Below are 72,089 nucleotides of genomic sequence, written 5' to 3' on the forward strand. Positions count from 1 at the left end.
TTAATTAAAAACATTTACACCATTAAATTACACATGGTAATGTTATCAATAGTTGTCAGATAATAGCTATTGAAAGCTGTAAACCCATTGGCTGTTAAACTCTTTTTTTTTCTTATAATAAATTGACATGTTGATAACACATTCAGTTTATGTGTTTATGAGTACACTTTCAGAATGCTCTGTTACATGAAGATCCATACTGTATGCATCTGTGAGTGTGAGTGGTGCGTTGCGCTGGGACGAGTGTCATAAGGGTGAGAGGGAAAAATCACAGTATACTCACTACAAAAATCTAGACTACACCTCTGACCTTACTTAATGTGCAACTTTGTTTTTTTTATAAATGTTTATAATTTCTTTTTGTTATTAGAGTTTTATTTGTTACAACGAGACTTGAGACTTGACTTGGACTCGAGCCCATAGACTTCAGACTTGACTTGGACTCAAGCTCAAAGACTTCAGACTTGACTTGGACTCGAGGTCAAAGACTTCAGACTTGACTCGGACTCGAGCTCAGAGACTTGTGAACATCTCTGATTAAAACTAAGGAATACGTTGGTTTATTTTCATCTTACAAATCTGTTGCTAACAGTAATATAGAAACGTGGTTGCAACAAGAGTTTGTGCTCATCATATGGCCTTTTAAAACAAAAAACTAACAGGTTATAACGGCTGTGCCCGAAAGCTAAAAAATGCTGCCTTCTGAGGCGGCATTCCAAGGCAAGAAGGCATCAAGGCATGTCCGAATCCATGGCTGTCCGAATGTATTTCTCTGAGCTGCCTTCAGGCCTCCAAAGTCATTGCCTCATGAGGCAACGAGCCAACAAGTCAGCTGCTTTCAGACGCAGCCATTAGCTATGACTAGCACCCTTGCTAACGGAAGAACGACCAAAACACTTACCTTTATTATTAGACAGATCCTGCTCAATGACGATTTTTTTGTCTTTAAATGTCAAGTTTCGATCGCCTCGTAAGCGAAAACACGGTGTACATCATCTAGCTGTTTTTGTGACAGTGTGTAGAAGACAACATTACAAGCATGCTCTGACACTAGTGTTCGACTGCTGGTGGCGATGTAGCGTCTTGTTTGACAGAGGTTGCCAATCAGCAGTAACCATTCCAGTCGCGCAATGTACCTACCTTTTCCGGTTTGAAAGATTTGTTTTTGTGTTTTGTGAATTGCCGTTGTGCTTTCTGAGTTGCCGTTGTGTTTTCTGAATTGTTAATTTGTCACTGGATTTGTTATTGTGTTTTTTTGACATGGCATTTTGATTTTAATTTGTCGTTTTGTTTTGCATTCCTCTGCCACGGTAGGATCCTCATCTTTTATCATAACTTTTCTCCAGGTCTCCCCAACAACAGGATGGCAACATTTCAGATGGCACCTGAGCTGGGCAGATATTCTCACTTCACTCACACAATACCAAAAGTGTCCCAGGAACTGTGCTTGTAGTATTACTGCAGGATTGTCAAACCTTAATATCCATCAGAGTGTATTCAACTCACTAAAGTTAACCACATAGGCATAAACCCTTCAAGTTTCTGTTTAACGTGATAATGATCACTGTGCCGTACATGGCACACCCCCTCCCTTGCACATGAGGCTGCATAAACATCATTTTAACTTTGAAGCATTAAAACTTTAAAATATATGGTCATGCGGCACATCGTTTCAAAGCTTAGACCGGTGGGATTCCATTAAGCGCACACATAAAGCATAATATGATTTATAGCAGTCATAAAACTGTAATCTAGTTGTTAGTTACCTGAACCGTGCGGCGCCGATTTAGGATATTTACTTACCTTCAAAATCTTCCCTATATCCGCTTTGGTGAAATTGTCCAAAACATATTGTTCATAAATCCCCAAAAGTCCAAGGAAATGGAATATCCAACCCTTTTAATCCAAAACGATTTGTTCGCCTCACAATCTTGATGTTTCTGACCGAATTACGATATACAATGCTCAACAATATTTTCATCCCGTAAAACAAAAGTCTGCGTAATTCTCTTGAAAATTCATTCGGTTTAAGCAGATGACAACAACAGTTTCAGTCTAGAAAGTAAATTATGCTGACATGCACAGCGTTCAACTCTGGCCGAGCCAAACATGCAGAGATCGCAAACTAACATGAAACAGTCCGAAGTATTAACAAGCTACCTCTCCTCTTAAAAATATAAGCAGTACTTCTAATTGCAGGCAAGACAGTTGTCATAAACATGCATAAATGCATTCATTCATGTTTTTGATACATGTCATGTCATGATAATGAAGGTCTTATGTCTTTTAAACACACCTTCAAGTAAAGTGTTAACGAAAACCGTTTAACTCTTTGGCTAATTATCTGAAATCTTATTTTATTATAGGATACTACATGGCTTCCAGGAGTGATTGGACTAAGTGCACACATTTAGAATATTGAATTCATTTGATTTATCATCTTCAGTTCAAGAGATTAATTGATGTGAAATTTTGGGAGAAGTTAAACCTGAATTCAATCTGGCCTTGAATTTCAATGATGAGGAAGATTATGTTTTTTATGGATTGCCTAAATTCATTTGATGACTGTGACAACAGAAATGATGAGACTTATACTGTGGAAGATTGTGAAAGTAAAGTAGTGATGAGGGTGAAGATGAATGTGAAAAACTTTCAAAGGTGCTGTGTGAGTTGGCTCTGAGGAATGATGTGCCACAAGCACCCTCTCAGATCTTCTTTATGCACTACAGGAGTTCCATTCAAATTTACCAATGTAAGCTTTCACCCTGCTACAAACAGCAAAAACAGCAGCCAGGAAGACATCAAAGGAGGTGAATATACATTTTGGCATTCTGACTTATCTGCAGACAATTTCAAACTCTCATCAACAATGTTAGCAACACTATTGACCTCCAAATTAATGTTGATGGTTTGTCCTTGTGCAAGAGCTCTATTTTGCAGTTAAGTCAAATTTTTAGAAAAGTGCATTTAAAAAAAATGTATAGCAAGCCTCTGGATTTGGGACAGTATTTCTCTTAGGTAGATGGCCTTGAGCAAGGCTTTGAGGTGGCAGAAAAGATCTTTAAAGGGCACACATTTTATTGCTAAAAACACAATACAATGTGTTTATGTGGTTTATGGTTTAAAAAACACACTATTTTCCACATACTGTACATTTTTGTAGCTCCAGATTTTACTCTCTGCCTGAAAAGCACAGATTTCGTACAAAACTAATTGATTTGGAAAGCCCTGGCCAGCAAATCTGTACGTTGTGATTGGCCTAAAAACCTTTGACGAAAATGTGACGCTCCTTACCATGTTTGAAAGATTCGCTCACAATGCAATGCTGACAGGAGTTAACTTACAGGCTGTGAGTCCGAAGCGGTATGAATAATGATAATGTCTGTCTTGTCTACATCACCAATCCCAGGTAGTAAACTGTTGCCTACAATATGTGTGTTTGTTGTAATTCAAGAAAAGAAATTTACATTGGTATGTTTTTTTTTTGCATATCGTTAACATGTTCTAATACACACTTACACACCGAAGGAAATGTAACATTGTAAATCGGACCATAGGTGCTCTTTAAAGATTGACTGCTTCACCTGTGATGGTCCTGCAAGATCATTTATTAAAAACATTAAGGGACACAGTGGGTACTTTGTGAGCGCTACACTCAAGAAGGAGTCTGTGTTTAGAATCACATGACATCAACACTCCACACAGATGATCAGTTCTCTAGACAGGAGAATGAGGATCACCACAGGGGCAACTCTCCCCTTGCATGGATTGAGGCATGGTTACAATGTTCATTCTGGACTACATGCATCTTGTTTGCCTCGAAAATGTATATATTTTTGGATGAAAGAGGATTTTTCTTGTAGGTTGGGCTCTCAGCTAAGGCAGCATATACCAATCGAGTTTCAGGCAAAGCCTAGAACATTAGCAGACATTGACAGGTGGAAAGCCACTGAGTTCCCCCAGTTCTTACCTTATTTGGGCCTAATTGTTTTACAAGACATTCTTTCCTCTTCCCACTACATAATTTTCATGAATCTCTCCATTGCCATGTACTTAATGCTATGTCCTACCTTGTGTAATTATTACTGTGACTACACCGATGCCCTCATGAAACATTTTTTAATTTAAATTTGAGCAGTTGTATGATGCTGAAGAATTGGTGTATAAGGTGCACAGTTTGGCTAATGATGTTAGGAGGTATGGAGCTTTAGATGGAGTGTCAGCTTTTCCTTTCGAAAACCATATGAGGAAATTCAAAAAAGCTTGTCAAAAACCACAATTTGTTCTTAAACAAATATTTAATCAAATTACACTTATAAGGACCTTTATTATGTAAAAAAAAAAAATAAGGCAGATACACAGCAAGACACCTTTGCTAAAAATTGAACACTCATGTGGTCCATCAATACCTAAACTCAACTGCCTCACTGCACCCATTAGAAAAAATCAATCTTTTAACAATTCTGCATTGCTACAACTGCGTGATGGTTGAGGGGAATTTGGGACCGGTACAGAACATACTATTTTATGAAAAGTTTGATACAAAGTGCATTAAGGTTTTCAAAACTAGATTCCCTTTACTCCATCCCTCTAGTTTCAAAAGACATTGGTGTTTATAAAGTAAGTCATCTAGAAAGTACTATACAGCCGAAAAAAAAACTACTTGTCAGATATAAGAAGAAAATGTGTTTTGATCCACACAGACGCAGAATGTTTTGTCTGAAACCATTTTTTTACCAAATGCAAATCACTTTGTAATTTTTTTTAAATGTTCCTTCATGTTAGACTGCCTATCTCAAACCATTGGTGGGTGTTGTGTCCAAGCTGCAATAAGAACATTAACAACATTGATTAGCTATTCTCTAGCCACTTAATTGAACTGGAATGGCTCAAATAAAAAAATACCTTTTCAGAACTCGAGGCTAAGGAGGGTTGTAACATGTAAGCTGCTAGTATGCGGTATTAGAAATGGCATTTATAAATTACTTTCCACAAATAGTGGTGTTTCGTATAGACCTATTTGCCTTTCAGAGGCTGTTGCGGAATAAAAGAGACAGAGCAAGTGGACGAAAGGAGTGCTACCACCATCAGCTGAGTTGAGACCTTGGGAGAAGAGTGACCTCTGCTGAAACTATGTTTTAGAGTAATATTTTCTGTTATTTTTAAATGTATAGATAATTTGGAGTCTCTTTCAGAATGTTAAAATGGAATTATATAATAAGTTATTTTGTTTTGTATTTAATAAATCCATTGGTTTGAATCCATTTTAATACTGTAAATTTTTCACAATACAAACATTAGTTGTGTGGTGACCAAATCCATTTCAAATGTATAATACATTTTTCTCTAAAACTAAAGTAGTATTAGCCAAAAAATATTTAGAGTGAAAAATATTAATTGTTATAGAATAATGTCTGAGCTTCCTGGGGCTAAGCGAGGGCTGCCCATGCAGAGCTTGTGTGGGCCTGGTGAGGGCTTCCTGTGGGCCAATTGAGGGGTGTCCGTGCAGACTTCCTGGCGGCTAAGTGAGGGCTGTCCCTACAGGGACAGCACAAAAGCCCACGTTATAGTTGTGTGTAAGGTTTATGCTGTAGTTTTGTCATAGGTTATCCATAGCCAGTGTGTAGCTCTGCATAGCCTGGCACGCACCTTGCCAAAATTTTAACAGCAGACATTGTGATTGGTTAACTTGAACCTCTCCAGCCAAGTAAAAAAAACTGTGTTTCCGTTTGCGATGGTCAGAACAAGGATGGGCCAAGTTGAGGAGTGATTTAATTCAAATTGAATTCAACAAAAAGTTGCTGGCTATTTACTTACATCACTGCTGGTCTTCTCAAAACACACACAAGCTGTTGCTTCTTCTTCATTTTCTGACCAAGCTGCTTTTTCTTTGGCAGTTGACCTGCTTTTGTGGTTACACGCCTGCGTACCAGTGGTAAATGCGGATGACGACGCAGAAGTATATATGAAAATCGATGAGTAGCCTCCACTGTCGTGGCTATGCCCTTGAACGTACGCACAACTATTATGAGCCCTTAAGACGCCAATATTTTGCCAATGAGCTAAATCTTACAGGCCCTGCGTTGGCAGCCAGCTGGGGGCCCCAAGGCTAGCCCTATGGGCCCGTAAAGGGCCATCACAGGCTTGTTTGCAGTGGCACCTCAGAGCCTTATAAAATCTTTGTATCCTGAACTCCCTGTATTCCCTGTCCCAGCTAAGATGGCCACTCCTAAACTCCCTGTCCTTAGCCTGACTACGTCAGACTTTGTACTTCCGCTAAATTTCATTACGCTTCTGTACTCAGTCTGAGATACCTCCCATTCAAACCGTTTTCCTCAGGTTTCAAAACAACCGGCGAATCAATGAACAGAGGGCGGGCTGAGAGCCGTGACGTAGACGCTAAGCGCCGAATGTACGGTTGTAGTTTGTAGTGGACATGGAGGCACAGAAAGCTATTTGCTCTGTTGTGGAGAACCGGCACTTGCCAACTTAATCCCGAACAAGAAAAGTGTTTATTAAACATTTTGAATGGAGATTATGTTGTTGCCCTACTCCCGACAGGTTTTGGGAAAAGTTTAATTTATCAACTATTATCGATCGTCAGCGAGAAACTGTGTGCAGCACAGCTTGACGTGCACAACAATCGATATCATGGAAGGAAATTTCATTGTTCACAGTTAATGGTGGAGGACGCGTGGGCAAACATTCTTTGGTGACGTTCCTGATTAACCAGAAAAAAAGGTAGGAAGATTTAATTTACATATGGTTATGGCTGTCTGGTGGAAGAGTTTGAGAGGAGAGAGGGGCGTTCCTCCACTTAGACGTGAGTGGAAAGACACCGTAAGGATAGTGTTCAACTAGCTCTGGCCCGATTTACTTTACATAATCTGCGTTCATAGCCATGTTAACTTCGGTATTTCGCTCGATGGGTTTGTTTTCACATCATGCGTGTGTTTTACAGCAGAAATTTGATGCGGCTGAGCTGGCGCATAACGCACATCATATCCAAACGTTATGTGATTGGCTTACGTTTAGACCAATGATTTTAAACTTCAGACAAGCCCCTCCCATGAGAAGGAAAACGATTGTCAATTATGCCCAGCCAGACTCTGTCTATGAAGCGAAGCAAAATAGCAGAGGATGGTTCTACCAGGCTACCCTGTCCTAGCTAAGATGGCCACTTTCTGGTCTCCGGCTCCACCCTGTTTCCCGTCGCCACTGGAACACACCATGGTGCCAGCGCCGCAGAAGACTCTGATTCATCCATTTTTGGTGTGACCAAGAAGTCAGGGTGCTGGGGCCAGCAGGCACCAGTGCGGCAGGGATGGTGGTGAACAGGGCTGAAAACATGAGGACGCCACAACCCATGCAAAGGTTGAGATCTATAAAAACTTGACTGGAGAATGTGCACACCTTATTATTAATTCTGATATGTTTTCCTAGGACACAATTATGTCTGTTTGCAGTACATCAGCTCTTATTTTGCCTGTTATTTATTCCTTTTTAAAACAGCTGTTAAGCTCATTTAATGTGTCAAGTTGTTAAACAGTACAGTGTTTAAAAAATTAAACCAGGCTACAATGTATTTTTAGAAAATGTAAAGGAGAATTATCAGAATTAAAAAAGTAAAAATGCAAAAAACAAACACAAGGCAAAGTAAGGGTTGATCAGCAAAGAAATGACAGGCAGAAGGCAGACATGAGGGTGAAAATGTAGACAAACACCATATGGACAGACAAATATTTAGGCAGCTAAAGCCTTGTTTTTCTACACTTTTCCAGCTTTATGTTTATATAACAATAAAAATAATAATAATAAAAAATATTTGCTCATGTTCTCAGGGGGCTAAGCCCTCATCCCATCTGACCCTAGCAATGCCCCTGCGGTGAAGAACAGATTAATTATTGATACAAAGGGGAAATCATTCAGTCTTGGAAAGGAATTTACTGCTTTTTGGAACTCTCATAATTACAACCCCAAAACAGAAAAAGTTGGGACACTGTGGAAATTGTGAATAAAAAAGTAATGGAATAATTTACAAATCTCATAAACTTATATTTTATTCACAGTAGAATATAGATAACATATCAAATGTTGAAAGTGAGATATTTTGAAATGTCATGCCAAATATTGGCTCATTTTGGATTTCATGAGAGCTACACATTCCAAAAAAAGGTTGGGACAGGTAGCAATAAGAGGCCAGAAAATTAAATGTACATATAAGGAACAGTTGAAAGACCAATTTGCAACTTATTAGGTCAATTGGCAACATGATTGGGTATAAAAAAGCCTCTCAGAGTGGCAGTGTCTCTCAGTGGTCAAGATGGGCAAAGAATCACCAATTCTCCCAATGCTGCGGTGAAAAATAGTTTTCTGAGCTTCTCAGAGAAAAATTGCAATGAGATTGAAGTTATCATCATCTACAGTGCATAATATAATGCAAAGATTCAGAGAATCTGGAACAATCTCTGTGCATAAGGGTAAAGACCGGAAAACCATACCGGATGCCCGTGATCTTCGGGCCCTAAGACAGCACTGCATCACATACAGGAATGCTACTGTAATGGAAATCACAACATGGGCTCTGGAATACTTCCAGAACACATTGTCAGTGAACACAATCCACCGTGTCATTCGCTGTTGCCAGCTAAAACTCTGTAGGTCAAAAAAGAAGCCATATCTAAACATGATCCAGAAGCACAGGCGTTTTCCCTGGGCGAGGCTCATTTAAAATGGACTTTGGCAAAGTGGAAAACTGTTCTGTGGTCCAACGAATCAAAATTTGAAGTTCGTTTTGAAAAACTGGGATGCCATTTCATCCGGACTAAAGAGGACAATGACAACCCAAGTTGTTATTAGCGCTCAGTTCAGAAGCCTGCATCTCTGATGGTTTGGGGTTGCATGACTGCGTGTGGCATGGGCAGCTTACACATCTGGAAAGGCACCATCAATGCCGAAAGGTTTATCCAAGTTCTAGATACATATGATCCCATTCAGACGTCGTCTCTTTCAGGGAAGACCTTGCATTTTCCAACATGACAATGCCAGACCACATAGTGCATCAATTACAACATCAAGACTGCATAGAAGAAGGATCTGAGTACTGAAATGGCCAGCCTGCAGTCCAGATCTTTCACCCATAGAAAAGATTTGGTGCATAATAAAGAGAATGATCCCACAAAGAAGACCTAAGACAGTTGAGCAACTAGAAGCCTGTTTTAGACAAGAATGGGACAACATTCCTATTCCTAAACATTGGTCCTCCTCCAGCTGTTCCTTATATGTACATTTAACTTTTCTGGCCTCTTATTGCTACCTGTCCCAACTTTTTTTGGAATGTGTAGCTCTCATGAAATCCAAAATGAGCCAATATTTGGCATGACATTTCAAAATATCTTACTTTCAACATTTGATATGTTATCTATATTCTATTGTGAATAAAATATAAGTTTATGAGATTTGTAAATTATTCCATTCCTTTTTTATTCACAATTTATACTATGTCCCAACTTTTTCTGTTTTGGGGTTGTACATCTGGGGATCAAATGTGGTTGGTCTGAGGCTTGACCCGGAGCTTTACTTACTGCAAAAACTGTCAGATAATTACTGTCAACCTCTTGACATTCAACCAAACTGTTTGAATGTTTACTGGTGATATGGGATATTTTACATAGCATGCATTACGGAGAGTAAATTATCTCATCATGTTTGCTAAAGAATCTTATGTGCCTTTCTAAATAACATATTCAGCTTTAGGCACATCCCTAGTAATAACATTATGAAACTATGCATTTATTTATTATTTTTGGGTGAACTATTCCTTTTAAAGCAATCTCTTGATCCAAAAGCTTTAGTACATCTATGTTTATGTTTTTTGCGTGTCTCACTGACAGCTTTTGCTTATAATCTAAGTAATTTAAAATTCAGCCGGTCTTTGTCTGTTCATTAATAGGCATAACATGTGTCCATATAAACCCCAACTATTCTGTGAATGGACTTTAATTGGAAGTTGGGCACATTCAACAGTGCCATTCTAACACTGTAACAGTTGGTGTGGCTGTCATAGCACTCTTTTTTTAGTATGTAAAGATCATAGTTCTTTCTGCGTGGTTCTTTATGAGTAGCTTTTACTGCAAAGTGCCTGAGTGCTGATGGAGGCTGAGAATAGCTTTCTTCCGGCTTTCTGAGCAGTTGGGTGATGAAGTATTTCAGGGTAAAAGAGGAGGTTGTTTGACTTTCATCTCTACTTTATTTTTCTTAATTGCTTTTTATTTTAGTAGTGATTTTATTTAACTTAACAGGTTTTTTTGTATATGCAAAATGTATGGAAGCCGAGCGTTTATAGTCATTGTTATATTTTTTGTTTCATGTTATGACTATTGTGCCTGTTTTTGGATTACCATTTTGTTTTGTTTTTTTGCATGGTTGTTTTTAATAAACATCTGCACTTGGATTTTACCCAAATTATCACATGGTGTTTGACATGAAAATGATAACTGCACTGGGCTAAAACTAGCAAAAAACACTTGTGTCTTGTTTCTGTGCTGATTACTTCGAGGGGGTGGTTTATGGGCAAGTCAGTAAAACATGAGTGGGAGAAATAAAAAGCTTTAAGATTAACACCTTTAATTGATCAGATTAAGGAGAATGGGATGCAAAATTTGATTGAATTAAAAGGGGTGGTGTGGTCCGATCTGCGATCCAATCATCAGGACAAAAGTACACATGTAAACGTGTAAATTGTAGTATTTTATCAATCGGATGCAAAAATACCCGGTGCACATTCACGGAAGACTTGTGCTTAACACTTTCCACGCCATTGACGAGTAATCTCGTCAATTAGGAGAAAATATTTGCATACAAAAACGTGTTCCTCATGAGTTTTTATGTTAATCTGTAATACTGTGATTATCCAGTAGATGACGTGCTTACCCAATTTATAAAAAAAATGTTTACTAATTTTACACTCTGTGCATGTTTTGATAATCATTTTGAATCTGATCTCTAACAAAATTCCTTCAAAAAAATCTATTATTTGAGCTTTTTGCTTAAAAAAATTTATTTTGTAAGAAAAATACCCACATTTAAGAGTTTCCAAACAGAAAAAAATATAGATAGGATGAAATGTTTTGTTCCCATTTTGTTTGTTTGTCTGTTTATTGTTTGTTTGACAGCAGAGGGTCTGTTCTTTCATTTGATATATTTGTATGTTTATATATTTTTAGAAGAAAATTTTCTTGGAAGGATTTTTTTAAACTTGTGAAAAACACAAAAAATGCTGGTGGTCAATTTTTCAAATAAAAAGGGTGGCGGCAATGAGTTAAGTTCACGTTTTATATTTACCTCTTATTTGCCTATTGATTCTCATCATAGAAACATGCAATAGCAAGGCAATGGCAACAAAAATTATTAAGGTAACGGGGTCACGCACTGCACATTCTGCAAGGTTCATGTGTACTTTCATAAAAATACATAAAGCAATAAAATAGCCTTTTTGAAATTGTTCGTTTGTCTGGCGCTGGACTGTGTTGTTTTTAAAATATTTTTTTTTTAGTTTTTTTTTTCTGTTGTTGGTGGTGAAAGTCATCAGTTTTCTCTTGTGACTGTTCGAGCATTTTATTACTGTGGGGCTAGTAGAGGTCTACAAAGGTCAAAAATTCCTACTCGAACCCGAAGAGACCCGTAAATGTGCTACACTGAACCAATCCGGACCCGTCTGTTATTTTGAAAGCTAGACCCGGAACCGACCCGGACCCATCTATTAGGGCCGATTCACACCACCTGCGTGGCATGTCTGTTGCATGTCTTTCGCATATTCCTAGCATGCACGCGTTTTTGCAGGTGGTGTGCACAGTCAAACCTGCTAACATGGGAGCCTGAATAAGTCCCGCCTTCTAAATAAAAGAGCCAATTGTCAAAGGTAAAGTCATTGCATCTCACTGCAGAAGATCCTGACTGGTAGCCAGAGAAACATCACAAGATCACATGCGCGTTAGCTGCCTGGTTGGAGCAACCAATTATAAACTTTTTAACGCAATTTGAGTGTCATAGAAAAATGTATGTTATTTAAATATGAGTGTGTGTGTTCTCCGAGTCCGATCGACTCAGGGATTACCCTCAATGTAGAACAGACCCGGGACCCAAAGTAATAGATTGAGACCCGGACCTAGCTGATCATTTAAAATATAGACCCCAACCCGTACGGGTCCCGAGTCTTCTGTGTAGACCTCTAGGGGGTAGTTCTAGCTTAGTGGTTAGAGAGTGGTTACGAATGACTACGTTAGGTGAAAATAATTAACATTTAATAAATATAATAATCAAATTTGCACTAAGTGTAAGTACTAATTAGATGCTATCTATATTGGCAGATGGTTGCACCTTAGTATTTTTGTAGATTAACAGGATCCAATTATTATCATAGAGTGCAAATGATTATGGGGCGGTTTACCGGACAGGGATTAGACTAGTCCTAGACTAAAACAAATGTAAGAGCTGTCCAAACTCAAAACAACTTGCACTGACATATCTTAAAACTCATCAGTTCCCTTTGTTTTGCCTCAAAATGCACATAAGTAATGTTTTAGTAAAGTATGTTTGTTAAAACTGGTTATATTTCCCAATAAAACTCAGGTCTAGTCCTGGCTTAAGCTAATCCCTGTCCAGGAAACCGCCCCTATATCTATTAAAATTGTTAAATGGACGCTACATTGTGTGAGAATAAAAGCCTTTCTACACAGACCCCTAAGCCTACCCAATAAATACTTATTTTTAATAAACACTCTTCTCTTAATAAAGCACTTTATTTTCACTTTTCAAAAATTTTCTAAATTTTCATTGCAAATAAATGGCTTTTTGATATGACGTGATAGAAAAAGAAGAGAGAGGTCAGCAAAAGGCTGATTTGAACAGCAAAAGCCAAATCTATAAGCCAGTGGTTCTCAAACTTCCTCGGCGTGCACCTCTCCCTCCCCCCATACATTGCATCCCTACACGGCCTCACAAAGAACTCCCACAATGTAGTGCTGCTTTTTTTAAAGATTTAATTACAAAGATAAATTATTTATTTTATAAAATGTCATAAAACTGGGGCCATCCTGGCACCATCTCAGGGCTGCCCAGGAAGCCACGGCTATAAGCCATATCTCTACTGCACTATTGGATATACTGCTGTCTGTGATTTTGAGAACCGGGGGACTGCAGCATACACAAAGTTTATAAAGGTGTTACCTAAATGTGTTATATAAATAAATGGTGCACATAAATGGCTGATTAAAAATCTATCCTCTATTTATTTCTTTAAACAAAATGTGCAGAGACATCTTTGCATACTGTGTGATAGAAGTAATGCTAAAAAACAAAATGAACATTTTTGTAAAATGTTATGCAATAAATTATGGTAGCCAGTATTGCTGTAAACAGCTTAAGGTTTTTATTATAAAGCAAACTTTCAAGATCAAACAATAGAAAAACACTTCCGAGCAAAAGTCATGTTTTACAACACAAATGTGTTCAATTAAAAAAAGAAGTTAACCTGGATTATCCTGAACCATGTCACATGGGGAAAATGGATAACGCATGTTTCAGAACACAAATTTGTTTAATTTAAAAGAAACAAAAACACTGGGCCTGGATTCTGATAGTCCTAATCACATCACAAAAGTAATAAAAATGATTTAAGGGACAAAGCGCTGCATTGAAGTACAAAAAGTGAAATGTCAATCTTCTAAAAGACCACATTTGTGTGGACAGAAACAGTTATAATTAAAACCAAACCAAAAGAAGAGCAGAAACAGGAACACGCCTTAACCAAATACTCTCAGTTCTGGCCACAGACAATTACATCACATTTATTGGAGTTAATTATAAAAATGATTGTCCTTTGGTGCACTTCTTCCATCGATGAATGATAAACAAAGAAGATAAAGTCTACTATTACTATTCAAGACAACAGAGCTTTTATACATGAATATCAGCTGACGTCACTCACTTGTCTTCTGCCATTTTGAGTACCTGAAGTGGTTGCAAAAGAACCAGAAGCTATGCCTTCAATATGTTGCGAGCATCAATATTTTTACAACACTAAGAAGGCTCGACACAACATGAAACTTTGCTCGAAGTATCACCTGTTTCTCTACACGTGATCTCGAGCATTTAGAACATTGTTTGTGTACACAGAGTTGACTAAAAAGCAGGTTTTAAACAACTGACTTTGGTTGGTTTGGCATCCGCTCGCCCGCCATCTTCCCAGTCAAGATGTATCGATCTCCGAATGCGACATAAGAAGGGAGGAGAGTAAAGATGGATAGCTCCTAAAGCATAGTTCCACATAAATGCACGGATAATTCGTTGTTTTGTCCCAAGTGAAAAACAATATTGACCTTCTAGTTCAAAAAGGAGCCTCATATGAGATACATTCATTCGCATTCGGAAATCAATTATTTACGTCTGGCAGAGATAACGAGCAGACACCATAACAGCCAAAATCAGTTGTACAAAACCTTTCTTTTTAGTAAACTCTGTGTACACAAACAATGTTCTCAATGCTCGCGTTAATGTGCAGAGATCCAGGTGATACTTCCAGCAAAGTTTCATGTTGTGTCGCGCCTTCTTATGTTGTAAAACAGTGGTTGTTCGGTAGCAGCGGACAGCGGCTGGAAGAACGCATCAGGGATCGAGTAGGCATCACACCCTAACCAAGATATTTTTTAAAGTAGCGTTTCTTTTCATGACAGTCGAGGTGCGACATGTTGTCTTTCGTAGCCATTTACTGTATCCGTAAGAATCATAGACAGTAAAAGATAAGACATCCGTAAATCGTAGCAAGCTAGCAGACATCCCAACCTGCAAAAAGTCATTTCAGGGAGGTATCCCGAAGCCCCCTACCCCCCCCCCCCTAAAAAAAAAAATAAGAGGACAAGGATATGACATTTCAAGATATAAAAGCATAATATTAATTTCTAGAGGCCTATGCAATTATTGGTAACACTTTACTAGGTCTCATTTGTTAACATTAGTTAATGTATTAACTAACATGAACAAACCATGAGCAGTACATTTGTTACTGTATTTGCTAATCTTTGTTAACATTAGTTAATAAAAAAATACAGCGGTTCATGGTTTGTTCGTGTTAGTTCACAGTGCATTAACTAATGTTAAAATTAACATTAACAAAGATAAAAAATGCTTTATAAATGCAGTTCATTATTATATGTTAACTAATGTAGTAAACTAATGTTAGCTAATGAACCTTATTTTAAAGTGTTACCCAATTATTTGTTAATTATTTTACAAAATGTAGATTACTTTTACTATGTATATAAGCTGCTTATAATATTTATATAAACTGTTTTATTTATATATTGCAACTTTAAACAGGTCTAAGGAGTTTGTTGTTTTCATGTAGCCTTGGCAACTAGTAGCCAGCCTGAAATATATGCATATGATATTAAACTTGTTGAACTCACCTCAATGTCAGTTCGGGAGAAGAGATAAAAGCCCGCCCACACTGACAATTGATTGGTTGATTTACCGGAGCAGGCCAATCAGGATGCTCTCTGTCTTACATGCGCTTAATGAGGCACACTAGCACACACACGCAAGGTCTCCCCCTCCCTCTCTGCCGTGCGCGTGCTACTCTTTCTTGCTCGCTCTAGATTCCGGGAGATTTTAACTCATTTGCGGGCATCAGGGAGCCGCAATCAAAATGCGGGAGACTCCCGGAACTTCCGGGAGACTTGGGATGTCTGAGCTAGCCAATGCTTGTCAGTAGCCTTACTGGTACTCGATAGGTCCTCAAGATGGCGGCATGACGTAAAAGGTCACATGACTGAATTCCATCTATACCTGTTACTCTCCCCCGTCAAATGCAGCAATTTTTGACTTCAAACTCAATAATCTTGGGTTGACAGAATACGCCGTTTTCTCTCTCTTTCCCACCTTGGTACCTTTATGAGGATTTATCCTAAAGATGCACATTTAAAACACAACACAAACAATAACCTTAAATAATTGTATACTTCTTAACCAAAGTAATGCAGTCTATGAATTATATTTGCAAGAATTTTAGTGTGGCTCCCAGTTCTACAGGGTAACTGATGTTCAATATATAGTAAATAGAGAACATAAGGTACAGGACTTCTGTAAAACTCAAGAGATGGTTATTTATAATAATCTGGTCTACTGGTACCATGTACACACTGGCTGTCAGTGGGTCCCTATGAACAAATACAAAAATCAGTAAGACATAATATTTAAAAAATGTGAGTTCTGGTGACACGAACCCAGGAATTGTTGTGGTGCAAGATCATAGTAAATAATACCCACCACACACTACTATACATGGTGTTTGCTGGAAGCTGTTCTGAGCATATATCACTTGAAGTGGTCTTGGTCATTTTTGAAATGGGTTAGCACAACATCACTGCTCCACAAACATGATCCCCTCCAGCTCTACATTTTGTGAGGATTCTACCTGCTCTGCTTGCTCTTTATATGCACTGAAATTGAAAGTACTCCAATATTCTTCTGAACTTGCTGTAATCAGATTCTTCAAAGCTGTTGTTTATGTCAATACCAGCGAGCTATTTTAACAAAAATCGCTGCAAAATACGCATTCCAACAGGTTTTATCGTAGTTTTTGCCAACTCCATTGACTAGTATAGACCAATTTCGTGTTTGCAAACAGAGATGACGTTTTTTGTGGGCGGAGCCAAACTGGTTGCAGAAAGTGACTGCTCCGCAGTAGGCTTGTGAAGTGTTTTAGCATTAAAACGTGATTTTTATGGATCCGGTGTTCTGTCGAAGTCTGATTCCTATATGTTTCCCTTTAATGCAATATTTCTTATAGCGTTTTAATCACGTTACGTTTATTTTTTTAGATAGATAAAAAGTTTAAATGGCTTGGCTGCTGATATGCATGTATGTAATGTATATGTATTGTTCTTTTTTGCTAAATCAAATATTTTTACAGTCTGAATCGCTAAAGTACATGTAAAAGCAATACTATCATGTATTATATATAATAGCGTTTATTAAATATTTCATAATTTTCCTGTTTTCTATTATTTCTTCCTTAATAAATTATAAATGTAACGTGATAAAAACGCTATAAGAAACACATGGAGGGAACAGACTTCGACAGAACACCGGACATCTTCTCTACTTATTTTCTATTCTAATTATTAAAAGATTTCCAGATGATTTCCTTGCTCCATTCTGTCCGTTTAAGGGCTTATTGTAATCATAAACACCTACGTTTATCTTCAAATGATGTCTTCGACGATGGTATTCTATAAAAATGAAAGCCATCTTTTTTGGCATTCTTATTCTGACACTTAACAGCACAACCGGACATTTTCCAATGAGTTATCTTGCTCTTTTCACTCGTGTCTAATTCATTTCCACTGTTTTTCTGCAACCGCATTGCGCGCGCAGCTTGCAGTGACGTAACTGTGACGTCTACTCTAAATTGGTCTATTAGATGTCCTGTGAGGTACGGTATTACTCCGCGCCGGGAACTTTGTTTCTATTCTTGCAATTGGCAAAGGCAGATTAGCGCCACCACCTGGGCTGGAGTGTCTATTATTCAAGATCTAAGCGGAAGAATATACGGGTGTGAGTCGTTTGGAAAAATAGGTCCACAAGTTAACAACGAATGCTAAAACAGCTGTTGGAAAGCATCTTGTTACGATCTTTACTGAGTCACAACAAAATAAGGGAGTCACCACACACCACTTCCAATTAATGGGAGAATTTTATTAGTAGAATATAACATGTAGGACATAACATTGGGAATTAGTATAAATGACAAACAGTGTGTCAGTAATTGTGTGCAAATGTATATCACTTATGACAGTCAACAATCCAACCATCCCATAGAAGATGGATCAAAAGGTGGCGGTGATCTCACATATCTCATGAGTTCTCCAAGCCAACAGGACTCCAATGTAGGCTACAGCACAAACGAAACCAGCCCAAGATCTGCACAAACTCAGCCCGCCGTCCTCTCATCTCTGTCTCAGTCTTTTATAAGGCCACATGATTACATTCAGGTGTACAACCACTCACTTCAGCCACACCCCTGCAACTCAGAGATAACGAGTTAATCACTGAAGTCGTCACACACCACCCTTTAAAAAAAGATCTGATACAAATCGGATCAAAAAACAAAACACCACAAACTTAGAAATCATAATTCAACACTCATTGTTATACCACCTCTGATCACAAAACTCATCACAGAGTACGAGTATAATCCAGATGATGTAATAAAAGAGGTTACTTCTCTAGCTCTAGGAGTCAACGGCACTTGCCAGTAACCCTTAAGAAGATCTAACTTGCTTACAAAATTAGCTGTACCAACCTGATCTACACAATCTTCCATTCGTGGAAGCGGAAAAACATCAGGCTTTGTGATGGCATTTAGCTTGCGATAGTCAGTGCAAAATCTATAAGTTGAATCTGCTTTCCTCACCAACAAGCAAGGTGAAGCCCAACTTGAGCACGACGGAACAGCTATTCCGTTCTCAAGCATATATTGAACTTCAGATTCCAATGCTTCTCTCTTACTCACTGGAACCCTATAAAAACGTTGATGAATAGGTTGCGCATCTCCCACATCAACATCATGCTGTATCAGATGAGTTCGAGTGGGTATATCTGAAAACAAGCCAGAAAACTCCAATAACATCTGGGTTAGGTCTTTGTTTTGACCCTCTGTCAAATGTGAAAACACCAAATCTAAATTCTGAAGAGTCTCTGAATTTTTTAATCGAGGTAGCAACACACAATCTTCAGGAACAACTGTATCTTCCTTAACCATATCTTCTCTCTCAACAAAAGGTTGATAAGACTCAAAAGAAGCAGTGACAACAGGAGCAACTGATTTAGTTGGCTGAACCTCAGAATTTCGAAAACGATAAGCCTTAAGCAAATTTACATGGAAACACTTTTTTGTGCAGCGATTTTTGTGTGAGCATATCAGTGAACACCCCTGACCACTTGGTGAGTTTCACGTCTTTGTAAACGAAAGTTTAATGCATTTTAGGAAGGATTGTTCCAGTGCACCATTAAACCCATTGTTGAGGTGTGAGGCGAAACACAAAACCCCGAAAACACTCAGGGCAGCCGCATATGTCGACATTTCAGTCAAAACCGTTCTATTTCACCATAAACAATCTGAAAACAGGGCTTTAAGTGTAAAATACCGAACTTGTCCTTTAAATATACTTGAAATACAATAAAGTATATTTATTTTTCACCAGGGCTAATCAAATAGCTTTCTTGATGTAGCTTTCGTTGTTGCATTTTTACTTTATACTTTTCAGTATATGTCAGTAAACAAGTATAGGCCTTTAGTACAATTTAAGTATATTTCTGAGAAGTACCTAAAGTACATTTTAGAGAAGTACATAAAAAGTAAACTGAAAGTATACTTTCTTATTTTAAGTTTAAAAGAAGTATACTTATAGCACACTTGAATAAACTTATTTTTCATAAGGGGTGTATAGCTTTTGCTCTTTTAAAATTGTCAATTCTACACACCAGTTGTTTTTAGGAGAGAATCATTTCCACTTCCTACAACCTGGGAATTAATCTCTCTGAAAGACTTTGGGTATGTAATCACCATTTGTCAAGCTATTTCTAATACATATTTTTTGCTGAAAATTTTTTGACTTCCAGGAACTCAGAAGCAACAATGCGGACCAACTGTCTTCTCTTGGTCTTTCGCTATTTTGCAACTTTTCTATAAAACTAGCTGGCATTTTTTGCCATGGAACATCAAAACTATAATGCCAGTCATGGTCATAAAACGATGTTTCACAGCTACTATCACCTAGAAGATAAACCAATGTCCACAGGTTACAAGATAAACAATTTTTCATGCAACTATTTTTGCAAAATTGCCTATTCCCAAGCTGCAGATTTATTGAAGTTTAATATTCATGTACCACTATAAAGGGCTCTATCTTACACCCGGCGCAATGCAGCGCAATGCGCGACGCAAGTGTCTTTTGCTAGTTTTCAACCCTGCGCAATTATCATTTTCACGTTTAGCGCCACATTGTTTAAATAGCAAATGCATTTGCGCCCATGGGCGTTCTGGTGTGAAAACGAGGTGTGTTTAGGCGCATTGTTGGCACGTTGCTATTTTGAGGCAACTAAAAAAGACTATGCCATTGACCAACAAAAACCTGCTCTAAAGTCAATGGCGCGATATGTTTTTTGTTATTCAAAGAGCGCGTTAGTAATATCCGCCTATAAACGGGACAACAACGCAGGTTTGCTTATCACACATGAATGCGCAGCAGCACAAAAATGCTTTTAAATGTGAAAGATTAAAGGATTGAATGTTAAATATTATTATTGAGTCTCTTGGACATAAATGAAGAGCGATTATGAGACGTTAGGAGGCGCAGCTGCTTCACCTGTAGCCTGGAAGTAAATAAATGCTTTGTTTTAAACAATCTGCATCTGTTTTTAAATGCTATCTTACGGATTAATTGTACATGATGACACTGTACCTGTGGATATGGTAAGATGAGAAACATTTTAAGTAATGCTTTGTAAAAAATCCCAAATCCTGTTCTAGTGCTGAAACGCTTCTGCAGGGTTTTAAATTATTTATCTTTTGTTTGTATTTTTAGAGTACAAACCTTTTCTTGTATATTTGCAAATTATTTTATGAGATTACAATGATTATGTAGGATATCAATACATTTACAGCAATACAAAGCCAGTTCAACTGGCTTTTAAAGGGGATGAGAGATAAGACTTTCATTGGTTTATTGGACGTTACGCCCAAAACACACCCATTTCTCATTAGGAAAATATGTACAACCCTTTTCGACCGAGCGCACAAACCATTTTTACCGTCGTTAAATTAGCAAAAGTGGCATCGGACACGCCCATTTAGACTGTGCACCGTGCGCTTTAGACAATGCGCTTAGATCGTTAAAATAGGGCCCATAGAGTATGCATTTAAAGTGGTGCACAGACTTGTTTTATGTCCGCAGTGCATTATTGTCAGAGGGGAAGACTGTTTTGCATTGTTCACAGGGATCGCAGGACCACAGTGCAACATATCACTAGCATGAAATGGGCACATTTAACGTGTTGCTGGTGATTTGATGCACTGTGGCCCTGTATTTGCTCTGAACAATGCACAACAGTCTTCACTTTCTGCTGGCATAAGCTTTGGACTCAACTGGAGATGTTCTGGCCCTTCATGCACCACGTAATCACCACAGTGGCACATGTACGAATCACACTGTATGCAATTTCCAAAATCAATGTTTTGAGGCCCCGTACCATCATAGCTTGATTTGTGCCACCAAACTACACTAGTCAAGGGGATCAAAACCTTTCATAAAAGTTGTCTTTAAAAACAATACCCAAAACTCTTCAAATGTTGACAATGTTCAATAAATCTGCAGATTTGTATACATATACACATATCGCTCTGTGAACTGCACGTGTGGCACAATTTGTTTGCCAGGCATGCTAAAAGGCTGGGCATGCTCACTTTGCAAATTCTCTGTATATTAATTACAAGAATTGACAAATTACATGTTTTGCTTTCAAAATGTTTGTGGATTGTTTAATGTTGTTTCAGCGTTTTACTCATGTCTTCCACTTGAAGAGCTGGATGGTGAAATTGAGCATTCAGGAACAGGTGAACCTGATGCATCAGAAGTGTATTCAGCAGACGAATCATTGGCAGTGTTTTGCAGAGTGGAAGCAATATCTGCATAACATAAACAAAAAACTGCATAAAAAACATATTGCAGAAACAAGAAACACATTGGGCCCTATTTTAACGATCTAAGCGCATTGTCTAAAGCGCACAGCGCAACGTGTAAATGGGCGTGTCCGAATCCACTTTTGCTAATTTAACGACGGGAAAAATGGTTTGTGCGCCGAGCGCATGGTCGAAAAGGGTTGGTCCTATTGTAATGGGAGTATTTTGGGCGTAACGTGCAGTAAACCAATGAGAGTCTCAGCTCTCATCCCCTTTAAAAGCAAGTTGCGCTGGCGCTATGTCTAATCCCTATTTAGATGACGGACTTTGTAAACTGAAAAACTAAGCGGAGGAAGAAGATCCCCAGTTTAAGATTAATGTTAAATAATTGTGTTGTTTTTCACTTTTTTGAAATTGTTATTTTTTTATTAAAACCTTTAAAACCCGTTTTCTTTTAGTCATGGAAGTAAAAAAGCAGGCTTGTAATTGCTTTAAATGTATGGCTATCCAATATCATCAAAAAATAATTTACAAGCATGTAAGGTTTGTACTCTAAAAATACTTTATTTGTAACAAACAGGAGATAAAGAATTTACAAACGGCTCTATGCGCGTTTCAGCACTTTGGACAGCGTTTTTTTTAGCAAAGAGGTTTTTTTTAAGCATGACTTAAAAATGTTTCTCATCTCACCATATCCGCAGGTACAGAGTCATCATATACAATAAATCCATGAGGTAGCATTTAAAAAAACATTTAAAAACAGATGCATTTGTTTAAAGCAAAGCATTTTTTTACTTACCAGGCTGCAAGTGAAGCAGCTCTTTGCGCCTTCTAACGTCTCATAATCTGTCCTCGTTTATGTCCAAGAGACTCAATAATAATCTTTTACATTCAATCCTTTAATCTTTCATATTTAAAAGCATTTTTGTGCTGCTGCGCATTCATGTACTTTGTGATAAGCAAACCCGCGTTGTCCTCCCGTTTATAGGCTCATATTACTAATGCGCTCTTTAAATAACATAAAACACATTGCGCCATTGACTTTAGACCAGGTTTTTGTTGGTCAATGGCGTAGTCTATTTTAGTTGCCTCAAAATAGCAACGCGCCAACAATGCGCCTGAACACACCTCATTTTCAGACCAGAACGCCCATGGGCGCAAAAGGGTGCGCAAATGCATTTGCTATTTAAACAACGCGGCGCTAAACGTGAAAATTAGGGTGGAAACTAGCGAAAGACACTTGCATCGCGCATTGCGCTGCATTGTGCCGGGTGTAAGATAGAGCCCATTGACATACTGTTATACATGTAAGAGGACAGCTAACAAAGTACAGAATGAAAGAGACTGGGGTGTTGTTTTTCCAGTCCATCTAATTGTATGCATGTACGCAAGTCAACATTTAAAGCGGATCAAACCTTTCATAATAGTTGTCTTAAAACCAATACCTGTTCTTGTGAACTTTTTATTAACTTTTTGATCCGCTTAAAATGTTGATTAGTGTATATGTAAAAACAACCATTGATTTGAAAACTTACTTGGGATTTGGACTATTAGTTTTCTTAGAAAGCCACCTAGATCATCTTTCAAAAACTGTAGGTCATCAATGGCAGTGGTTCTCAAACTTTTTTCGGCGTGCGGCCCCCCTTGTATACAGTGCATACCAACGTGGCCCTTCAAAGAAAATGTATGACATAAAACATTTCAAAACTTAATATTTGAATGTAATGAAGCATATTACATTTTACAGTGTAGTGCTGTTGGTTAGTAACCTTATTTTTTTGATTTAATTACACAATTCTTAATAAAATGTAACAATGTGTCCATTTCTGTTGGGAGAAATGTCCTTTTTACAGATGAACAACGTTGTTGTTCAGAGTAATGACCTTCAGTCCCATAAAACTGTACTCATTTAAGGGATAATAATCCAGACATTCCTCAGCATTTACACAAATTAATTCCTTTGTCACAGACAAAATCTCAAAGTCCATAATCATGCAAATACTCCGAGTGGGCGGGCAGTCACAAGAAAAGTCACCTCATTATCTTTCACGAAAATCAGCTCAATCTGTCCAAACTGTAAAATAGAATATTCCTCTTCACATTTAAAGCAAATTAAGTTTTCTTTCAAGTACAGGGTACCCTTGTATTATATCCGTGTTCAAACAAAGTCTGGTTAATTAAGCAAGCTTGTCTCAAAAGCTTTGCACATGGCATCACTGCACAAATGAGAGTATGTGGCCAAGTCAAACTTTTAAGCTTATGCTTACAGAAGTTTATGGTTGTGTGACAAAGTCTTGCATACATTTTTGAAGTTCTGTGTTCTTCTCACACTTCTTTTGAAGTAGGACTGTTTGCTTTTAAATCTCAATGACCATAAACAAATTAAATGTCCAATACTTAAAATGAGTGACATATAGTAAGCATGTAATGATGTTGTGGTTTCAAATTTTCACCAGGAAACCGCTCCTTTCTTGTTTCCAGATATTCTTGTATTAAGACATTGAGATATGCAATCTGTGCAGTTGTAATCTTGGGGGCACACACTAGCTCAACCACTTCTTTCAACTTAACAGTCAGTTGCCATCCAGCAGGGGTGCCCAACCCTGTTCCTGGAGGGCTACCGTCCTGCAGATTTTAGCTACAACCCCAATCAAGCACAGCTGAAGCAGCTAATCAAGGTGTTCAGGGTTGCTTCAAAATTACATCCAGGTGTGTTGGAGCTGGGTTGGAACTGAAGTCTGCAGGACGGTAGCCCTCCAGGAGCAGGGTTGGGCACCCCTGCAATACAGGGTCTTGTGACTCTACTCTGTCTCCAATTATGACAGGAAGAAATCTGAGAAAACACCAGTTCTCAGCTGCTTGGCCACCTGACTTTCTGCCTTTTTTACATATCTGGTAGGGGGCAGAACCAGCATCAGAATTCAGATATGTGAATTGTTGAATTGTGAAGTCTCCTGTTCAGCTGTGTATATGAAAACCACTTCCTTTTTACAAAGTATTCCAAGAAAATGGCAAGATTAATAGCTACAATGCCTTCAAACAAGTCATCACCAAGGCATGGGGGAAGGCAACATGAAAAAAATTAAGAGTTGAAAATTTCAACCCATTTACAACATTTTCTTTGGACGTTCTTAGAGTTTTCACTGTCGCCTTATAGGACTCAATGGTGTGATTGGGAAAGTCTACACACACATTCTGAAGTTCATTGCGAGATACCAAGCAATACCTACAGCAATGCTTGGCAGTACTGAAGTTCTGTGAGTAACCACCGATGCAGTCGGACCCAAAATTATCACCGATAATAGCCACTTTTGTTGCACGTACTGTAATATGTCACCTGAAGATCCATGCTCTTCAAGTTCTTTGACATCTGCCAACAACTTAGCAAAAATCTTGGTTTGGCCAAAATAGTTAAAGTCTCTCTCATAACACAAAAGTGATAACTGAATGTTTTCAATGCATGATCTGTAAAATCCCTCAAAGTTGACAAGTGTAAAATAAACTCCAATCATTTTGTGTCTTTTTTAGCTGACCCAATGGGATTCACAATCTCAAAGGCATCCTGGTACGAGATAATTTGGATTGTAATCTCAGGCTGCTTAAACAAGTCCTTGGATTTGAATACAGAGCCATCACAGATGTCAGAGAACACAGAAGAGTGTACATGCTGATGTTTGGCACACTGCTGTCACACCACTGGGTCCTTTAACGTGTTTTTTAAAGTGTTCTTCAATAGAATATTCTGTGCATAACATTGTTTTCGAGTTCTCATCACGACCAAGACACATACTTTGTGGATGCACGTACGAAAACTTTTTCTGATAATACTGTCTCTTTGGTATTCTGTGGAAAGTAATGAATTACAAGCTGAATATAAATCTTAGCCTTGCAAAGTCTGCACCACAGATTCAATAGCACATTGTGAGAGGGCCATTTTTAACTTTGAATATTTCCCTGAACATCTTCTGTGTGTAAAGATATTAAACCACTGAATTCCGCCAGAATCATCTGAATGGTTGACGATGGCACCAGGTATTTGGCTTGCAGCTGCATTTAAAACAGGCAGAGATTATGAATTCATTTTCAAAATATGCTGAAGAAGGTTGCTCAGATAAAGTATCCATAATACATAATTGTGCACACGTAGAAGTCCTGTGCTTTTGTGAAACATGGGCAGTGAAACTTCATCTTAAACTGAAATTGTTGTCACATTTTGGACATCACATCACCTCTCTCTAAATGTGACCTGAGATTAGAAAGGACATTGTTCATGTCTGTAAATTTTTGTTGACAGGTTTTTTTGACAGAATCATCAAAATGAGTATGTGGTCTTTTGTGATGGTGATAAAATTGAGCTTTGAGAGCATTGTATTTTGAGAATATACATTTGCATTCTGGGAAGCGACATGGAAATTGAGCATTTGCTTCATGTCTGTGTAAGATTTGATGATTAAATCTTCCTGTAGAAGGTCCCGGATCTCTGCCACCTCGATGTTGGGGAATCACTCCTTCACTGCATCTGTAAAACAGGAAAGAGACATTTCAATTAAATTCAATTTTATTTATATAGCGCTTTTCACAATTTGTAGTTGTTTCAAAGCAGCTTTACATTAAAAGAAGCAGGGGAAACATAGAAAAATCGACAGACAATATAAGTAGCAAAAGTTCAGGTTTCCGTCGGTGGTCAGGCATCGGCTGGGCATCACGTTGAAGGGCAGCCAGTAGATCAGTGGTGTGTTGACCTCCACGGCAGCCGGAACTGGTCTGTTTGTCTCAATGTCCTCGGGTTTGAGGACGAGACAGGGAGAGAGAAACAAAATCCTATTAGCGTAGGGGCCATTCACATGTAATGCAAGTGTCACACAGTGTTGTCTCGGTTCCAGACAGGCTAGCTATTGCGGCATTAGTAAATTACCCAGACGAGTTATGTGAATGCTTTGTTCCGTACAAGCTAACTTTTGCGAGATAAGTATAATTTACTAGACAAATTATGTTAATGCTTTGTTAAAGAAAAAGTCTTAAAGAATAAATCCGGTATTAAACACTTTGAGTCTCATTTCTGGTTTGTTTTGGATGAACTACAGTGATGGTCACTGAAATTTTGACAATGCGTCGTGTCTTGACTTTTTGACTTGTTTAGAAGCGTCTCTTGACTGCTTCAGAATGGAAGTTTAGGGCCATGCACAAACATGTCATTAAAACAACACTTAACGTTCATTTTCAGAACTGTGGTACTCACAGAGTGGTTCGTGGTGTTTGTTGATAATTAAAAACAAATATACAAGCGCAATGTATGATTTCAATCCGTGTTATTTGCTACAGTGGATCTATTTTTTCAGATACCTCACAACCACGTATATATACTTCCACTCTATATTTGAGTCTGAAGCGTTAGCACACTCTCGACCACTTGATGATGACAACCACTTTGCCGTACAAGGACACTGAACGAACTTGGTGTCTAGCGTATAGACAGTCACAATCGAGCTCAACTTCAAACCTAAGGCTGGTCACTGAGCCATAAAATATGGGAAAAATTTGTGCCCTACTCAGAGGGCACAGTTGCTCTGCTCATGCTAGCCTTCTAAAGGAAACCGAGCGAAAAAACTACAACCACATGTAAACAGACACTGTTTCCCTCTCCGGCGGCAGAGTGATATATCAGTGAGCAATGAGTCTTCCAAGAGAAGTTTTACAAAATGCCAAATAAAACACGACAGAAACTGTATTTCGCTACACTACTTGTTTTTAATCATCAACGAACACCACGAACCACTCGGTGAGTAGCACAGTTTTGAAAATGAACGTCGTTAAGTGTTGTTTTAATGACATGTTTGTGCATGACCCTTGTGTTTCTTGACTGCTTCAGAATGGAAGTCTTCGGTTACACTTTATTTTGATAGTCCACTTTAGACATTCTACTAACTATAAATAACTTTGCAACTATACGTCAACTAACTGACATTAGAGTATTAGTAGAGTGTAAGGGTTGGGGTTAGGGAAGAGGTTTGGGTTAGTGGAATAAGTTGACATGCACCTGCAAAGATACTTATAGTCAGTTGAATATCTGTTGAGAAATCATCTCAATAAACTGTTAGTAGATATTAAGCAGACAGTCTACTAATTCTCTAAAGATTGTTAGTTGATAAGTAGTTGCAAAGTTACTTATAGTTAGTAAAATGTCTAAAGTGGACTATCGAAATAAAGTGTTTACCAAGTCTTCTAAACAAGTCAAAAAATTCAAGACACGACCCATTGTCAAAATTACAGTGTCTATCACTGTAATTCATCCAAAACAAACCAGAAATGAGATTCAAAGTGTTAAATACCAGAGTTATTCTTTAATGGAGCATTTCACATGTAGAAACATTAATCTTTATTGAAAGTGTCTCATATTTGTAGTGGAAATGTAACATACATTTCGAATTTGGTGCCTATTTGACTGAAAAAAAGGGGTGTTTGTAGTCTCACTCCCACAACAAAGATATTGGACTTCCTTCTTTCAATGATTTTAATGATTTAAATCATTAAAAGAAGGAAGTGCAACAATGAAATCTGTATTTCTCCTGTCTCAGGAAATGATGCACGACCATTCAAAAACATGACTGGGGTTCTAAAGATACAAAGCTTAATACAAATGGATGAAGTGTCTCTTTAGATTTAAAGTGATTGACTGTGTCTGATTCACAAACATCAGCTGGCAAATCATTTCAGAGCTTAGACACTTTTGATATTCTAGGGATAATTAAGAGCCCAGAAATTTGCGACTGCAGTGTACGTGTTGGATTGTATTCTGATATTAATTCTCTAAGATACGAAGGTGCTGGGCCATTTAAGGTTTTATAGGTGATTAATAGTATTTTTTATTGTATGCGATATTTGACTGGTAGCCAGCATGACATGGGCATGAATTAAAACAAGATTAAATTAAATGATTAAACTTAACTTACATAATTTTTACACAGAAACCTCTTCAGCGTCAGCAAGGTCGACCACATGGTACATGACCTCTGCAAACACAAACATGGATAGACATCATATTAAAAAAGAAGGCAATCATACAACTTTAAAATATATTTTGACTCCAAGCTTCTTTACAACAGCATCTAACGTTAGTTTATCTTAAACTTAAAGTGAAGCTGGCTTAGTTACTAAACAGAATAAAGCTATTAAAACAGGCTTGCAAAATAACCAGCATCTATCAGAACTACAGCAATGAGCTTTTAAACAACAGAAGCAGAAAGAGCCATTTGCTAGAGTTAGCTGAACATCTCCAACACAAGTAATCTTGCAGTTTTATTTTTATTTAAAGTTTTAAACATCGAATTGAATCGTTTATCAGGCATTTTGCATGTAACTTTGCTCACGGAAAAACCGCATGTTACTGTGTACAGTGTATACTGTTTCCTGTGTGTGCTTTAAATTAAAACACTTCTCACACAAAGACAGAAATAATCACAGTGAAGAACAAATATGGAACAGATCTGCGTGATGTAGAGGAATGAAAGTCAAACTTACCTCAGCCGTACTGTTTAGCATGAAAACGAAGACCGAGTCAGTAGCGGTTTAAAATAATGCAGTTGATCCTGATTGGTGGGAATGAATGGGTGGGTGCAGGTGCATTCTGGGAATTGGAGTCTTTTGCCCTGGCGTTGTAACATGCTGTATATGTTAAATGACTACGAATTCCAAGATGCATTGGATGTTTCAAATGTTTTTTATTTTTTTCATTATTTTGGATCCTCTGCTGGCACTTTATGTACTTTTTATAATCTGCGTTTTCACACTGATTTGTTCTTTATACTTTATCAATAATAAAAATATAAAATATTTTTATAAAATGTATAACGTTTACAAAACATGTTTAGTTGACAAACATGTTGACAGTTATTTTGAGTGATGCTCAGATTCTCTTAAATAAAAAAACCTTTATGAATTAAATTACATTAGCATAATAATACATGTATTAAGTAAACGCACTTGTAGATATATAATGTTTTGATCCAGTTTTTATGTTATGTGCTGCCTCAAACCCCCCACCCAGCTTTGAAAACAGAGACAGCACCTCACACCTCACAACCAGCACTCCTCACATCCAGCTGTGAGGATTCCTGGAAACTTCCACCAGTTCCTATATACATCCATATACACAAGGTTTCTGGATGTTTTTACGAGTTTACTTCTGAGTATTACGTTTCCAAGCACTCTGCCTCATTTATCTGGCAAACCTAAAGTTTAGCAGGGATTTCCCATCCGTATTTGTCCAGATACAGCTCTTTTCATGCAGTGTATTTTATTATTCTAACGTATTTTATGAAAGTACTCTGATATGCAACTTAAAATACACTTATTTAAGAGTTTTCTGTATAAAGTGTACAGAAGTCACACTTCTAATGAAGTGAGATCATAGTGCACTTTAAAAAAGTAAATTAACAATTAATTTCCAAAAAATATACTTCCCATAAGGATATTGAATTGTCACTCTAAGTATGTCAAATTTAATACACTTAAAAAAAATAAACTTCTATACAATTTAAAATACTTTTACAACAAAGTACACTTTCAAAAAGTACATTTAAAAAATAATTGAATAACTGTTAAATTAGTATACTTATTTTTTGGACTCTTAAGTTGAACTTAATTACATCTTTTTGGAAGTATACTTTCAAAAAGTACATTTAAAAGATAATTGAATTACTGGTAAATTAGTATACTTATTTTTTGGACTGTTAAGTTGAACTTAATTACATATTTTTTGGAAGTATACTTTCAAAAAGTACATTTAAAAGATAATTGAATTACTGGTAAATTAGTACACTTATTTTTTGGACTCTTAAGTTGAACTTAATTACATCTTTTTGGAAGTATACTTTCAAAAAGTACATTTAAAAGATAATTGAATTACTGGTCAATTAGTATACTTATTTTTTGGACTGTTAAGTTGAACTTAATTACATCTTTTTGGAAGTATACTTTTAAAAAGTACATATTAAATACTCTTTAAATTAAAGTCGCAATGAAATTGAAATGAAAAACTATATATGTATTTTTAATATTGTGGTATTATTAACAAATGACTTATCTGTGAGCTTCATTATTTTTTTAAAATTCGTGTGTGCTCATAATCTTTAATCAAAAATGCAAATCTCCTCCCCTCCTCAAAACGATCTCTCTTCACTTCCGGTAAAAAGTATGGCAGGTGGGCGGGGTCCGGGAGAAGATCGCAGTGATTAGCAATTAGCAACACGACCCAACTTCAAACGATCCAATCAGATCTCGATGGACAAATTCAAATCCAGCCCTGCCTTATTTCATCTCAAAAGCCGTTTCATTCGGATATACGTCACCACGGGGAAAATAAGGCAATCGCTACTTCCGTTTCATGGCGACTTTAAGTACAACAAGTAGAAGCATACTTGTTTTATACTTCATGTACTTCAATCATATTTCTAATACACTAAAGTATACTACTTTTTACCTGGGTTAACAATGCTTTTAAACAAGATTTTTGGGTGATGTTAATGATGCTTTCTTTGTATTTCCAGCTGGTCATTTAAAAAATTGCTCCGCTTTAGCCACAACTAAGGCTTAGCCTGAGAGTTAGCCTGCTCCGAACCAGGCTAGTTTGCAAGCATAAGTTTCCATAGTAACCGGGGTGGAACTAGTTCAAGCTTGTTTTATGAAACGAAATACACCGGCAATAAGCCAGACTTAACAAAATAAGCCTGGCTTATTTTGTAATCGAGTTTTATGAAATAGCCCTCAGGTTTTAATAACCTTTTCAAGCTTTCGGTCAAAAAACCATCTTCAGGGTATACAAACAACAAATGCGGCACATCACTTAACTATGTTCAGATACATCAAGACAATCAACAATGATTACCACACCTGTGAAAATCATGTGGGGGAGTTGTAGTCCAATATTTAGAATTATTAATATTGGGAGTTATAGTTTTTACTTCTATAATCAACACAGACTTGATATCTACGTGATTTACACATTTTCTCCCCAGAGTGAAAAAGACATCAATTCACAAAAAACAAGAAAGAAACATATATACAGAAAAATATATAAATACATACATACTCAAGAAGTACAAGAAAACTGCACAAACATCAGTAACAACCTTCATAAATTGCAGTATTCAAGAAAGATTTTATATACAACTTCAACTATAACATAACGCTCATATCAAAATACACATTTAAACCTTTGGGATGTAGGTGTCCAGCGTATGAATCCAGTACAATTCCCTTCGACATAACACTTTATCGATGTTGCCACCTCTAGGCAGGGCTTTGAACAAGAATTTTTCCCAATTGGTTTGTTTTCCGAACAGAAACAGTATTTTAACGTTTCCGGTTTTCGGTGCAACCCTAAAATTGATGTTCCTGAACCGGTTATAACAAAAAAATTAAGTTCCCGAACCGGTTAATAACGTTCCATGTCAGCTGTGGGACATATGTAGGGTTATCGTTATGGACATTAAACTTAAATTATTAGTCTACATAATTTTCATCAAACATTAAAAAAGGCTACATTATGTAAGCGGCATAACTGTAATTCTGACATGCCTACATTTGTTGAGTGCACTTAAACACGCGCAAACACATACGGAGGACGAGGACGAATTCTAAACGGTGCTTCGGGAAGAAGATGGAGCATAAACAGTCGCTCCACATAAAGGGAAAATTACGTTGTTTTTCAGTGCTTTATTCACCAAATGTATTTTAATGGACTACAGTATGAGTCACAGTAGCGCAACTCTCTCTCAAGTTTATACATCAAGAGTTCTGATCTTTGAAGGGCAGAGTTGAACCGGACACATTCAACTGCATGTGCGTACAGAAAATTGCTCACCTTAGCGTATTTTAGTGGTTAAATTGTTTAAAATCACTTAAGTGTTAACATTTGCAAGCCTTTGAAACACGTGAAATTGATACATTTTCACCCCATTTAAATTTGCGTATTAATTCACGAATCGCATGCAAGCCGAACCATGGATCGTGATCTATATGGATCACTGATCAACTGCGATCCGTTACACTACTCATTAGTATTAAAAAACAAACATCTTGAGATACTTGGTAGCCTACAATATTTATTTAATATCTTATGATTGAGCATTAGAGACTTTGGCTTGAGTAGGCTACCTGCTGGTGGCAAGCTTCTCAGTTCTCTGATGAGTCAACGACGACCGGATGTGTACTTCATTGAGTCTATTGCACAGAAATCTTTTCAAAGGACGGAAAAAATAACGGCATTAACCGGTTACCATTATTTTAAATAAACGTTTCTGTTCCGGAACATATATTTTTGGAAAGTTTCTGGTTTCGTTTCTGTTTCTTGTAAAACATCAAAAGTTTCTGGTTTTCGTTTTTGTTCCGTGAACCGGTTTAAAGCCTTGCCTCTAGGTAATTTAATCTGTTTAATTCCCTGGAAACGTAAAGAAGAAACTGCATGAGCATACTCAGTGAAATGACAGGCCACAGGGTAATTAGGATCGGCATGTCTGATAGAACCTTTATGTTCACTAATTCTCTAAAAAACAAAAGAACATCTAAAAAGAGTAAAATGATCAGACATGATAATAAATATAAATATGTGATGTATGATATATAACCATTTTCTATCTTATTTTTTAAAGGCATCAACATGGAGATTGAATTGGATTACCATTGTTCTGTTCAAGGTGTAGTTTGTGGAAGATGCAATTATGAAATTAATTTGAATGGTCAATTATATATTTTCAGCATATAAGCAATGTTCAGATGATGGTACTGTAGCACTGTTTATGTCAGGATCCTGCCATAGAGTCTTGTTTTATATTTATGTTTTATCATGATGGCAGGGTTCTGACAGCCTCATGTTCTATGTGAAGGCTTATGGCCTTGTATATTGGGTCATGTGCCTCTAATGTCTCGTCTCTTGTCCCCGCCCACTTGTTCTCCCTGTTAATTATTCATTATCAGTTAATTCCCCTCACCTGTGTTGCCCTTGTTATCTTGTTTAGTTTTTCCCTATTTAATCTCCTCTTGTCCTGTGCTGGGTCATTGTGTGCAGTATTATTTAGATTTCGTGTATTATTTTAGGTTAGTGTAATATTTAAATCTTGTCAAATTAGTGTTTTGTCAGTGTTTTTGTAATATCTTGTTTGATGTTGTTTTGCCCCCACGTGGGCTTTTGTTTTCTGTGTTTTACATATTTGCAATTTACAGTCAAACTTTTTTTTACATTGTTAAATAATGATTAAAACATGATTTTAGTTTACAGTGAAAACATGCTTTATGAAGTAATGGTGTCAACATTCAAATCATGTTTAGTTAAGCAACTTCTACACCATGTTTTTACATTTACAGTTAAAACATGTTTTATTAAATAAGGGTTTAAACATGTTATAAAGTGTGTTTGTAGCTAAAACAATTAATTACACTATTTGTTGTATTTTGATGGTGTGCTAAGATAAGCTAAGCTATTGTGCACCTGTGTCGTGTTATAGATATGAAAAATAGGTTTTCGGACCCTGCTGAAAAAAAAGGAAGGACCAGCATGGGAATTATGCTGGTCCATGCTGGTTTTTGCTGGTTTAACTGGTGGTCACCAGCATACCAGCACCAAAACACAACATATGCTGGTCTTGCTGGTATGGAGCATAAGTGTTTGCCATACTTCTAGTCAGCTTCTGCTAGTTGTGCACCAAGACAATTAACTTGTGACGGATGTGACGTAGGTTTCAGCAGACATATCCTCTGTCACCTCCATAAATGGTCTCTGGACCTATACAAACACATTTGATAAAACAAACTTTGTTTAAAATAAGGTTCAATAAAGATTTTATTGTAAACAAGCCCCAGAAACAAAGCCCATCTATACAATATGATACAAAGTATGGTCACCTCAATTGCATCAGCCATTGCAGTTCAGTGCTGTGGGAAAAAACATGGATAGGTCCATGTTGCTCATTGCTGAAGAGAGGGGTTCCCAGAGGTTAAAAACCTCTCTAGCATTAAATAGGTGGAATTCCACCTAGTTTCAACTTCCTGTATAAGGCGCAGTTGGGGCATTATCAAGTCTTTCTGCAAGTTAGCTTCTCCTTTGCTGTGCAACTGGATAAAAAAAATCCTACCACTCTCCTCACTTTGGATCTCAAGTCATCAAATTCAGTGACTGCAGCAAGACTGTCTTTTCCAATAAAATTGGAAATGTGCGCAAAGCACAGCAGATGTCTCATGCTCATTTTTTTACTGCTGCACCCACATTTTCTCCATTGTCTATACTTACACAAAAAAGACCCCACTCCAGAAGGATCCTGCGGAGGTGTGTAGCTATAGCATCAGCTTGGTGCCTTCCTTCCAATTTAACAAAAGAATAAGATATACTCAGCTCAGATTATTCATTATGCACACAGTTTCCCGACTGTAAAATCTGAATTTCTACAGAACGAACGTTTTCAAATGTAATTTAAATTTTTTTTCTTCAAAATGACTTAAATTAACTCTGCCAGCAATTGTACTATAAAGTAGGCCACATAAAAGTTTTAATAATCACAAGCACTGGGATTACAGAAAAACATTTTTTACCAGTTAAAAAATATATTTGACCTTTCAACCTCCAGTAATTTGCGAAAAGCACAACATTCTGTTTTCATTGTGAGTGGACAGAAAAAACTAGACACTTTAACCTTTTAAATGATGTATAAGTCATATCTGTAAGTCCAAAATCAGCAGAGTTATCTAAGTCTCTTTGCGGAGTGATTGAAAAATAAAGAGTTTGCGGCGCCTGCGCCGCAGTCGACCCCAGTGTTAATAAATAAGAATTCTGTCATTTACATTCATCAGTATATGGTGATTACTAAATGATTAATGTAATTATGAATATAGCTATTTAACATTTGCATTTTGGAAAGCAATAAACAAAACAGCATATTGAAATAAAGTGGAAATAATGACAAATGGGAAAAAAGTTACCCAGACGTACAGTGAGCTGGTCCTTCAGAGCTTGTTTTTCTTCTGAATATCTTTCCAAAATTGTTTGAATGGAATCCTGTACTTTGGATCAAGTATATTCACGAATGCTCAAAAACCTTTATCATCCACAACAGATGGCTGCATGTCCTTGATTATGAACTCATTTAGCTTTTGATCCAGTTTTTGTTTGGGAAGACTATGAGCTACAATGAAAGAACAATCATATAAAGAAAACAGTAAGTCAGAGAAAAGAAAGACATTTTAAATCTTATGTGCAAAAAAGAACCTATACTAACCAACTAAGACTCAAATAAATACAGCACTAGTTGATGGGGATAATTATACTTTATACTTGCTTAGTTTCCCTACACCAAATAATCTTACAATAAATAATTTGATAAACTACCAGCAGGGTATGGCATCTTGGCCCCCAAACTGTTGTTCAATTGATGGCTGAATCAAACGCTTTTTCGGGGTAGGGGGAGTATCTCCCTCCCCATCCTCCTTTTGGAATTGCGATCAGGAAAAATGAAAGCCCTTCCTGAGTTATTGAGGCTAGGTTACCTAAATTTGACTAACCACAATTATAAGTAATTTATTGAGCAGTTTAATTTACATTCCCCTGTCTTTTAAACCTTCAAATAGATCTGATTATTTATCTGAATTAAAATGTTGCATCAGCAGTGATGGGCATTAACGCGTTAGAAGTAATGCATTACTTTAATCCGATTACTTTTTTCAAATAACGAGTAAAGTAAGGGATTACAATTGCAAAAACAGTAATTAGACTACTGTTACTTCCCAGTAAGCAGGCTGAACCCCCAGCTGACATGCCTGCTGCGGCTCCATCTCATATACAGTGTTACGACATAAAAAGTCCTCAGATTGTATATTATATTCTATTGCAAGACGTTTCTGCGAAATCTGATGTAAACAACAGACTATATATCTATATTTCATGGATTATACGCATTTGAGGAAAAAAAATGGTAATTGGATGTATTCTATTAGACGGATTTCTTGGGTTATTCACACATCTGAAACGATTGTTTCGACCCACGATCATTATATCAACACAAATGTAAAAAGTCCCGTTTATATTTTGCATGTTGTCATCTGGACTTCTGTCACAAAATACTACATTTATGATGCTAGAGCATCTGCATCTCAAAACAGAGACCATACACTGATGCTAAACCCATACACCTTTTAAACGTTGTATAGTAATGTTAATGTTATTAATGTTTGTAGACAGTAGGCTATCTAGATATTATTAGCAGCGTTAAAAAAAACTGACGTCATCACGCCCACGAATTAGTCACGTCAAAAGGTTTAAAAAGAGAATGTTTATTTTGATTCAATGTTAGATGATGGAATATGCAGAAAGAATAGAATTAGGCTGAAAGATCTGTTGCTTTATAGCATATTTAGGTTGTTTTTGAAAAGTAACATAGAAAGTAACAAGTAAAGTAACTAGTTACTTTTTAAAATAAGTAATCAGTAAAGTAACTGGATTACTTTCTTGAAGAAGTAATCAGTAATCAGTAACTAATTTCTATTAACTTGACCAACACTGTGCTTCAGATTAGTTAATTGTTATCTGATCCTCTTCTGTCACCTCCTTTTTGTGAACGGCCGTTGTTCACTAAGTTGTTTAAACATTAACGATGATGTTTTATTATATGCTATTTTTTATCATAAATTTGCCATTTTAAACTTTCTTAGTAGGTAGATAGCGTATACCTGCTTATCGTGTAACACCACTGCTATGGAGTAAAAACCTCACATAAGTCATATATTTTTGAGAAAAATGTTGAATTTTGATTAAAGGAGCCATTTTAAACATCCAAAAAAGAGTAACCAACATATTTAAGATCCTGTGGGCGCAACTTATTAAACAAGGTAACCGCTAATGACCATAGCAAACCATGTAACAATGTTTTATGTCATGGAAACTGGACTATTGTCACACACATTTGCTTTTTCTAGTAAACAGTAATGGTTTTATGGATAAAAATATAAAAATACTAAGCTTGTTTATCCAGATAAATCTATCTGTGTAAAAACCGCAGCCTCTCCAAACCTGAAGTAAATTCAAACAGCACTGTGCACCTACCCAAGCACTGAGTTAACCCTCTTGGGTCTAAGGGGTACATAAAAAACATAATAATGACAAAAGTCTCATAACACTGTGTTCAGCACAAACTGGGCTACAATATTATATGAGCAACATGTATGTACATGTTTTTATTTTTGAAAGAAAAATGCATTTATGCGTGGTTTTTGAAAAAGCAAAATTTTTAAGTCACTGATATAATTCCACAAAATTCATTCTAAACATGTTTTCCCAAGACTTTTTAAAACAGTATCATGTAGTCTAAAGTTTTTTTCTTCAAAATGATGTAAAATCCTTCTGCCGACTCAACCACATAAAACAATATATTGATATACAATTTCTAAGACACTTTTGCCTGGGAAAGGCTATGTGAAGAGGGGTGAAAGTTCCTGAATAATAGCTCCTAAAAGCTGAGGAAACAAAAGACTTGCATAATGAGCCACATAATGAGCCTTGTAGGAATGTAACAGGAATGTAACGTTCTCTGTAGTAAAACCATGATAAGGTTTACTTGGTAATTTATAACAAAATTATTAAATAGAATTTAAACACACACACACACACACACACACACACTCTGGTTTCCATGTTTTGTGGGGACATTCCATAGACGTAATGCATTTTATACCATACAAACTGTATATTCTATTCCCCTTACCTGCCCCATTTCCTAACCCCAACCATCACAAAAACCTTTCTTGTACCTTAGATTTTCAATAAACATCATCTTGTTTGATTTATAAGCTTGTTTCCTCATGGGGACATCAAAATGTCCCCACAAGGTCACAAAAACACTGGTATTCCTATCTTTGTGGGGACAATTGGTCCCCACAACGTGATAATTACCAGGTACACACACACACACACACACACACACACACACACACACACACACACACACACACACACACACACACACACACACATACACACACACAATGCTCCTGGTGAGCTACCGTCCTGCAGACTTTATTTCCAACCCAGCTCCAACACACCAGTGGCTGTCTGCTTTGCGAGTGGGCACGTCAAATCGCGTCTACGGCATCTAGTTTGCCCCTTGAACATTTTGAATGCATTTGCGCGTCTAGAGCGAAATAGACGAGCGGAAAAAGCAATCATTTGACGCAGGTCAGAGGCGAAATCCACTTCTTGTGGGAGGGGCAAGTGCTATGTGGTTGTCTGTTTGCAAGATGGCTGATGTTGATCATGCATTCATCGAGAGAGTAACCGGTTTGTATTTGGTCACCTTACTATAGAGGAAAAATATTTTTAAAAAATGGCGGGAATATTTCTGTCTCTATAGAAATAAGAACTTGTGTCGTATAGCTCCAGGTGACTGCTCACGGACAATATCAAGTGTTCCCCCATGTTGAATGTGTGAGTCCGGGCGGGGCTGCCGCCACAAAAGCAAGCATGCTCTTTATTGGTTGATGCGGCGCAAAATCCACCAAAGTTCTAATTTTGCAACTCGGGCGTCAGACGCAAATTTGCGTGAAATGCAAAACGAGGCAGAATCGTGTCTACGGCGATGTGTTCTACCATTCATTTGAGGATGTGTTCTACTACAGCAGCAGACGCGGGCCAATACACAGTGTTGGTTTTATTGGATCTAACTTCAGCGTTTGATACAGTTGACCATAAAATTTTGCTAAAGTGTTTGAAAAATGTTATTGGTTTATCTGGGTCTGTACTTCAGTGGTTTTCTTCTTATCTTACTGATAGAACTTTTTCTGTTGTGATAAACCAGATCATGTCTGACACTGTGCCCTTATCATGTGGAGTACCACAGGGATCAGTTTTAGGTCCTTTGCTGTTTTTACTGTATATGACACTTCTTGCTCAGAAAATTCAGTGTTTTAAGCATGTGTCTTATCACTTATATGCTGATGATATTCAGTTATACTGTTCTTTTAGGGCAGGGGTGTCAAACTCATTTACAGAAGGGGCCGAAACATAAAACACAGCATAAGTAGCGGGCCAAACAGGATGAACATTTATAAAACTGACTATTTTTTAATCAAAGATATGAATTTAAACAGCCAGAACACTGTACATTTTCTCAATACAATATTACTATTAAAATAATAATAAAAAATACTAATATCATTTAGTTTCTCTGAAACAATACATTTAGGCAAGTTGAGAACAATTCAGCTATGAAGAAGCTGGTAATTTTGCAAAAACTGTATTATGATGTCAGAAAAGTGCAAAAAGCAACAAACATGTTAATTTAAAGTTAACAGCCAGAATACTGTAATTAACCTCAATGAAATATTACAATGCATATTTTATCATTTTTTAACAATACATTCCAACAAGTTAAGAACATCTCTTAGGTATGAAAATGATGGTAACATTTTACAAAAAATAAACTATTGTCATTTTAGGAAAAAGTGCAAAACATCAAATATATTAAAAGTAAACAGCCAAAATACTGTAATTTACCTCAATGAAATATTACAATGCATATTTTATCATTTTTTAACAATACATTCCAACAAGTTAAGAACATCTCTTAGGTATGAAAAGATGGTAACATTTTACAAAAAATAAACTATTGTCATTTTAGGAAAAAGTGCAAAACATCAAATATATTAAAAGTAAACAGCCAAAATACTGTAATTTACCTCAATGAAATATTACAATGCATATTTTATCATTTTTTAACAATACATTCCAACAAGTTAAGAACATCTCTTAGGTATAAAAATGATGGTAAAATTTTTACAAAAAATAAACTCTTGTCATTTCAGAAAAAGTGCAAAAACATCAAATATCTGAATTTAAAGTAAACAGCCAGGATACTGTAGTTTTAATAAAGTCTCAATAAAAAATAATAATAAATAAAAAGAGTAAAATCGTTTGTTTTTTTCTCTAAAATAATACATTTTAGCAAGTTGACAACATTTCATCTATAAACAAGCTAGTGAAGTCTTGCAAAACACAAACTGTATTTTAGAAAATAGTGCAAAAAACAACAAACACCAAAACCATATATTTGGTTTTCTCTCTTATGCCATTTTGTCCTTGTGGGATGTTTGGCATCTTTTTTTGCCACAAGTTTAGTCATGTTTGGTGTTAGTTTCTGAGCTGTGGAAACTCTCAAGGTGGAGTGGAGGTGTTCATCACTGAGACGACTTCTGTGTGCTGTTTTGTTCATCTTCATCAGAGAAAAAAGTTGCTCACAAAGGTATGTACTACCAAACATGCAGAGCATTCGAGCGGCATGTAGGCGAAGTTGAGGCATTGTTTCAGGGATGAATTGGGGAAACTGTGTGGGCCCCACAGAATCATACTTTGCCTTGAGCTTGCTATTACACTGGAGTTCTACCAGCTGCATCTGAATGTTTACAGGTGCTTTTTCCACTTCAACTGCAAATGGATTACTAAACAGTTGTAAATTACATTTCTGCAATTCAAAGTCGCCAAAGCGTCGTGTGAACTCAATGCGAAGTGTGCTCAGTTTATCAACAAAATGTGCTGTGGGGAACACAGCAGTGGAGTGTTGGTTTGTGACTGTTTGGCAACATGGAAAGTGACACAAGTTTCCTTGCTGCATCTGAATCTCCCACAGGCGCAGCTTGGTTTGAAAAGATTTCACTGCATCATACATGTCTGTGACCACACGGTCCCGCCCCTGCAGCTGGAGGTTTAGTGCAGTAAGATGCTTAGTCAAGTCGCACAGAAATGCCAACTCATGCAACCACTTTACATCCTGGATAAAGGTGGAGTCTTTTCCTTTACTTTTCATGAACTGACAGATTTCCTCACGTAACTCAAAAAATCTGTTAAGCACTTTTTCTCGACTTAGCCATCGCACCTCTGTGTGATAGGGCACATCACCAAGTTCAGAATTAATTTCTTGCAGAAAAGACTGAAACTGCCGGTGATTTAAACATTTGGCTCTTAAAAAGTTAACAGTCTGTGTCACAACACTCATTACATTCTCCATTTTAAGGGCTTTACCACACAGTGCTTCTTGGTGTATAATGCAGTGATAAACTGTCAGCTCACCTGTGCAGTTCTCTCTCTTCATCTTCTCCCGCATCCTTCCCACTAATCCACACTTTTCCCACACATTGCGGGTGCCCCATCAGTCGTCAGTCCCGTAAGTTTGTCCCAGGGCAGTTTCATGTCATTTACACACTTAGAAACTTCCTCAAATATGTCTTTCCCTGTGGTTGTGCCATGCATTGACTTAATACCCAAAAGTTCCTCTGTAACGCATAAACTGGAGTCCACTCCACGGATAAAGATTGCCAGCTGTGCAGTGTCTGTCGCGTCCGTACTTTCGTCCACAGCAAGGGAATATGCAATGAAGTCTTTTCCTCGTTCAATCAACTGTTCTTGTAAATCAGTGGCAAGTTCACACATCCGATCAGCAACGGTATTTCTGCTTAGGCTTACATTTAAAAATGCTTGCTTTTTGTCTGGATGATTTAGCGATCTCTTCAGCCACTATAAAACTCGCTTTCACAACAGCTTCACTTTGTGATTTTGCTTTTCTAAACATAGTCTGCTGTGACACCAGACTCTTTTTAAGCTCTTCTACTTTCTGTAGCTTCTGCTTTGTGTCCATGTTTTTGTACTTGTCCTGGGGCCGTATTCACAAAGCATTTTATCTTACCACTAAGAGTACTCCTAAATCGCACTAAAAGATTTTAGCTAGGAGTTTTCTCTTAAAAGTTATTCACAACGCCTTTCAGACCTACTTTTAGTAAGGAAAAATGATAACTCCTAAACTAAGAGTGATGCTGCGTCCGAAACCGCCTACTACATACTATATAGTACGCAAAAAGCAGTAGGCGAGGCGAGTAGTATGTCCGAATACATAGTATTCGAAAAACAGTATGCGAAAAGTACCCGGATGACCTACAACTTCCGGTCAGATTTTGCAGTGTGCATACGATGGACGCTTCACTATCCCATGATGCCCCGGACGAGGAGTTATCCAACGAAGAAGAAGAGGCAGGCAGCTGTTTTCGCGCTGAAATGACATGACGTGATGACGACGTATGTCACGTGATGTAGCAACATGGCGGATGTAGTACGTCCGAATCTTATTCATACTACCCGGATTCATACTATACAGTACCTACTGTTTTAACGCCAAGTAAGTAGGTACTTCATCTAATTCAGTACCTACTATACAGTATGCGGTTTCGGACGCAGCCTGAGTCTTCGTTGCTACGGATGACGTCAATTCTCATGCACGAGCTGCCTCGCAATGACCACGGTGATTGGTTGTTAGATGACAGCTGTCATGCGTGACATAACACAGACGCACCAAATCATGGAATTACAACATCGAAATATGTCTGTGTCCTACACAAAATAATAATAGTAATGCCATCAAAATGCATATATTAAAGAAAAGTCGTGAATGAAATTAAATTAAATCAAGGTAGCCTAATACCCAAATGAAAACCGCCAATTGCCTAATAATAAAAAACGACATTACATTAACACTTGCTTGATTAATTGACATCCTATTAGCCTAAATAGACTACTTAAAGCAAGTAAATGTTGCCCATATTGAAGAATCCTAATGTAATAAATAAATGACGGTGGATGAACTCGCCAAAACGGAAAAGAAAGCCCAACTGGATGCAGGATCAGTTACTGCTGCTGTTCCAGTTGGTGCTGGAAAAAAGAAACGTAATAAAAGGGAAATTCGGCACTGATATATCAAGCAAAACTAAGCGTGAGACATGCGAGACAATGATGCGCGGGTAAAACAACCGGCACCCGACCAACGTTTTCAACTAACCCGCCCGCAAGTCGGACCGCAAATAATCTGCGGGTGACCTCAGGCATCCGCTCATTTCGGATCAACCCGCGCATTACTGATGGGAGAGGATTTGTTGCAGATCAATGCAGCATTCCCGCTTGTGTCGCGGACCCCGGACGACTGCGAGAGGCAGTGGTATATGCATTACAATCGCAGTAGAGGGTTGAGATTGCAGCCTTTAAACAGACTAGCATGGCAACAGGTATGCCTATAATATTAAATATTTAATTTCATTATTGTTTCATGTAATTCTAAAAAACTTCCTGCTTGCCATGAATGTAATGAATTATGAAACAAATGTTATAAACAATATGCTTACATTAAAGTGTGCTTTTAAGTATGTGCAATGCTTTTGAGTTGGTGAAACTGTTCATGTTAAGGAGGATCAGCACCTAAGACATTTTACGATCCTTTGTGAATAGGTCTTAGTGAGTTAGAAGTCCTCTCGACTTCTTTTAAGCTGTCCCAGACTTAGGTGCTACTTTTAGGGCTAAAATGCTTTGTGAATTACTCTTAGTGAAAAAAATTAGGAGTCCTAAATTTAGGAGTGACACGCCCAGTATTTTTAGGAGTTGCTCCTAAATTCGCCAGTTAGGAGCTACTTTTAGCCTTAAAATTCTTTGTGAATACGGCCCCTGATGTTTTGTCTCATAGTGCCGTCTTAAGTTATATTCTTTGATTACTGCCACATTACCTCCGCAAACGAGGCACACAGGTTTACCTTCAATCTCAACAAACATATACTCTGTCTCCCACCGGTTTTGAAAGCCCCTGTTTTCAAAGTCCACTTTTCATTTGGCCATTTCTTTGGCACAGAACCATGCATTTATTTGCTTACCGCTGACGAGTAGACGCAAGGAGGAGAGGTTGGCGTTTGCGATCTGTTGCTTGGTGATTAGAGGTCATGAACCATGGTAGCGGTTGCACTGCATTATGGGATTTGTAGTTTTAGCGCTATGTGCTGGCGGGCCATTAGCAATGCACATATGAAATTAACTCGCGGGCCACATATAATTTTAGCGCGGGCCGGAAGTGGCCCGCGGGCCTTGAGTTTGACATGTCTGTTTTAGGGTGTCTGTAAGTTTCACTTGCTGTCTAGTCTGTTGGAGTGTCTGTCTTGTATTAAAGAGTGGGTGGGCAGTAACTACCTTCAACTAAATCCAAAAAAGACAGAAACTTTGATAATTGCCCCAGATAAGAAAATTTCACAGATCAGGCAACATCTTGGTTCTTTAGGCTCTTCTGTTCAGTCAAGCCTCAGGAACCTCGGTGTTGTATTTGATCAATCCATGTCTTTAGATCAAAATTCAGGACAGACGGTTAAAAGCTGTTTTTATCACTTACGGAATGTTTCTAAAATGAGAAAAATGTTGACCAATGTAGATTTAGAGATGATTATACATGCTTTTATCTCTTCGCGTTTGGTGTAGGAGCCATAAAGTTAACTATACATTTAAATACAGTATTGTAAATTTAGGGGCGGTTTCCCATACCAGGATTAGCTTAATCCAGGACTAGGCCTTAGTTTAATTAGGAAATATAACTAGTTTTAACAAACATGCCTTACTAAAAACATTACCTGTGTGCATTTTGAGGTAAAACAAAGGGCACTGATGTATTTTAAGATATGTCAGTGCAAGTTATTTTCAGTTTGGAGGGCTCTTAAAAGTGTTTAAGTCTAGGACTAGTCTAAACCCTGTCCGGGAAACCGCCCCATAGTGTTTAATATCTCAATGTTCATGTTCACTTGTTTTATGGTGTTTTGTGCTCCCCTGTGGTGAATGGTAAGAGTTGTACCTGCCTTGGCACTTCCTGTGGGTAGCCATATTGGACAGGAAGTGATGTGGCAAGGGTGAGTGGGAAGGGAGACAGTTTTTTGACCTACATACACAATATGGAGTTGGATGTATGTTTCACTTGTATTTGAACTCTTTCAATTAAATAATCCTCATTTCAGCTATGGAGTAGGGTCAATTTTACTTTCACACCAGAAATGGCTAGACTCAAAGGGAAGCCATTACATTTGGATTATTGTAATTCACTTTTTACTTATTTTAACAAACGTGTTTTAAATCTTCTTGTAACAAGTGGAGTAGTGCTACACCTTTAAGAACGATGTGGCCCCTTTAAGAGCAATGTGCCTTTGCTTTGTTGTTGTGTATTTGAAGTAAATGTACGCATGCGCTAAGGGTGAACGCTTCAGTTTTATAACAAATGTATGTGGAAGTCTGATGCTACGACAGTTGTTCCTTTTACTTTTATTTTTGCTCATGCCAAATGAGTGTTTTGTTTAGTAACATGTCTTACAGAGGTTTTACCTGTGTACGGAGAAATAAACCGGTTTCTTTGAGTGACGCATTTGTGAGTTCTCCGTCATTGTTGCGGGCATAATATTGAACAGCTATCCTTAATCTCCATAAACTCTTTCAGAGCATTGAGGTCATCAGGTCAAAATTTGCTCATGGTCCCTAAAACTGGTTTTAAAACTCAGGGGATCTTTCGTTTCAGTCAGTGGCCCCCAGACTGTGGAATGCGTTGCCCCTGTCTCTGCGTGTGGCTGATTCTGCTGATTCTTTTAAAGTGCAACTAAAGACACACTTATTTAGACAAGCTTTTAGCTGACTGGGCTTTTATGTTGTCATCCCTGTCGTAGTGTGTTGTATTATTTTAGAGTTTAAGTTTTACTGTCTCTGAAAAAAATTCTCTTTTTACTTTGTAAGCAAGTTTTATTGTAAATTTTTTGCTTTATTGTTATATTTTGTAATGCACTTTGTGATTTTATCTGTGAAAGGTGCTATATAAATAAACTTTACTTACTTAATTACTTACTATTTATGTTGATATGATGAGTTTATGAGAATGTGTTCTACTATTTATTGTGATATGGTGAGTCTATGATGATGTATTTTACCATTCACTGTAGTGTGACGAGTTTATGATAATTTGTTCTATTATTCATTGTGATTGACTTGCCTTGACCCTTTTACCTTTTAAATAAACGGAAGTTACATATATGTGTCACAGGTCGGAGCGGACCACAGATGGTGTGAGTCACGCCCCTCCCTAGTTTCCACCTCGAGGAGGTCCCAAAGCCACCCCAATGACCAGACACACAGAGTATGGGTATAATTAAAAATAAACTTTATTTAAATTATTTAAAATACTATGGGTAAGGGAAAAGGGGGAAGTTAAAATAATTCTTTCTCCTGGCCTCCAGGCAGCGCTTTCACGAGGACGGGGAGACGGGACTCCTTCAGTTTGGTTACTTTCACCCTTGCCGCTCTCCTTTTCTCCTGGAGGTAGAATCACAAGGAAACACAATCAGTACAAGGCTACCTGTCCTGTTTAATGCAGAGATCAACGGGGGTGTACCCCAAGCTTCTAGTGTTTTCGGAGTGATTAATGTTCTGCTCTCTCTCGCCCCTTAGGCTCTCGATTGTGGGTCGGGATGGCTTCTTTCCAGCAGACGTGGTTCGGCATGGTAAGCTCCTTGCTGCAAGCAGAGGTGAGTAAACAAAGGTAAGGATTTCACAAGTGACTGGGGCTTTAACCTTTTCCTCCTCAGGTTCGTGCAGCAAACAGAGGTAAGAATGCAGATGGTGACTGAGCTTTACTTTATCCTCCTCAGGTTCGTACTGCAAGCAGAGGTAAGTGGGGCAACAGTAACTGGGACTTTAACTTTTCCTCCTCAGGTTCAGGGCTGCAAGCAGAGGTAAGTGTTCACAAGACTGGGACTTTAACTTTTCCTCCTCAGGTTCAAGACTGTAAGCAGAGGTAAGTGTTACACAAGACTGGGACTTTAACTTTCCCTCCTCAGGTTCAAGGCTGTAAGCAGAGGTAAGTGTTACACAAGACTGCGACTTTAACTTTCCCTCCTCAGGTTCAAGGCTGTAAACAGAGGTAAGTGTGACAACAGACTGGGACTTGAACTTTTCCTCCTCAGGTTCAGGCTGTAAGCAGAGGTAAGTGTGTAGTGGAAGATTTTTTATTTTTATTTTTAATTATAGTTTATGAACTTATAATTGTTAAATGAAAAATCCTGTTCTTCTGTTCTAGTGAAAGATTTCTGTTCTTTCCATCTGTTCAGTAGTAAAATGTCCAAAGACTAGAACATTATGCAAAGTCCTACCAGATAAGATAAAGGGGGGCTAGTGAATGACATAAGTAACAAATGATGAACAAGTGGAAAAACTCAGTAAACGGTAGTGTTTCACTGAGAACAAAATAATTTCTTCTATTTGACCAGATGTGCTTCAACTGATAGGTTTCTTAGTCATTGATAAATTGAAGGTTTATTTTCTAAGTGACGCTGGAACTATGATGAAATCTTTGGATCATGGGCGGAGATAGGATGACTGTGTTTTTCAGTATCTTACTATAAATATGTGCTCAACCTTGTAAACGGGGCTCTTAGGTTTTTAAACTTCTAGCACCACGGGGGTGAGAGCCTATTCTGCAGAATATATATTAAATTCAGACAAAGAAAATTCTGTCGACAGTGTCTGTGTGATCCTTGACTTTCACTCTTAGTGAGTATTATTTGATGCGGCTAAAATTCCACGACAAGTGTTACACAAGACTGGGACTTTAACTTTTCCTCCTCAGGTTCAGGGCTGCAAGCAGAGGTAAGTGTTCACAAGACTGGGACTTTAACTTTTCCTCCTCAGGTTCAGGGCTGTAAGCAGAGGCAAGTGTTACACAAGACTGGGACTTTAACTTTTCCTCCTCAGGTTCAGGGCTGTAATTAGAGGTAAGTGTTACACAAGACTGGGACTTTAACTTCTCACTCAACGCAATGGTCTTTCCACTCAACCTTCACTCTGGGCAGTGGACTTACAGGGGGTGCTCGAACACAGTGAGTTTTCGACTTACAGATCTCCCGTGTGTCGAGGGGACGTCGGGTATGGTCGTGCAGAGCCGAACGCTTCCCTTGCTCCTCCTCCACTTACGGTTCCAGAGAATACTGAGCAGGAGCGAACCTTTGAAGAGGCTCCACACACAGATGGTTATTTCACACTGACGTTGTAACCGTACCCCTTCAACCAAGAACAACAACTCCCAGATGGTATACTCACACTGGTTTGCAGATATACTTCACCACTGCCTTCTTTCAGAGCCAGAACGGGTCTGTCAACTTTGATACAAAGACTCACCCATGACACTCCACGCACTTTAAGTGAACTAGGGACTAAGCCAAAACTCGACCCTGGCTCGTTGTGTGGTTAGTAAGGCGATTCTTGGTGGAGGGGGGGAAAGTGCCTAAAGGATGGACGCCGGACCTCCTGTGGTTACCCCTAATCGGACTCCTCGGCTCACCAACGCTTCTCTCCCAGTGGGACCGCAACTCGGTGTGCTAGACTCACAACACAATGTCAGGTAATATACTTTCTGCTCCACACTACGTAATACAATCGGTGACGTTACTCACGTGCAATGGCAATGCTTCACAGCGCTGGCTTTCTATAAGGACTTTCAGTATTACTCCCCTGCTCGCCCACGCTTCTCTCCACGGTGGGGCCGAACACTGATTGCCAAACTCACAACATACGTCAGGTAATGCACTCTTCTTAATACTTCATAATAAACGTAGCTTGCTACTCACATTCCCTGGTGACGCTCTGCTGTTCTTATTTTCCGCCCACGAAAAAGTCACACTGTGACATCTGCTTGATATATGTTTTTTATGCCTGAGGAAGATCGAGAGATCGAAACGTTAAAATAAACTCTTTATTTTGCAAGTGGATAGTGTGCGGGACTTCTCTCTTTTCATTAGTTTCTTTGGGACATGAGACTGATCATTGTTTTGCATGGGGCAGGCTTCAGGGAGTTCTGTCAAGCAATGGAACCGAGGTACCATATCTCTATCCGTTGAACAGTCACTAAAAGAATGACAGAAGTGTATAATAGCACCTCAGACAAAATAAAGGAATCAATCAAAGACAAAGATGTGGCTCTTACCACGGACAGGTGGACGTCCCTAGCGACAGTATCCTATGTTACAGCAACTGCCCATTGGATTAATGATGACTGGAAAATGCTTAACAATGTGCTAAAAACAAAACAGCTTAAGGTAAGCCACACTGCAGAGAATAGGTGAATGCATTCAAGAGATCTTGGACATTTTTGGCATAGAAAGGGGATCTGTGATTGCCATCACAATGGATAATGTCACTAATTATGCCAATGCAGTGTAGAGACATCTTCAAACGTTAAATATACCATGTGTGGTGCATACAATAAACTTGGATGTGCGTAAAGGGCTCGGGTTCAGAGCCTTTGAAATCCTCGTTAGTAGAATGAAAGTGGCGGCCTCACATTTCAGCAAATCTTCCGCCGACAGCTACCTTCTACAGCAGAAACAACAACTTTTGGAATTGAAAACTGAGAAGCTGATTAACGACTGTCTGACGCGATAGAACAGAAAATATGAAATGATCTGCCGTGCATCGGAGCAGCGAGGAGCTGTGTCTGCTGTCATCTGAGAAACAAGCAAAGGGTCCCTTATGGAAAAGGTGAGCATAGTGTATGAAATATGTACTGTAATCAATTAGTGGTGGAGGAAGTACTGAATCTCAGTAGCCTACCCTGGAGAACCCAAGAACCCCTCTCTTAGCATCAGTTAACATTGGACAAATTTGACCCGTGGGTTCTCCAGGGTTAAGTAAATGTACAAATAACCATAGACATATTTACTTTAGTAGCCTAAAAGTAGTACCACAATGAAAACTCTAAAAAGTACCCGATTTTAAATGTAGGCTACTTTAAGAATTAAAATCAAAAGTACTTGCGTTACAATTTTTTCTCTTAATTTCTATATTCTAACCGCGACACACCCCCTATTTGAAGTTATTATCGTTTTATCATTGTAAAACCCTTTCTTTAAAGTTAACAGAGGCATAAAGTACTTGAGTAAATGTACTTCGTTACTGTACTTAAGTATTTTTTGAGCTACTTTGTACTTGTACTGAGTATCAAAAATATAGGCAACTTTTACTCTCTACTCAATTACATTTTTGATTGGGTATTTGTACTCTTTACTCCACTACATTTGAAATGACACTTAACGTTACTCGCTACATTGTTTATTCGTCAAATAAAAACGAGGCGAAAGTGTCAATCTGTGGTCGCGAGGTTACACGCACACACACAACTGAGCGACTTCATTTGGCGCTGCGCAGAGCAATAATCGTATGAAATCAAAGTACTGCGAGAGCGAATTAAATGCATATGGAGAAGTCTGGTCTCGCGGTACTTTGATGTCAAACGCTGAATGGCTTGCGTTGAGCCACCGAAAGCAGGACATCTGTGTGCTGTGTGTGTCATAAACTGTAGAGGAAAGTTTGCGTCTGGTCTGAGAGAAGAGATAAAGAGCAAACATATGGATGCATATCACATTTGCTTCAGTCAAGGGACCCTTTGTTAAACATGCGATGCTACAATCAAAATAAAAGTGATGCGCGATTGCAGGAGGGTCATCCCGCAACTCAAAGGCAAGCACAAATGTTTAAATACTCTGATGCAGCTAACCTGAGCTGGTACATAACTTGATATAACTTACTATATAAGCCAAAATAAACCAGCGAGGTCCTGTACTGATTGCCCGAGTAACTTAAGTACATTATAAGATTGATAATAAGCAGTGTTGGGAGTAACGCATTACAAAATATATTAGTTTTTGCTGTAACGCAGTAATATAACGCATTACTAATAAAATTTTGGTAATATTTTACTCGTTACAGTCTTAGTAAGGAGCGCGTTACAACAATGTATTTCAAAAATAGAGGTGTTATTTTTTTATTTATTTTTTTTAATAATGCGCGCGACCAGCATCCACACAGGAAAAAGCTGCGGGTAAAATAGTAATGGCTGCGTCCCAAACAGCATACTTCCATACTTTATAGTAGGCGAAAAGCACTACTTCTCGTACTCTTTGCCTACTATAGACCCTTTTACAGCTCACGTGATCAAATATTTGGGCAACAGAAGTGGTGTTATTCCCCATTGGTTCTAACGTGGTAGCAACTCAGAAAGTTTATTAAAACGGTTTCTCAACATCAAAATGTCCCGTTGTTGCGTTTGGTTGCACTAATATAATATACTAATATTCGTATATATGTATCTGGCAACTTTATTTTTGGCCATCTGCTAACGTCTTTTATCCACTCCACTATAGTACACGGATCTGGTAGCTGTGTTGAAAATGTTGATAAAGTCAATTTTTTTAAAATAACTTACTGTTTGTGTTGCTTCACTGTTGATTCTTACAATACTTCCGTTGCCTAAATGCGCGCGCATACGCTGCCACGTCATCATTGTGTACAAACAGTAAAAGGGTCTATATAGTATGGAAGTAGGCGGTTTGGGACGCAGCGTATGTCTGTTTCCAGGTGCTGTATGCAGCATGTTCATTCTTACTTTAATTTTGTATTTGACGCGTTTCTTAAAGAGCCGAATCTGGGAAGTCCGCGGCTGTATAAGCATTGACTAAAGTGGTCGCAATCAGGTCCGGTAGCGCCGCATACGCAAAATTCTGCGAATGAGAGCACTAAGTAAAAGCAACAGAAAGTTTCTATCGGTCTCCTGTGCTGCTTGAACCTCAGAAGTAAAGAGACTTTTAGAAATCTTGCCAGTAAAATCCATTTCACCACACCAGCAATGACAAGGTAAGCTAACGTTGCTATGGTTACAGTCCATATACATAATAGATTGCTAGACTATTCCTATGCTATCTACAGTTTTATTACAAACAGCAACCTAAACTACAACATAACATTAATGTAGACTTAAACATGGTTATTTAATTAGTACATTTAAACATCACTGGTTAAAGTTTTTACCAGCCTTTGTATGGGAGCCTATATTCATTGTTTGGCAAAAAGCAGTGTTCCTCTGTTTGTCTGTGTTTTATTAAGCAATTATATTTTAACCTACATGTAATCTTTATATTGTACTGAAATGAGCTGTATTCCTTGAGGCCTGATCCTCCAATAGCACTTTTTGATAAGTTGTGTCAGCCCAGTGAAGCCAAATTTGTGCTGTGAATCTGAATTAAAAGTGAATTAAAGAATAGAAATGAAAAGAGGTTGCGTGTCTTGCCATGTTATTAGTCTATAGGTTGCATTTTAGTGGGCTCTAGCTTTATTGTGTTTGGTATGTCTACCATCATTTACCAGACTTTTACCAGATCATTTGTCTATGTTTATGACTCTGACAGTCATTGTTACTGTTTTTTGCCATAATTCTTCACTGTGCCTATTCAAAGCTCGAGGGCCAACACATAACTTCTAGATTTATAAGCATCAATAAACTACATTTTAACATTTTATAATGCCTAGTCATACTTCTGTTATTTTGATGAAAGTAACTCAAAAGTAACTCAAAAGTAGTGTAACTCATTACAGTTCAGAGTCAGTAATATTGTAATGTAACTAATTACTTTCAAATGACAGTAATTTGTAATATATAATGTATTACACTTTAGAAGTAACTTGCCCAACACTGATAATACGTGTACAATTTCACTGTCCTCACATTTAATCAAGTATGCTGTAATGTATTTACTGTAAAGAGGGATGCATGACGGAAGAAATGTAGTGCACTTAATGTGAGATAGTGGTGTTACGTACTACATGTGTTTACAATTAATCTTTCAAATGAACAACTTCACGTTTTTAATATGCATTATCATATTTATGTTAGTGTAATTTTAGTTTACTAGAATTTAAAAAAAAAAAATTATATCTTTTTTAGGATAGGCCTATATAAAAATATTTGGTAACACTTTACAATAAGGTTCATTAGTTAACAGTAGTTATTGTATTAACCAACTTGAACAAACCATGAGCAATACATTTGTTACATTATTTATTCATCTTTGTTAATGTTAGTTAATAAAAATTTAAGCTTTAATTGTTTGTTCATGTTAGTTCAGAGTGCATTAACTAATGTTAACAAGATTTTAATAAAGTATTAGTAATTGTTGAAATTAACATAAACAAAGATGAATAAATGCTGTATAAGTGCAGTTCATTATTAGTTCATGAATCATGTTAACTAATGTAGCTAACTAATGTCAACTTATGAACCTTATTGTAAAGTGTTACCATATATTTATATCACAAAGTTAGGCTATATATTTTTCAGCATGGCACATTCAAGTACACAATGACACTAGACTAAAATTAAATTGGTTTAAATTAAATTTAATGTAGATTTCTAGACTAAAATGTCATGGAATTTAGTTGAATAAAATTAGACTTAAACTAAATCAATTCAGATGACAAAAATATGACTAAAACTAAATAAAATTTTAGTCAAAAGACTATGACTATGTTTAATCTGTGTTTGTTCTGCCAGGTCAAAATTTTGAGGTGTTTGATTTCTTTTCTATATTAGGAAATAATATAATAAATAAACTTTCTTAGTTTTCACTGCCCAGACCTACAATGTCTCTTTGTGTTGAGGACTAGTGCATCTTTGAGCCAACATTCAGTACAAGTAAAAATACTTGAGTACTTTTAAAGCAACACTATGTAGTTTCCATGTAAAAATGACTTACAGCTCCCCCATGTGGTTGAAAAGTGCAAAAGTGCCTGGTATCAGACACTCTTCTGCAGGCAGGGGGAGGGGCGGAGCTGTGTTTCCTACCCTCCACCGCCACTTTCAGAGTGTGCTTGTAGCAGCTAGGAGGCTGCTCAGGTTGCAGCAACAGTACAATATGTCCAGTTAAAAGTTGTTCTATCACTGAAATAATTTTAGAGACATTATTTAAAGGTAAAAAAAACTACATAGTGTTGCTTTAATACTTTTACTCAAGTCATATTTAAATTGGTGACTTGTAACTTGTAGTGGAGTAATTTTTACAGTAAGGAATTTGTACTTTTTCTCAAGTATGGCTTTCAGCTACTCTTTACACCCTCTGAAAGTTAATTTTGTTTTGTAATAAATATATCTATATCGAAAAGTCTACATTTAAACAGAAGCAATACAGAACGAAAGAACACATGCTGCTCTCTGCTTATGCAGGCTTCTATGTATGAAATGTGCATTTCTCTCAGGTGTGTTCACTACTTCAAAGATCGCGAGTCAGCATTGCCAACTTCATCTTTGCAGCCACTGACACAGAAAACACTTGTTTATTTATAAACAATTAACATGTATCCTTGCTATATTGTACATCTTCAAAATCATTACTTTTTTGCTTGTTTTTTTTTACAGCTTTAAGGTGCTTTATTGGCAGCAGCACTGAAAATTGGCATTGTTACATTCTGAAATAAGACTGAAATAGGCTGGACAAATGCATAACTGTCCTAATATATTTTAAAAAAATACTTAAAACCTTTAAAGTTGCAACAGAAGCACTTTCAACTGACAAATATCCAACAGCGTCGGCTGTACTGCCTTTAATACATGTTCTGCATGAACAAGCGAACGCCAGACGAACCAGAACCACCAGCATTGTCAGAGATGAAGAAAAAGATCTTGAGAAGCATTATAGTGTGGAAAAAGGCGCATTTATGCTGCTTAATAAAGCGAGTTACCTGGATCCACGCTTTCATCACCTCGTTCATTTGAAAGAGGAGCAGACACAGCAGGTGCAGGTGGCTATACTGGAGGAAATGAAACAAGGTAATGTGGCAGGAGGCACAGGCAGTGAGGCTGCTGCCGAACATCCCCGTGATCAGCAACCCGCTGAGAAAACTGCGTTATCTGCTTTTCTGTGACATGTATTGCACGGACAGCCCACACCAGGACATCAGTCTGCTGCTTTGAAAAGATATGTTGATGTATGAACAAGAGTCTCCAATACCTGCTCAACAAAATCCTCTCATGTGGTGGAAAACTTTGGGCTCTGGGAGATAATAATAATAATTCCTTACATATGAGGAATACCGTTACGTCGCCCAGATGGCATAGAAATATATTTCTATCTTTCCATCCCCGGATCCTCAGGGAATATAGTAAATAAAAAGAGGTCAGCACTGATAGACCTAATGTTAAACAGAAACATTACTAAAGTGTAGGCTACTGTACTGACTGAATAGATGTTTCATGAATAAAGGATAAATGCACTGCTTTCACTGTTTGATTATTTACCGTTTCATGTCAAGTAAAAGTTCCACGTTTAGCACAGCACAGCTCGCTGGGAGCGTTCAATGTCAGTTTTATATGCTGTAAAACTTTATTAATATTATTTGTTTCAATCATTGAATGAAGCCTGCTATATTTGGGACAAAAGTCGAGATCTTAAATTGCTTGCACAAAAGTTTTGATCAGCACTCAAAATGTGTTTGTTCATTTAAACCGTTATGCGCAGAGAGAGTGATGGCGAGAGAGAGTGAGGTCTGAGGTCTTGGCCATTAGTTGATTTACTAGTTTTTGTTTAGGTAATACATTGTCAAATATGTTTAAACTTAAATAGACTACCTATACAAGAAGTTATGTCTCTTTGTATTAATTTGTCATGTTATTGACGTAATGCGCATCATTGACAAAATGCGCAACCAGATGTTTGAATATTTTTGTTTTTTAGAGGGAATATACAAAGGTAATTTCTGATCAATTTCGACAGCCCTACAAGCAACCCTTAACACCTTGATTAACCACTTCAGTTGTGTTTAATTGGGGTTTGAGCTAAAATCTGAAGGACGGTAGATCCCCAGGGGCAGGGTTGGACACCCCTGATGTAGTGTATTGAATTGTTATTGAACTCTGGAAAAGGTGTCAGGGATCTCGGGGATAACAGGGGTGAACCCAAATGCAGAAAACAAGGTTAATTAAAGCTCACGTAACACACGCTGTTTCTGCATTTCTGATATTAATCTGGAGTACCTATGGAGTAGTATGACATCCTTTATATCTCTGAAGAGTCTTTAGTTTAATCAGATTTATAAAAGAAAGATTAGCTTTACCGAATCTTTCCGATAACGTACGAAAAAATGAAGAAGGAGGAGTTATAACACGGGAGGAGCGAGTACGAGTCATGCAACACTATACAACACTGTTTTAACTTATGATTCACTACATGTTCGTGTCATTTATATAATATACACGCGCCTATTTCCAACATAAGACAGAAGTCTTACTTACCACGTGTAACTCGTCATGAAAATCCACCGCATCAAACACACACACAAAACTCCGCTGCTAATCCGGATAATAAACTATATCCATTGTTTCCATAAGGCTGGATGTCTTCTCCTTACATCCAAAAACACACTTCTTGTTGTGCCATTGTTGACTTTTGAAATTAAACAAAGCTGAGTGGCGTGATAAGCTGTTAGCAAGCTCTAACGTCTCCCGCTGACTGACGGCTGGGCGGGGTTTTCCGGAGGAAGTTTTCGGGCGGAAGCCCATATAAAGAAGTGATACGTATCGAAAACCCCTGAAACGTCAGTTAGAACCGTAATCGAAAAAAATTAGCCGAAACTTGTACGAACCCTGGCGAAGTGCATTCGGCACAGAAATACTCTGAAACACGCCCAACTGCATTTTTGACACTTTGCCTACGTTTAGCATGAGGAAACAACTCTATAACTGTGTTAATAAGTCAGAATGCTTGAAATACCATTAAACCCCCCCTTTAACAAAACAGGAAAACAAAACCCACGAGGGGGCAAAACAACATAAACTGGAGACTAAAACAGGGAGAGAACACTAAACAGGGAGACACTAAACAATGAACTTGACTAAATACAATAACACTACTAGACTAGACTTCTTCGACAACGTACTCACAGGTTCTTAAAACAAACGTCAATGCTGAAGCACGGGACAATGAATGAAAGAGGAATAAATAGGGGAGCAAATCAAGAGGGGAACAGGTGATATAAATCAAACAATTATGAGGAGAGGATGACAAGGGAGCGGGGTAAAAGAGAGACAAGACACAGGGAACCAATACTGAGACCACGTGAACCCACACAAAACATGGGTCTGTCATGATTCTGCCACAAGACTAGATTAAACAAAGGACAAGGCAGAACCTTGACAGAACCACCCCCCTTAAGGAGCGGCTTCCAGACGCTCCCCAGGGGAACACTAGACACGGGACAAGACAGACTGACAGATGGACAAACACCAAGAAAACATGACAAATAACATCAATGGCAGACAAGAGAAAATTACAAGAGGGCTAGGGTGACACAATAAAAACATCATACAAGGAAGGGGTGGCGGAGGAACAATAAAATTCATGTGAGGAAGTCCAGGTAGGGTGGAGCTGGATGGGCAAGGGGTCTTGGGTCCCGAGGGGGAGGTAGAGCGCTTGGGACGAGGAGTCCGGGCAGGCTTGGGGGTCTTAGTTGGGGAGGCAGGTCCAGAAGGGGCAGACTGAGGCAAGGAGGACAGGAGGCACAATGGGGAACAAGGCAGGGTCTCTGGGCAGGAAAGGGGCAGACACAGGAGTGGGTAAACCGGGGCTGACTGGGTTAGGGAGAGAGTCCAGGGAGGACATTGAGACAGTGGCAGGGGACCAGCAGACGAACAGATTGACTGTGCAGGGGAGGAAGCAACAGAAGGAGCTGGTGAGACAGGGGGTGCTGTGGCTGGTAGCGGTGGCGAGACAGGAGCCAAGACAGGGGGCGCTGCGACCGGCAGCGGGGACGAGACAGGGACCACGACAGGGGGCACTGCGACCGGCAGCGGAGACGGCAGGGGCTACAGCGGTGGCTGCGCAGACGGCAGGGACTGCACTGGCTCTGCAGGCTGCTGATGGGGCTGCGCGGACTGCGGAGGCTGCGGCTGAGGGTGTGCGGGCTGAGGCTGAGGGTCCACAACCCCTCTCCTCCTCCTCTTGCGCGGGTGTGGTGTGGTGAACGGGGCAGGTGGGATGAGCGCTGTGGGAGTGGCACGATCTGTGGAGGACCCCTCGGACGCCGACTCCCACGAGATCCTCCTCTCGTGCTTCCCCCGGAGGTCGGCAGGCTTGGAAAAGCCTTTGAGAGCTGGAGTGGTGAGAGCCGGGTCCTCCAAAGTCACCACACAGATGGCATGGCCCTCCGGAATGGTTGGCAGAGTGGCAGATGGTGATGACCTGGTGGGAACCTGAAGCTCCTCCCAACACAACTGGTCCACAACCTCACGGAATGGGAGGCGGATTAGCCCCTCTCGTTCAGGCAAGGGAGGAGTAGGAGTTGAGGAGGGTCTCTGGCAACAAAACCCTCCTCACTTCCACATCCTGGTCATACACCCTCAGGGTCCTCTCTTTCTGGGGAGGAAATGGGGCCTTGCCAATCTTCATGTCGGCGGCAGTCGACTGTCACCACAGTTCAAGGTCAGCCGACTGCCGCCTGGTGGGACGACACAGGTTGTCTGCTGGGTTCTGTTCTGGCTTCAGCATTCTGTCAGGGATAACAGGGGTGAACCCAAATGCAGACAACAAGGGGTTAACTCAGGATATTTTTTAATTCACAAAACAGGAAAACAAAACCCACGAGGGGGCGAAACAACATAAACTGGAGACTAAAACAGAGGGAGAGAACACTAAACAAGACTAGATTTTTAGGACACTAAACAGGGAGACACTAAACAATGAACTTGACTAAATACAATAACACTTCTAGACTAGACTTCTTCGACAACGTACTCACAGGCTCTTGAAACAAACGTCAATGCTGAAGCACGGGACAATGAATGCAAGAGGAATAAATAGGGGAGCAAATCAAGAGGGGAACAGGTGATATAAATCAAACAATAATGAGGAGAGGATGACAGGGGAGCAGGGTAAAAGAGACAAGACACAGGGAACACGTGGTCTAGTAAACCAATATTGAGACCACGTGAACCTACACAAAACATGGGTCTGTCATGATTCTGCCACAAGACTAGATTAAACAAAGGACAAGAAGGCAGAACCATGACAAAAGGTACTGTTTGGTCAATGTAAAAATGAATACAGGGTTAGTTTTTGGTTGGCCAGCAAGAGTTTTACTTTTGCGCAGGAAAAGCTCAAAAGAAGAACTGTCCATCATTGTCTGGACTCTTATTTCCCTGCTGAAAAAACTATAAAACCACTACAGAAAATTCTAATGGTTTCCATTAAAATACCAATAGGAACCATTAGCTTTTACCATTAAAACCACTACACTGTGGTGTGTTTGGGGCCATATTTCATTAGAAGCAATACATATTCCAGTAGAACCAATACATAGAACCAATACATACCATTAGAGGCCAACAAAAACCAATACACTGTAGTGTTTTGGGCCATATTCCATTAGAACCAATAAAATGGTTTTATTGTTTTTTTCAGCAGGGTTGTGTTTTTGTTATCTTTATAGTAGAAACACAACAAGAGATGAGCGAGCATGGTCAACTTATCAATGTTTACAGACACCATTGCTCCATCACCTGTTGAAAGCAACACAAAGGAATGTGTGGAAATGCGTGTGATCCTGCATTTAATAAACTTGCTGTTCGGAGATATATGCAGTAGACGCGAGTAAATAAGTATTTAGATGTGCTGTTTGCAATTGCGTCTTTTATAAGAATACCAAAGCGCGTCAAATTTCATGCATCGTGTGTTGCCCGTCGTGTGTACTCTACTGTACTGTTTAACGTGACTTTTTGTAACAAAAAATGCTGGCAAGCAACTTTTTTAACAATGGCTGGTGAGTAATGAGTTACAGTTTTTCTCAATTGCTTTAGCTCATTTCTTGAAACAGAAATTACATTTTCAAAACTCTTAAGATAATTTGGCAAAACAGTCTTACAAGTTCAGCACAACACTATAGCTCACTTGCAAAAGCTCACTTACCTCTCCCAAAACAGTTCACTCATGTGCCAAAACTAAATTTCCTTCTCATTTAAACAGTCAATGTCCCCAAAATGCTTTGTCCCTTTGGCCTTGTGTAAGCACTGCAAATCTTTAGATGTTTTGTCAATATGGCAGAGGACCATTGAAATATCCCTCATGTGCACCTTTCAGTCTTAGCCTAGTGTGTCAGGATTCTGCCTGTATCTTGTCTTGTTGTATATCTAGTTCTAGTATGGCAGATTCCTGACAGTACAATGTTTTATGTGGGAGATACGTGGTTTTGGGATTGTTTTATAGGACCACGTATTTCCTGTGTCTCGTCACTTTTTACACGACCCTTACTACCTGTTATTATTTTCAGCTGTTCCCCTCATTAGTTCTCTCAATTAAATGTCCCTGTGCTCTTTGTTCTGTGCTTGTGCATTTGTCATTCTATCTGTGAGTATCGTGTCCTGATTATAACCAGTCTAGTTTGGTGTCTTCAAGTAAAGTCTGTTGGTAGTGTCATCTTAGCTTAGTCAGTGTTTTTGTTATCTTGAAATTTTGATGTTTTGCCCCCTCGTGGGTTTTGTTTTACTGTTTTGTACCTTGTTTATTCACTCTTTCACCGCCAGCGTTTTTTAAAAAAGTTGCCAGCCACCGCCAGTGTTTTTCATGATTTTCACCAAAGTTTAATGCCTTCCAGAAAATGTTCTTCTTTAAATATATAAACATACAATATACCAAATGAAAGAGTTAAAGTCATCAGTTTTTTTTTGTTTACTTCTGTCTGCATCTGGGTTCTTGCCTTGACAATTCCTGACACAGTGCTTCAATGACAATGGTTACTGTACTGTTTTTGTCTAGCTAAGCTTACAAAATACAATTGTTTATAAAACTGAGAAAAAAAGAAATAGGATTTTAGGGTAGTAGCCTCCAAGGTTTGACATCACACAAACTGCACTCATACTGTCAAGGAAATTGTAACCATTATCATTCACAAACATAAATTAACTTCCATACATCAGAGTAAAAAGAACACACAAACAAAAAACAATGAAAATTGTATGCAGCCTACAGTGCTGTAAATAAAGCTGGAGTTTCACAACTAACAGTCCTTCACTTGTTGCTGTTCACACCCTTCCTCTCCTAGCCACCGTCTTCACCCTCCTGGCCATTCACGCTGCTGTCTATCTGGCCACAGATTCTTATCCACATCACAGTATATATGAAGAGTTTGGTTCCAAAACGCAATAAACGCCATTTTTGAAAAAAATGAGTTCCTGCCAGAATCAGTATTATATCAGGTCAGTATTAAAAAGTAAATTCTTAATTTTACGCAAAATCCATTATCCGCCGTGTTATTCTGTCATCTTTTCTCCCTTTTTTTCCAAAATGCAATAAACGCCACTCCCCCTTTTCTACAGAATGCCATAAATCCACTCCACAGATTGCAGCGCACCATTCACGCAATGTAAACAAACAATGGCGGCCCGCTGAGTACACGGAATCCTAGTTATCCTCATCTACTATGTACTTCGTGAACAAACAAACAAAAACAAAATAATACTTTAATGGCATTGATAAACCTGTGATGGTTTTCTGTGACGGGAAAGAAACGTAAGCCATCAACATCTAATAATTTACGCAAGAGACAGGTGCTTGTTTGCCCGGGCCGACAGCATCAAGCTTCTGTCATGCTAACACTTTGACCCCAGGGGATCTTATGAAAAACTTTCCATAATTTTACTCAAAGTCAACGAAAATCGAGCAGGACCAAAACATTTTACAGCTGATCGCTGTGAAAAACGTTAAGCCACGACGTCAAGTATAACCGCAGCAATGACAGTGTTCTTAATATGACAAAGTAAGTGTTTTGATTAATGACATTAATGTTTATATTTTTAATTAGTGTGTACAACTAGTCAACTAAATGAATATAACATGGCAAAGATGAATGCACATTTATATAGGCTATTGATTCAATAGATTTATAGCACTTTGAATAAAAACTTGTCATGGATTTATTGCATTTTGTGGAAAAAATAATCAGTTTTTATAATAAATCTTTGAAAATCAAGTTATGGATTTGAATTTTTTATGTTTTTATAACCTAAAGATGCTATGTGAAAGTTTGTAACAGAAAATAGTGGTTTTCATCTTGTCACTTTCTTGGTATAGAAAACATGTTTTTACCAAAATTTGTCAAAATGGATTTATTGCGTTTTGGAACCAAACTCTTCATATTCTCCCTTGAGATGCATTGAGGGAAGAAACAGCGCGCATGTCGCAACTATCCCCTACCCTGATCTCCTGTAATATCCTCACACACAGCGTTCATTGCATGGAGCAGGGACCTCTGACTTTAAGCCTGATGCTCATACACTCTCCACCTACAAGCAGAAAAAAACTCCTCAATAGGAATGAGGAAAGGAGAGTAAGGTGGCAGGAACACCATGACCATCCTTGGATGAGTAGTGAAACAGGCCCTGATGAGCTGGCCACAGTGGAAATTCACATGGTCCCATACAATGACATATTGTGGTAGGTGAGGCCCTACGAGACCTTTCCCATTTTAGGGATCAAATCAAAATAAAGGCGGTCCTAGAAGATGAGAAGCTTCTGTATATTGTATGGGCCAAGACTGAGGATGTGAGTGGCCACACCAGTCTCAGATATGGCAGCACACATAGTTATATTGCCCCCTCACTAGCCTGGGAAATCCACCGTGGCCCGGTGGCCAATACAGTTTTTCTCCATTGCTATGGCTCATTTCTTGAAGCAGAAATTACATTCTTAGCTCAACACTATCACTAAGCTCAATTGCAAAAACTCATATATTTCCCAAAACTGTTCACTCATGCTTTAAAACTAAATTCCTTTCCCATATAAAGTGTCAGTGCCACAAAAATGGCAAATATCCTTCTGAATTGCTTTGGCTCATTTCTTGAAACAGACCGGAAGTTCTCAAGACTCTTGGTGTTTTTGTCAAAATAATGTGGATGGTTTGGCACAACACCGTGGTTCACCTGCAAAAGCTCATACCTCTCCCAAAACAGTTCACTCATGTGTAAAAACTAAATTTCCTTCTCATTTAAATAGGCAGTGCGCCCAAAATGCTTCATCCCTTTGGCATTGTGTAAGCACTGCAAGTCTAAATGTTTAGATGTTTTGTCACTATGGCAGAGGACCATTGAAATGTCCACCTTTTAGTCTTTGCCCAGTCCCTCATTGACAATGGTTACTGTACTGTTTTTTGTCTAGCTAACAGAATACAATTGTGTATAAAACTGAAAATTAAAATTTTAGGGAAGATTTTAGGGTAAGAGTAGCCTCCGAGGTTTGACACCACACATTGCACTCACACTGCCAAGGAAATTGTAACCATTATTATTCACACACATAAAGTAACTTCCATACATCAGAGTAAAAAGAAAATATATACAGCATAATATACTCTAATATAAACACAAAAAACAATGAAAATTATATGCAGCCTACAGTTTTGTAAATAATGCTGGTGTTTAGAACTACAGTTTTTCTGTAGCGTGCTTTGGCACATTTTTCGCAACAGAAATTGTTTTTTTACATATAAAGTATTTTGGCCATCGTGTGAGCCACACTGGTCAAAATTTTTAGTTGTTTTTTCACCATGAAAGTTCACCATGGAAAATAGGGTTTCATAAAAAATTATAATCGAGAAGAGTTAATAGTACATAGATAAAAGGTAAATGAACATTTCTATTTATTCACTTCATTTATGTTTGTATGTGTACTACATGTAAATTGAAACAGTACTTGTCCAATTGCTGTACATTTCATATTTCTTATTTTTGTTTACAACAAAAATACAAAAGTAAGTAACTACAAAATAACCTCAATGAAAAACAAATTAATCTTGCTGGACATCCTGTCGCCCTTGTTGCTTAGGCAAAAGATTTTCATCCACATCACATCTTATGTTTTCCATTGCCATGCACCGGGGAAAAAATCTCCTTGAATGCCGCACCCATCACTGCATGAAAAGTGGAATTTTCGTCAGAATGTGGCACTGTAGATTGTTGTGAAACTCCAAGTTTACGACTGCACACGACAATTTGCAGCCAACACCGAAAACTGCTGTAAGTTGTCAGAAGTTGACGTGGGTCTTGCTTGGAAGTTGTCCCCCCTTCCCTTAATTCTAGGGGAGGCTTTAACATGTAAATGAACATGCTGTGAGCTATACAAATGCAAATCAGGCTAGCAGCTGGGGGAGTTTTACTCAGGTGACATTCTGAGAGGTGTTAACTTCATTTTAAGAAAATCTCTGGTACCAGTATAGCCAAATTACAGACTCTTAAATTTTAGCTTGAATTCATTTATTTTTAAAGTATGCTACACTGTTAACCCAGATATTGTCTTCATGATACTGAACTAATATGAACTTTAACTACTTAAATATTTGTTAAAATGTCATAGAGGTTTATGCTCTTATGCTATTCATGTTGTTTAGTTGTAAATTATAAATTACCATTTTTGTAAATGAAAGTCACTGTTCAGGTGATCAGTGTTTATTGACATAAACAGCACATTGTATTGTATTTTTCACAGTTTTGTATGTGTTTCAGTGGAGAATCAAGTTTATTTAATGAATGACTTAGTCATAAGTTTTGTGTTATAATACCATTTATAACACTAAGAGAATTATAATTATAAATGAATTAAAAAGAGAAAATCTTTCAACTCAGTTAAATAAGCAATGTCGGACAGAGTAATTCAAATCAACTTTAAGTTTAATGACAATCATTTATCAAAATATTTTCTTCATCATTTATCATAATACTTTCCATCATATACATCTCCTAACACACCCTTTGGCATTTCCCGCTTTCGCCTTTCATCTCATTTCTCTTCAAATCCAAATATTTTAACAAGTCCTCCCAGAGACTGCACAACACTCGTGTAACAGTAAGAACGTATTGGATGGACATACTCTTCACCGCTCGAATATGTAGCCTTTCTTAGCAAGGCAGAGCCACATTTCTTCCTTAATGCAGACCTCTGCTGTGGGTGATTGTAGAATGGGAAATGACCACAAGTCCTGCAAACCTTTGTACCATCCTGTCTGCGCTCATAGGTTTCAGAAAGCATGTACACTGTCATACATTTTGAACAAACCACATACTGTAAGAAGTCGTCACGGAGGATACCAGTCAATTTCATCATGGCCAAAAGTTTCATCAACAAGTGTTCTGGTTTTTCACTTCTGGCCTGATCACTTCCATGCTCCTCCCCATCTTGTACAGTATGTGAGGATAGGCTTCACTCTGCTCCTCAGCAAGGATTTCCCCCTCTTCATCCACATAGTCATCCTATGGAAATTTAAAGGACATATTTAAAACACATGCAATGCACGTACTCAGCACCACCATTAGACCATTAGAGATTGAAAAGCCCATCGTTAATATGGTCATTTGAGATTTAAAACCCATCGTTATTCGTTAATATGGTCATTTGAGATTTAAAAAGAACATAATTAATATGGTAATTTCTCATCAATATGGCCATTTGAGTATGAAAAGATTTGAAAACTGTAGTTGGAAAAGCTCATGTGCATCCCAAACAGCTAGCTTTAGTGCAATGAACCAGTTTAGTACTTTGTGTGAACTTCATCCACTTCAACTTCATTTTAGGATTTTTTTTCATACTTTATAAAGTGTGTTTATACTTTAGTTGCTTTCATTGGTTAACTAACAGAAATTTGAGAGCGGAAAACAATCATGTGGGTGAAACATGTTAGGTTTTCCCATTTCAGCTCTGGATTAGCATGTATTGAACTTTATACTACAACCCCAAAACAGGAAAAAGTTGGGACACTGTAGAAATTGTGAGTAAAAAAGGATTGGAATAATTTACAAATCTCATAAACTTATATTTTATTCACAGTAGAATATAGATAACATATCAAATGTTGAAAGTAAGATATTTTGAAATGTCATGCCAAATATTGGCTCATTTTGGATTTCATGACAGCTACACATTCCAAAAAAAGTTGGGACAGGTAGCAATAAGAGGCCAGAAAAGTTAAATGTGCATATAAAGGAACAGCTGGAGGAGGACCAATGTTTAGGAATGGGAATGTTGTCCTATTCTTGTCTAATACAGACTTCTAGTTGCTCAACTGTCTTAGGTCTTCTTTGTCGCATCTTTCGCTTTATGATGCACCAAATCTTTTCTTTGGGTGAAAGATCTGGACTGCAGGCTGGCCATTTCAGTACTCAGATCCTTCTTCTATGCAGTCTTGATGTTGTAATTGATGCACTATGTGGTCTGGCATTGTCATGTTGGAAAATGCAAGGTCTTCCCTGAAAGAGACGACGTCTGAATGGGATCATATGTATCTAGAACTTGGATAAACCTTTCAGCATTGATTGTGCCTTTCCAGATGTGTAAGCTGACCATGCCACATGTATTCATGCAACCCCAAACCATCAGAGATGCAGGTTTCTGAAAAGAGCGCTAATAACAACTTGGGTTGTCATTGTCCTCTTTAGTCCGGATGAAATGGCATCCCAGTTTTTCAAAAAGAACTTCAAATTTTGATTCGTTGGACCACAGAACAGTTTTCCACTTTGCCAAAGTCCATTTTAAATGAGCCTTGCCCAGGGAAAACACCTGTGCTTCTGGATCATGTTTAGATATGGCTTCTTTTTTGACCTACAGAGTTTTAGCTGGCAACAGCGAATGACACGGTGGATTGTGTTCACTGACAATGTTTTCTGGAAGTATTCCAGATCCCATGTTGTGATTTCCATTACAGTAGCATTCCTGTATGTGATGCAGTGCCATCTAAGAGCCCGAAGATCACAGGCATCCGGTATGGTTTTCCGGTCTTGACCCTTACGCACAGAGATTGTTCCAGATTCTCTGAATCTTTGGATGATATTTTGCACCGTAGATGATGATAACTTCAATCTCATTGCAATTTTTCTCTGAGAAACTCAGAAAACTATTTTTCGCCGCAGCATTGGGAGAATTGGTGATTCTCTGCCCATCTTGACCTCTGAGAGACACTGCCAATCTGAGAGGCTTTTTTATACCCAATCATGTTGCCAATTGACCTAATAAGTTGCAAATTGGTCTTTCAACTGTTCCTTATTTGTACATTTAAATTTTCTGGCCTCTTATTGCTACCTGTCCCAACTTTTTTTGGAATGTGTAGCTCTCATGAAATCCAAAATGAGCCAATATTTGGCATGACATTTCAAAATATCTCACTTTCAACATTTGATACGTTATCTATATTCTACTGTGAATAAAATATAAGTTTATGAGATTTGTAAATTATTCCATTCCTTTTTTACTCACAATTTCTACAGTGTCCCAACTTTTTCTGTTTTGGGGTTGTAGTATATCCAAATGTAATTTCATGCTTACCACACAACAGGAGATGTCCAGGAAAAGATGAATGCTTTGGTCATTTGCTGTGTCGTCTGAAAAACAACAAACAGAAGATACTGTTATGCATTATAACGCGATTATTAAAATAACAACAACAGTGATAATCAACCACATTTAACTAGACCAGGGGTCTTCAACCTTTTTGTGAGCAAGGGCTGCTACAATGGATAAAACATGCTGGATGGCTATTTTTTGATATAGCATCCTCAAAACTTGAATAAAATAAAATTGTTGATTTTATTTTATTTACTTGATATGTTTTAGTATTGTTTAAAATGTTAACATACGTAAAGCAAGCCAAGCTTATATAAAAAATATGTAATTATGCTCACCGTTGTCTGAACTGAAATTTGCTGGGTGCATTTCTTCAAATTCTTCAATCACTTATTTTCTGGGTCCTCGGATTGCATTTCACTTTCACCAATCTCTCCAACTCCAGTAAAGTTATCCTCCGGGTCTTTACACATGACGGGACATCACTCACAGCGGGTTCATGACTGGATAGCAGCAGGCTCTGTTCGTTATCTGACGTAGTCCTTTTGGATTTTTTTTCTCCCAAACTCCATTTTGTATGACACAGTTCAGTGTTGCAATGTTCACAGAAGTGCTGAGGTCGTTTCTTCAGTCTTGGGACTTCCATCTTTCAACTGACAGCACACTGTGTTGATATCACACAGAGCTTCTGGCACATCGCGTTTGTTGTTTATATTATACGCATGCGCGCACGTCTCACAAGATTTTCCTTATATCAATAACCTCGCATGTGATTGGAGGAGCCGGACAGGCTTCTCGCCTTCGTCCAATCACGTGCGAGGTCATGGCCACGGCTCACACAGCAGTACAAAACGAGCATAAGAGACGTTTGGTTTGGTGTTTGTAACTCTCCAAGAAGAGAAGACGGGTGCACAATCCCAAGATTGCGGTAAGAATAATTTTATGTAAAAGCATATTTTTAAGTAGCCCAAGCTGTGTGTTTTATAACTTAGAGGTGTTTTTTGTCTTGTAATTTTTAGGAGGCTGTACGGCGTCTCTGAGGCACACTGCAGGTGATATGAAACAGAGCAAGGGTAACGTTTTGATTTAAAGAATATGCTTTTATTCTTGTATAAGGAAATAGATACGTTAATAGATCCGATCTTAAACCCGCACATTTTGTTTTCACAGACTAACGTCGCCTCATAACGAAGTCGTGACCTCCTATTTGCTTGGGGCTATTTCAGCAAGTCCAGATTTACTGCTGAGAATGACGACATTGTTTGTAAGTACACTCTTAAGAAAAATGGTTCTTCAATGGTTCTGAAACGATGGTTAAGGTTCTATATAAAACAATAGCTTACTGAAGAACCCTTTTTTCCTGAAATGGTTCTTGTCTTGACAAAAAGGGTTCTTTATTTCCCTCCTTTTTTGATTTTAAATTTAGTCAGTTATTAGTCCTGATTATTTTCACCTGTAAAAGCCCTGAATCATTAGTCCTGCTGAACCGCCTGCAGATTAACATCACAAGCAGGTAAGATAGTAAAATAATCATCATTTACTGTTAAAAACATTTTGAAAATTAAAGTTTTGTGTGTTCTTATTGTAATTTATTTATTTTATAGGAGGTAAACTTTATACTGTAAGCTTCATTTCCTTTAAAGCAGGTAAGCTTCATACATTAATTTTTAAATGATATATTTAAGGGACTCTGCTTTAAGACTAAGGATATGGATTTGTTAAAGTGTTAAAAAGCTAATACATGTATATTGTATATTAAACTAATTATCAGAAGAATGTGGTATAACATGTGTTTAGTTTTTTTTATTGATATTTCAGAGTTTTTGTATGTGAGGTAGCCTAATCTTGCTGGCAGTGAAGACATTAGGTGTGTTCGACTTCATGCGGCGCTGCGCAGACCGATCGGTGGCTGACTTCAAGCAGTGCATTCCGGTTAGTAATCTTGTCCGACTTTAGCTGGCGCTGCAGGCACGTGACTGTGTCATATGGTTTTTAAGTACTGCGAGAGCATTTCGAGAGTAGCCGGCTAGCTCAGCCGGTGCAGCTTCTCCAGAGCGGCTGCACGGAGTTGTGATGACGACACAGCTTTACGTGATTGGTCGCCTCACTGACAGCGATCACGTGCGTTTCAAGTTTAATCCAACCTTTAGTTCCACTAATAAACATTATAAATTCATGTTTTAAAACAGGAAAAAACACTTTAATATGCTTAAATATGTTATATTGTGTCGTGTAATAAAATAAAAATGAAAATAACAAACTCTATTGGTATTTTAATAATATAGGCTTGTTTCCCGTTATTTTCGGGTATACAGTATAAGCAGCAATTTAAATATTCGATATAAAATGTTTCTGGTTGCAACATTTTATTAAAAGGTTTGTTTTTATCAAATTCAGCATCTAATTCACTTCATTTGCGATTAAAAACAAGGAAACACGGCGCACACGTCACTACGGCAAGCAGCAGGTGTCCGGCTTGACGGCTCCGTCTTCAGTTCCTCCCTCGACTGCAAGCGGCAAACCTCGCCGATCGGTCTGCGCAGCGCCGGATGATCTCGAACACACCTATTGTGTATGACCGCTTGATATGAGAGACACATCCTGCTTTTAAAGGTGATGTATGCATGTTTCTTTCAATGCTTACATTAAAATAATGGTTATTTACTGTTTAAACATTATGAAAATTTTGTGTGTTCTTATTGTAATTTATTTATTTTATAGGAGGTAAACTTTATACTGTAAACTTCATTCCCCTTATAACCAGTAAGCTTCATTTGAAATTATATATTTAAGGGACTCTGCTTTAAGACTTAGGATAATGATTTGTTAAAGTGTTAAAAAGCTAATACATGTATATTGTACATTAAGTTTATTAAACTAATTATCAAAAGAATGTGGTACAACATGTGTTTAGTATTTTATTGATATTTCAGAGTTTTCGTATGTGAGGTAATCTTGCTGGGAGTGAAGGAACATTGTATGACTGCTTGATATGAGAGACACATCCTGCTTTTAAAGGTGATGTATGCATGTTTCTTTCAATGCTGACATTAAAATAATAGTTATTTACTGTTTAAACATTATAAAAATTGAAGCTTGGTGTGTTCTTATTGTATTTTATATCGTTTATAAAAGGTACACTTTATACCGTAAGCTTCATTCCCTTTATAGCATGTAAGCTTCATACTGTTTTAAATGATATATGTAGGGGACTCTGCTTTAACAATGATTTAGGATAATAATTTGTTAAAGTGTTAAAAAGCATATACATGTATATTGTACATTAAGTTTATTAAACTAATTATCAAAAGAATGTGGTACAACATGTGTTTAGTTTTTTTATTGATATTTCAGAGTTTTCATATGTGAGGTAATCTTGCTTATACTGGGAGTGAAGGCAGTGCGTATGACCGCTTGATATGAGAGACACATCCTGTATTTCAAGGTGATTATATGCATGTTTCTTTCAATGCTGGCATTAAAATAATAGTTATTTACTGTTTAAACATTTTGAAGATTGTGTGTGTGATCTTGTGGCACATTTACATGTAATAGCAGAATTACTTATTATTTTTGTCTATCTGTTGTAGGTGGATCATGAGTGAAGCTATGCAGGTCGGCCATTGACTTGATAACAGTTGTTTATGTTTATTCAATTTATGAATAAATCTCTCACCAACCATTCACCTATTTACTGAGCAAACTTCAGGCTAATATTAACTTGTTTTGTCTTTATGTCTTATCCTTTCACCCATGACCAACAGATCCAAATCTTGTTTGGCCTGATGCTCAACCTTGTATGATGATGACCAGAGCAAGGTGATGGGAATCTGTGGTAATCACAGCCTGCGTCTCAAGATCAACATGACAACAGCAGATCATCTCTTATCTTACTCTTATCTGACTAAATGTTCAACATCACTGCCACAAAACAAAGAACATTGGATGAAGTATGTACTGTACAACGATCCAGCAAACAAAATAATATGGACTTTTTTGGCGAGATTCTACAAACATTGACACAATCCTATTGACTTTTATTTTTACCGTTAGTAATGTATTATTAACATCCCATTCATTTGTATTCTATCCCATCTATCTGTTTGTGCACAAATTTTTAAATCTGAATGTAATGCCATAATATGTTAATATTCAGTATTTATTATCATTTGCATGTTTTGATGTTGCATTTGTCATGATTTTATTGATTTCATGTTATTGTTGTCTGATTGTTGAATGATTGTCTTTGCCAAATGTTATTGTTCATTTATTTAATTTTGAAGCTGTCATTTAACATCCATATCTT

At 37.9% G+C, this 72,089-nt stretch overlaps 1 pseudogene; it reads right to left on the reverse strand.

The window, feature by feature from the left end:
* Positions 1-5,400: 5,400 nt before the first annotated feature.
* LOC135780044 (general transcription factor II-I repeat domain-containing protein 2A-like) lies at positions 5,401-44,417 on the reverse strand (annotated as a pseudogene).
* Positions 44,418-72,089: the final 27,672 nt, after the last annotated feature.

The sequence above is a fragment of the Paramisgurnus dabryanus genome, chromosome 19 (genome assembly GCF_030506205.2).
Source record: "Paramisgurnus dabryanus chromosome 19, PD_genome_1.1, whole genome shotgun sequence".
NCBI classification, from domain to species: Eukaryota; Metazoa; Chordata; class Actinopteri; order Cypriniformes; family Cobitidae; genus Paramisgurnus; species Paramisgurnus dabryanus.